The sequence below is a fragment of the Martes martes genome (genome assembly GCF_963455335.1).
Source record: "Martes martes genome assembly, chromosome: 4".
Lineage (NCBI taxonomy): Eukaryota > Metazoa > Chordata > Mammalia > Carnivora > Mustelidae > Martes > Martes martes.
The window spans coordinates 175,103,262-175,172,449 of NC_137891.1; the positions used below are offsets into that span (position 1 = coordinate 175,103,262).

The following is a 69,188-nucleotide window of genomic DNA, read 5'->3' on the forward strand; positions in this document are numbered from 1 at the left end:
ACTAGTGCTACTAGCAAGAGCATTACTACTGGTATTATTAGCAGTACATTATTACTACAACTATTAGCAGCAGCATTACTACCACTAGCAGCAGCATTACTACTAGCACTACTAGCAATAGTAGCATTACTGAGTACTATAAGCAGCAGTATTACTATGACAGCAGCAGTATTACTACTAGCACTACTAGCAGCAGCAGTATTGCTACCAGTACTATTAGCAGCAGCAGTATTGCTACTAGTACTAGTAACATTACTATGGCTAGCAGTAGTGGTGGGAGCAGTGTTACTACTATCACCACTCCAGCAGCAGTAGTAACAGTAATGACCATTTGTTGGGTGTTAACCAAGAGAAGATAAACGATGCTGCAAGCCCTTGATACATGACCTCACCTCCCAATAGCTCTGGGAGGCAGGCATCTCCCTCATTGTGCTGGAGGAGAAACCAAAGCTTATGTACCTTCTCTAAGGTCTCAGGGAAAGGGGCAGAGCCAGGATCTAGACTCTGGTCTGATCCAAAGTCTGGCCTTGTTTTGCTGCCCCAGGCTGTCTGGGAGATGCAGCTGGAGGTTGCTGGAGCTTCTGAGAGCTGTGGCCGTGGGGAGCACAGGAGGAAGGAAGGTGATGGCAGATGGTGGGGCAGGGCAGGTCGGAGAACCTGCAGAGCTGGGAGGCCTTGGTGACTTGCAGGCAGCTTCCTCCATGGCCCTGGGTTGCTGCGGGTGAGAAATACTGTCCCATCCCTCATGAAAGAAACATCAGTGTTAATCGGATCAGGCCCCACACTCTGGGCTGGGTGCCTCATCCATTTTTAATTTATTTCTTCCTTAAAACTCAACCCAAGGGGAGGAGGAGGGGAAGGAGCTGAGAGAAGACTGTGGGGAGATATGAGGGAGAAGGTAGGAACTCTACACCTTCTGGATTGGTCAGGTTAACAGCACACGGAATCACATGCCTGGATATCTTTTCAGTCCAATTACTTGCCAGCCACATGACCATGAACAAGTCGCCTCCCCTCTCTAGGCCTCAGTTTCCTTATCTGTAACATGGGGCTAATGATATATATGCCCCTGCATTGTGGCAGGCGTGTGATAGGTGTTCAATAAATAGTAACCATTGTGGCTAAGAGCTGGTCTGCTGTCATGAAGAACCTAGAAAAGCGGAATGTTTTGCCTTTCTCACTTTTGGGAAGCTCCTCTCTTCCTGAAGTCTCCTGTGTCTGGTTCCAGGAAGAGCTAGCCTGAGTCTCCTTCCCAGACAGTCCCTCCAGGATCTGAAGACAGTGACTGGTGACACTCTTCTTGCTCTGACTCCCAGATCACCTCCACCATGGTATACTCTCATGGACACACTCAAGGTCTTGTTTGTTTGTTTGTTTTCCTTCAGCTCAGTCCAGCAAATATCACTGAACCAGGACCTGGGCTGCATCAGCCATACCCAGCCTTCGAGAAGGTCCACGAGTAGCGTTCAGGCAAGAAAAGAGGCAAGGCTCTAGACGCGGCAGGCCAGCATGGTGCATGGCAGGAAAATCACCTCCCTTGACCGTGACTCTGTGCTTCCAAAAATTCAGCTTCGGGTCCTCCCAAAGTTCAGAGGTGGCCCCAGATCAGGCCTTGGAGGCAGATGCCCGCTGTGAAGTTCCAGCACCAAGGACAGCGCCACACCATGGGAGGGGGCAATACTTTCCTCCTGGATTTGAGGCTCAAGGAAGTCTGTGCAACAGGACTACTTGTCCTTGAAGAGTTGGTTGTACACTGACAGTGTCATCGGGTCACAGGGTGGAAGTGTTGAACGATTGTTGGATGAAAAATTGGTTGTCTTCGTTTCAGACAGGACAAGGGATGAAATAATGAAGCAAAAGCTCGGAACATTAGGGGACCTTGGGGGAAAGAAATTTGGACCTGAAGTTGCAGGCAAGAGTCTTGTCTGAACCTCAGTTTCTCCAGCTGTGAAAGGATGGGAAGAAGAATGAACACACACACACACACACACACACACACCCATACACATAATCCTTCTGAGGCTGAGCCTTTTTATTTAAAATTTTATTTATTTATTTGACAGAGAAAGAGAGCAAGCAAGCACACACACAAACAGCAGGCAAAGTGAGAGGGAGAAGCAGGTTCCCTGCTCCACGGAAGAGGGAGCCCGAAGTGAGGCTTGATCCCGGAACCCTGGGATCATGACCTGAACCAAAGGCAGATGCTTAACCCACTGAGCCACCCAGGCACCCCAAGTCTTGACCTTTCTTAAGGATAGAGCCAGAAGTGTCTGCCTGGCCTGGGAGGGATGCTGGGAGGCTCTCAGGGTTCAGAAGGACTCTGGGGCTTTGCTCTGCACCTGCACCTGGATATTGAAAGTTCCAAATTCAGAATGTCGCCTTGAGGATCCTTACACTGAGGCAAAATGACTCCTATTTTGAGCATCTTGACAGACATTCAGTTCTGTCACTGGGAGAGAGACAGGGGGAGGGAGGAAATCAGAGGTGACCATCTGGGCTTGGCACACACACACATACACACATGCTCCTACCTGCCGCTACACACAGGCGCACCATTCATATACTCAGTCACACACTGGCTCATGTTGCAGTTATGGAAATGCTTATGCACTTAGCCCACACATGTACAATCATATATGCAATAATATACCTACACCAATCACACATTTTTGTGTTTTATGTATGTTAGTCACTGAACTCTACATACAAAAACACATCCAGTAATGTCAGCCACCCTCACCTTCACGGCATAAGCTTACCCATCACACAGACACATGCGCATAAAGATCATACACCAACAGTCATGCACACACTTGGAGATAATGTCACATGTGCCCTTTTGTATAGTCTCAAGCCACCAAATGCACAAAAATGTCCACACAACCACTTGTGGTCATCCACTTACATTGAAGCCCAAATCTGCAATAATGGACCCTACCCTACTACTCCATTACTCATCCCTTCTGGCAAGTGAGTCTTAGATGCTTTCCCCTAGGAGCAACTGTCCAGAAGACAGACAGGTGTGAACTGCTGGGTGACTCCCGAATTTCGGAGAGAGCCGACATCCTTAACCACTGCCTTCAGAACACCCTACCATTAGTCCTCCCCAGGGAGTCAGACTGACTTGCATTCAAATCCTGATCCACCACTCACAAGCTGTGCAACATGGAGCATGTACATAACTTCTCAGTGTCTCTGTTTCCTTACTAATGAAAAGGAGATAGTAACAGTAACACTCTCATAAGGTTGCTGTGAGGACTGGAAATTGTAATGCATGGAGAGCACTTGTCACTGTGTCTGGTACACGACAAAAGTGCAGCAAATAGTGATTCGTTATTATTAATAACTGTTAGCCACCCACATGGGCTCCCATTACATGCCTCAGAGACAGAATTTCTTCACAATCTCTTTTACAGGAGCATATGTTTGTGTTGGGGGGTGTGGTAATTACATTCAGCATCCAAAAAGAATGTCAGCATAGGGAAGGAGGGGGCTGCACTAGGACTCCTCTCCCTTCACTGCCCTGTTCTCAGCCCTTGGGTCACCTTGGCCATGCCTCCTCTTGATCTTTTCTCCTGATGGTTCCAGATGCCTTCCCCCATGTCTCTACATTTACCCAAGGTCCCCATGCCCCCATCTCCTTCCCTTGGGTTCCTACCACATCAAAGCAGAAAGACGGCTTTCTGGTTTATTTTAGTTTATTTTACATTTGATACTGGACCCCTCACTTTTGGTATTCAGAGAGAAGCTCTTGCGCTAATCTCTCCACTCTAAATGCTCGTCACATTTCTCTTAAAGCCATAGGAGCTCCCCCTGTTCCCATCTTTTATTCATCACCTTCCACTAGCCCCAACACAGGAGACATGGAAATGCAAACTCTCCAAGGACTGCGAATTTCATACCAGCAGCTGACCCTTCCCTAGCAGCCTAGGGCTGGGGAGATGGAGATGTTCCTAACGAGGCACCTGGGCAATGGGGATGGAATGTGAGAGGTGGTGGCCCATGGACCCAGGTCATCACCCCCTGGGTGAAGTGAGAGATAGAGGAACCACACTGAGGGGACTGTCCTGGGTTCTGGGGCTCTCCACCCCTTCCCACTTCTAAAACCTCACCCACAGTCACCAACAGTCTTGCCCTTACACCATCCCAGAGACACCTGGCAACCTTCCTCCTGCTATGGTGACCAATACCAGGCTCTGTCCCTCTGTCTTGCCTTCATATAATCCTCTAAACCTCAGGACAAGCCTGTGCAGTGCGTGTAAGTACTGACCTCATGTTATAGGTGGTGAGTGATGAAATGAGGCTCAAAGAAGCAACTGACATGCTATGCTCAAAGTCACATGGAAGAGGAGGAGGAAGAAATGGACCCCACAACGGGGCAGATACCCAGGACCCCAGGAAGGATTATTTGCCTGTTCCTTTATTAGTCACTGAATCTTTACCACAAACCAGACCTGGGCTGGGCATTGAGGTTCTTGTGCTACATAGGGACAGTTTTGACTTTAATCAGTCCACAGTGAAGGTGGGAGATCTATCACAGTGCAATATAAGCGCTTTAATGAGGAAGCCTGGTCTGTGGGATCTCAAAGAAGGGAGAAACCCAAACCTAAATGAGGGAGAGGCCCCAGAGAAAGAGAGCTGAAGCATGAGTAGGAATTACACAGGGTGGGAAGGGAGAGGAGGAACATTCCTTCAGTGGAAAAGGCACATGACTCAGTCACAGGAGAGGGTCAAGAGTATTTATGGGTCTGCAGGTACTTCTTCCAGGCTGGAAGTTCCTCTGTGGGTTTGCTGAGGAGTAAGAGCAGGGGACGAGGTAAGAGACATGGGTGGCACCAGGTTAGAAAGTTTCACTTGGTATCTTGGACTACCTCTTTCCATGCTTCCTCCAACCCCCAACCATATTATCCATTCTCCTCTCCCAAGGAGCCCCCTCATAGGGGTGGGAAGGTTTGGCTGGTTTTGCCCACACCAGGGGCTCAGATAATTGTTCTTCCAGGGGTTTTTGCGTTTTCTCAGGGAAGTCCAAAGACAGGAAGTCTTGCTTCAAAGAGATGAGATCCTAATGGTGAAAATCTAGGCATTGTGTTTGATTGAAAGCTAAGGCATCCATCTGCCTGAGGATTTCCTGTTGCTCCTCAAATCACTCCTCTGGGAATTTGTTTCCTTTCTGCACATGGTGCATAGAGGGGCATTCAAGAGCCAGGTGGTAGAAGAGTGTGGTGGAAGAGCTGCATTGTGGGGTGGGGTAGGGTGGGGACTTTCTTTAAATACTAACTATAGGAAATTAGGTGGAGAATTTCATACTCAGACTATGCCTCTAATGCTCTGTGAAATTGGGTGAGCCCTTTTTCCTCTCTGAGTAAGGTCGGATTTATTTATTTAAGAAAAACGAAGCATGTGGAGGACAACCAATCTGATTTCCCTTAAAGTCGTCTAATTCTATAATAAAAGCAAAGGAGGTACTCCTGGGTGGCTCAGTCATTTGGGCATCTGACTCTTGATTTGGCAGGTCACGATCTCAGGGTTGTGGGAATGAGCCTGATGTTGGGCTCCATGTGAGCACAGAGTCCACTTGGGATTCTCTCTCTCCCTCTTCCTGTGCCCTTCACACCTATCTCTCTCTCTCTCTCTCTAATAAATAAACTAACTAACTAATTAATTAATTAAAAGTCTTTTTAAAAAAAAAGAGCAAAGGGACTTATTCCAGCATTCTATGATCTTGTGATTTGGCTTCTCTGTTTTTTCTAGTCCATGAGCATCTTGAGGGCAAGAATTATCTTTATTTACTCTAGAATTCATATCCCTAGCCAAGCACAGGGCCTGTCACAGAACAGGTGCTCAGAAGATATACATTCATTCGTTCCACAAATATCTGTTGCACACGAGTGAGGGCCGTCACTGCACTGTGTGCTGCGGGTAGAGCATTGAGTAAATTAGATGCAGTACCTGCTTTTTCAGACCATACTGAATTATAGGAGCAGAAAATAAACCAATAAATGATAGATAAATCCATCTATCTGGTTGTATATGCTACAAATACAATAATATTGGGTAACGTGGTAGAGAGTGACTCAGATGGGAGGTGGTCACATTTGGGCTGAACCTTTTGCAGACATGAAAGAGCATCCCAGGCAGAGGGAAGAACTACTGCCAAGGCCTGGCACTTTCAAGAAATAAAAGGACAGGCATGAGTGAGGGAGAGGATGGTTGGAGGCAGGTCAGAGAGGCCAGCAGGAGCTGATCATGTGGGATGTTGTAGGCCAGGTGAGGATTTTAGATGTTACTACAAACTTGATAGGACACTGTTGGAGGGTTATAATTAGGAAAGTAGCATGCTCTGTTTTTTTTTTTTTTTAAGTTTTTTTTTTTTTTTTTAATTTGACAGAGAAAGATCACAAGTAGGCAGAGAGGCAGGCAGAGAGAGAGGAGGAAGCAGGCTCCCCGCTGAGCAGAGAGCCCAATGCGGGACTTGATCCCAGGACCCTGAGATCATGACCTGAGCTGAAGGCAGAGGCTTTAACCCACTGAGCCACCCAGGCGCCCATGCTCTGGTTTTAAAAAGATCCCTTCAGCCGCTTGCAGAGAATGCATTGGTGGGGGGAGTGAGAGAGGAAGCAGGGAGACCAGTGAGGAGGCTCCTGCAGATGGGGGTAGGGCAGGTGGAGATAAATGGTTACATTTGGGACATAGTTTGAAGAGTGTGCTGACAAGACCAGCTAATTTGTTGCAACACACCCACCAGCTCCCCGCCATTGGGATTCAGCACCACGGACAGCGCAAGCCTCACCCACAGAAAGGTTGACCCTGGTTCAAAGGAGACACTGAGCTTCCTGAGGGCAGCTCTTGGAACTCTTTCCTCTCTTGTGGTTTTTGTTTGTTTGTTTGTTTGTTTCTGTTTTTTGTTGTTTTTTGTTTTTTTTAAGATTCCATCCATTTATTTGCCAGACAGAGATCACAAGTAGGCAGAGAGGCAGGCAGAGAGAGAGAGAGAGACAGGCTCCCCGCTGAGCAGAGAGCCCGACTTGGGGCCCGACTTCAGGACCCTGAGACCATGACCTGAGCCAAAGGCAGAGGCCTCAATCCACTGAGCCACCCAGGCGCCCCCTTCCCTGTGGCTTTTACATAGCTTTATTTTTAATTATAAAACATTTCAATACACAGAAAACTCATAAAGTAACAGGCGCAGATGTGCCCCCCAAGATTAAATATGTGTTAAAATTTTCCCGTATTCGCCTCACAACCCTCTCTTTTTAAAAAGGAAAACAAATAAAAGAGTCAACCCAGCTCAATACCCCTTGCCTTTCTTCCTCAGAACTCACTGAGCTGAAGCTGGTGTTTTTCTGTCTCAGGCATGTTTTTTTTATTGTCATTATCGAGTTACGCATCCAAAACCTGTAATTCTATTGTGACATATATTTTTAAGGTTTACATAAATGGTATAATACTGTACATATTCTTTTGTCATTTATTTTTTCACTCCACATTATGTCATGAAGACTTACCCTTATCGCTACGTGTTGATCTAGTGTGTTCATTTTAGATGTGATAGATGATTTCTTTGTACTTACAAAGCAGCTTATTTTCCTGTTCCCCTGCTGAGAGCAGTTAGGCTGCTCCTCATTTTTCTATTACATACTAAGGTGCAGTGAATATCCTTAGACATGTATCCTTTTGTGTGTGAGCATGAGTTTCCCTGGGATAGGTAGAAAACACTGTGGGTGACCTGCCCAGATTCCTTTGACCTCCAGATGCACTCATCCTACAGCTGCCATAAGGGTTGGCTGTTAAGAGCCCATAGTTGTTCCCTTCCTGGGAACCTCCTCACCCAAGAAGATACACTATACACCATCACCCACCCACCCCCAATGGGGCAGGCTGCCTGTGGGCAATCAATAACTGACAAGGGTACAATTCTGGCCCCCTCGCTTCAAGGCAGATCAACTCTGTGATGCTATTAATACTCCAGAGCTCCCCGTGTCATCAGATTGAAGCTAATCTCCAACAAGAACATATCGTTGCCTAGCATTCCCTCCCACCCTATCTGCCTTCCCCTCTCTCTTTCAGCTGGGAGCTCTTCCTCAAGAAATCACCTGCATGAGAATCTCAGCCACTACTAAGGGAACTTAATCTAAGACAAACGCACACTAAGGTGGGGCTGCTTGGTCTTAGATTTGCTCATCTTAAAATTTACTAAGTGTTTCCAAATTGCTCTCCAAGGTAGTTGCACCAATTTACATTCCCACTCGTGCTTTATAAACATTCCTATTCCCCCAACACCTTCATCAATGCTGGCATTACAGACTACGTTTCCCAATCAAATTGGTGTAATACCTATCTCGTTATTGTTTTAATTAGCATTTCCATGTTTACTAGTGATGTTGAGAATCTCTTTTATAACTTTATTGGCCATTCAAATTTCTTCTCCTGTTATTTGTCTGTTTGCCTCCTTTGCCCACTTTCCTATGCTTTGAAATGTTTGGGTAAATGGATTCTTTGAAATTAAAAAAAAATTATTTTGGAAACTAAATCTCTCTTGGTTGGCTATACAGCTTGCAAACACTCCCCCAGCCATGGTTCTAACAAATCTATTTCTTTTTTTTTTGCCATCCACAAGTTTTTAATTTGATTGAAATGAGGTTTATCATTGTTTTCCTTTACCATTTGTGCTTTTTTGTGTCTTGCTTATTTTCCGCTCTAAGGTCATGAAGTTATCTTCCAGTTTTCTTTTTAAAGTTTTATAGTCTGCTTTTTACATTTAAACCTTAATCAACCTGGAATTTATTTTGTGAGTGGTATGAGCTGGGATCCAATTTTATCTTTATCTATGGGGGTATTTAATTGTCCTAACATCACCCATTAACTAGACCACCCTCTGCCCTTTGTCATGTTTCAAACTCTCATATATATTTGGATCCATCCCTAGGCATTATTATTCTGTTCTTTTTATGTTTCTGTATTCCCAGAACCAAATAAAACGATTTTAATTATTAGAGCTGTAGAGTAATTATGGGCATCTGGTAGGGTGAGGTTCCCTTCCTCTTCCTCTTTTTTCTTCTTAAAAATTATCTTGGCTATTCTAGGTTCTTATTCCATAAACATTTCGGGATGACCTTGTTAAGTTACAGAGAAAACCCCACTGCAAATTTTATAATAAATATAATGTATAGATTAAATTGAAGGGGACTAGCTGGCTTTGTGATGGCGAGAGTTCCTAGACAGAAAACCCATCTGTTTCTTCTCTGGTTGTTACTCTCCCTCTTCTCTGCATCCATCCTCACTTAAAGGAAACGAACCTCCAAATCCTTCTCCTTGTTCAGTGCCCAACTGAATGCTTCCTCCTTCAGAAAGTTCTTGGTGACAGTCCTGACCCTCCAGGCTTTTTCTCCTCTAATTTCCTTTAATCTTTCTGTGTGCCCCATTCCTGGACACTTAGCACCAGCCCCTTGGGTGCACTCTATACCTCCACCCAGCTTTGTCCTCTGGAGGGTCTGCCTTCTTTTTTCTATCCCCCCAGTGTCACCCAACACATAGCAGGTGCCCCATAGGCTCTGATGATTCCTTCCCTTGGGGAAGGAAATGTGTAGTAGCAGGTTCTATCTCGTAGGAAATGGCTAGTCCCACGCAGGGAGGTCTGGAGCAGAGTTTAGTTTTAGGAGAAACAGCTTGAAATCAGACACTTCCAGGTTTACACGGTCATTCTGCCAGTTGGGACACTGGCCTCTCTGAGCATGCTTGTGCCCAGCTGTAAGTTGGAGACAATATTACCAATCTCCTTGGGCTGCTGGGATTATTAGTGAGACAATGGAGGAAACACAGTAAAATGTTTTCTCCCTGGTCTAGATCTCCAATCTGGGGGACGTGCAGGAATGAAGATTCTTGGGGGGTGGCTGGACATCATTCGCTTGCTCATCAATAGGATCCCCAGGGGCATCTTCCCCAAATGGACATAGTCAGGCTCTGCTCTGCCTCTGACTGCCACTGCCCTGGCTCCTGCTGCTGTCCCCTCTCCCCTAGAACAGAGATGGGTCCTCAGCCCCTGATGGCCACAACTGCAGGTGCTTGCATCCCTTCCCTGCCCACGGCACCCAGGTCTCTAAATGGATCTATTGGTCCATTGTTGTTCCAATAAATGTTCTTTCTTCGTGTGTTCCTCCCCTGGAGGATGTCTTTCTTCCACAAGAGCACTTGAGGCAAGGGCAGTGCCCACTTGCAAGCAATCGTCCTCCCACATTAAGCACCATCTGCATATCTTGAAAGACAAAATGTGGGACCCGAGCAGGTGCTTCCTAGCACAGCATGGGCTTTGGAGTTGGAAAAACCAGGTTTCTGGTTCAGCACCCCGCAAACATGACTTTGACCTCTGTGAGACTCAGCCTCCCCATATATAAAATGGGTGCATGAATCCCACATCCCGAGATAGATGAGAAAACCAGAGCAGAAAAAAATGTATGGGATACATACAGTAGGTGCATAGCAGAAGGCTGTTCTTTCTTACCAGGTGATGTTGAGGTTGAAAGGATGGGGGAAAAAATGGGGGACAGAGGCAAAGATGAGGCAGAATTTATTCTCATTGTGGGCAAGTTCAAGACTCAGGATGAAGACCACAGAGAAGCAGATCCCTGGGGCCCCAAGGGCACCTCACACCCGGGGCAGGGGCCACACTTTGGCAAGTGCCGGGCCCACCGTGTCCACCCTGACTGTGAGAATCAGAGCCCAGGAACTGGGTGAGAGTGGGGTGGGGGTGGGAGGAAGACAGGGTCCTCCCCGGATCGTGTCCTGACCATGTTTCCGACTTCCATAGGAAGGAAGAACAGCTCAGCTATATAGTAATATAATATATAGAGGTGTAGAGAGCTGGCCGCGGCACCTAGGCGGGGCTGAGACTCCCCAAATTATTGCAGGAGGAAGGGGGGCTCAGTGCTGGCGTCTCTGCGGGACAGCTGTGCTGGCTCAGGGGAGGGATGGGCGGGGGGGTGGGGGAGAGCTGGGCTTGCCCCTCCCTCTGGGGCCGGCAGGGGGCACAAGGGATCCTGCCCAGTGGTTCCCTGGGGCCCTGCCTACCAAGCTTCCCCTGGGATGGTGCTTTCTCACCCTGGGTGCTTTTTATGTGCTTTGAAGACCATTTTTGCATTGTCAGGAGTGAGGAAAAAAAATATTCTGGCATGGTAGAAAAAAGATATTTACATACCCTGGTGGGCCGTAAAGGGGAGGGTCAGTCTCGGGGTGGGGGAGCTTCCAAAGCCCCCTCTCACCCACAGTTGTCAGTGTGGGATGGTGTGGGGGGAAAGAGCCCTGGGCTGGGGGGCAGGCGGCCTCAGCTCTGAAACTTGGTTGCTGTGTGACCTTGGACAGGGCACACGCCATCTCTGGGCCTTGGTCTCCCCAGGTGGTACAAGAGGTGGGGTGGACGTGGGGCTGAAAACCTGTGATCTTATGGTCCCTGATCTTAGGATTGAGGAGGGAGGGGTGCAGGCCAGGGCTGGGCAGTGAGAGGTTGGCAGAGGGTTTCCAAGGGAGGAGCCCTGGGCCATGGAGGGGCATGGGAACCCAGAGGGAAGTTCAAGGGCCTGGCCCCTGACCAGGCAGCCAAGTCCAGCTGAGGGCATCTCGTGTACTCTACAGCGATGTCTACACAGTAGGCGGCCAGAGGGGCTGGCCGGGAACCCTGTTTTCCTGTGGAAGCAGCGGTGGGAGCCTGGTGGAGGCCGCAGGTGGCCCCCCACCTGCTGGAGGGAGGGCGCAGACCTGAGATAGAGCCGGGGGAGGGCTCACCCTGGCGGAGACGAGGGCGGGCCTGGTGCTGGTGTGGTTCCGAAGTGGCCCCTGATTCCAGCCTCCAGGTGTCAGGGGAGGTGGGCATGAGCCTCTCCCTAGTCCCTGCGGGCGCTGGGGCCCAGGCCCATCCGCAGTGGGCAGCGTCACACCAAGTTCTGTGCGCACAGGCCTGTGACACGCGTCCTCATTCATGACACGCCAGCCACGGTCACACACATAGGCCCCCCGCCCTAATGGAAAAGCATGCACACCGTAAGCACACGTCTGTGCTCGGACCTGATGGCTGGACACACACACGTGATCACAAATGTTCACCAAGGCTCCCACAACCTCATGAAAACACATCCCTACAGCATAGCAGCACACACGCACACGCACGCACGCACACGCGGAGGCAGGTGAGTGATGTCTCTGTCGGGCTCCGTGTCACTGAGGCCCCAGCCTCGGGGGAAGAGCAGCCCCTCTGCCCTGGGAACAGATGTCCCAGCCATGCTAGGCGCCGAACGCTCCTCCCCAGGCAGCCTGAGCCCCAGTAAGCCCAGGTCCTGCGGGGGAGCTCTTGGCCTCCCTGGCACCTGAAAGGAGGGACAGAGGCTTGGGGGCCTGCCTGACCCCCGGCCAACCCTGCAAGTCCTCTGATGGCCAACACGACCCGGGTCTGCTTTCGTTGCTGCCCAGGCCCCACTGGCCTTGGGTCAGAGGTGCCGGCGGGGCCCCTGGGTGCTCGTCAGCTGGGCCCTCATGGTCTGGATGCTGCCCAGGATCTTCTTCTGGTGGCCCATGAGGGTGATGCCCAGGGCACGCACATCCCTGTGAAGGAGGGGTGGGGCTGCTCTGGTCGGCCTGGGAGGCCGGGAACCATGGAGCCAGGGGCAGACCCATCGCCTGGAGCTTGCACCCCCTGCCCACACCCCGCCTCGGTGGCCCTGCCTCCGGTCCCCACCCACAGGGGCAACGCCAGACCCTTCACTCACTGAGCATCCATACGTAGCACCATGCCCAGCGAGGAGTAGCCGCCAGCGGCGAAGTGGTCCCGGTAGCGGCCCATGCGGATGGAGTCCAGCCAGTCCCCCACGGTGAGGCCACCGCCGCCACCGCTGCCCCCGCGGAGGTCAAAGCAGCTCTGGGCAAAGGCAGGGGGTGGGCACCTGAGGCACAGGGGCCCTTGGTAAGTGGCCTGCCAGGGTCTCTGCCTTCCTTGGGGACCCTGGCACCAGCCACCCTTAGCCTCCACGCAGGCTCACTAGTGGGCAAAGGGTCTGGCAAGGTAGCCCCCCCAGGCCTGAAAGGAGAGGGCGGAGGAAAGCTCAGGCAGGACAGGGGTCCGGGGTCCAGGCAGGACAACTGTCAGGGGCCCAGGTAAGGCAGGGATGAGGGGCCCAGGAAGCTCAGGGCTCAGGGGCCCAGACAGGACACGGGTGGGTAGCCCAGGTAGGACAGCAGTCAGGGGCCCAGGTAAGCCAGGGGTTGGGGGTCCAGACTTGACAGGGGTCAGGGGCCCAGGAAGCTCAGGGGTCAGGGGCCTAGGCAGGTCGGGGCTTTGGGAGTCAGCTCAGTGTGGTCCAGACATCAGGGCTGACCCTAAGTCTGGGCCTTATCTGTGGAAATACCGGGAGGGCAGCTGGGCTTGGGCAGAGCTGGGGTGGGCACCAGGCACCTGTTGACAGTGGCAGTGGCCCTGAGACTCTCAGGGCTCCGGATGAGGGCATCAAGGACACTGACAATCTGGGAGAAGCGAGGCCGCTGCGCCCTGTCCTTGTGCCAGCAGTCTAGCATGAGCTGGTGCAGGGCGCGGGGGCAGCCCATGGGCGCGGGCAGGCGGTACCCCTCCTCCACGGAGCTGATGACCTGGGGTGGGGGGCAAGCACAGTGCTGGGCTGGAGGCCGCCCCCCTCCCTTCCACCCAACGCCCCCCATGGCCTCTGCCCAGCCAGGTCCCGGACTCACATCACGGTTTGTCATGTTCCAGTAGGGCCTCTCCCCGTAGGCCAGCACCTCCCACATGACCACACCAAAACTCCACACGTCGCTGGCCGAGGAGAAGGTCCGGAAAGCGATGGCCTCAGGGGCTGTCCAGCGGATCGGGATCTTGCCTCCCTGCAAGACATGCGCAAGTGCCCAGGCCTTCTCCCCGGCCCGGGGCAGGGAGCCGAGCGCCAGGGCAGGGCCAGGAACGCGGCAGCGCAGGAGCGGAGGCCCAGCCTCCCCCTGCCTGGAGCCCCCGTTCCGTTCAGGGGACCTGCACTCCCAGCTGATTTGAAGACTGAGTGGAGGACTCTCATGGTGTGGCTGGAACACAGCAGGTGCTCAGCAAACAACCGTCAACAGGCTGACAAGGGACGGCGCAGCCTGCGGGACTCGGCTTGCTCATTATCTCGCTGCCCTGTCTTCCTTTCTTTCTTGTTTCTTCCTGTTTTAGTCACAAAATCCTTTCTCTAAGTGAAGCCTCGTCGGGATGCTCGGTAGGGGAGACCCCAAGGGAAGGTTCTTACTGAGGCAGGGTTGGGGGGCCCGAGCCCCGGCCCACTCAGCCTCATGCCTCGAAGGTGGCCCCCAAGGCTTCTCTCGAGAGGCCTGCCTCTCTACGGAACAGCTTCTGCCGCCATCAGGGTTTAGCTAATCCTTACAGATGAATATAGAGTGGATTCGCGATTCAGAGAGACACCGACCCTCCCAAAACCTCCCAGGCAGTGAGTGACCCTGGGCCGAGCCCTGGTGTCTCCCCAGGAAAGGTGGGAACGGGAGTTCCCATTTCCCAGAGGGGGAAACTGAGGTGCAGAGAAGAAATAGGACTTGCCCCAGCTGAAGGCAGGCCCGACATTTCCAACTTGACTGTGTGTGTGGGAGCCCTCCCTGGTCTCACCGGAAAGCGGGGGGCCCACGCACCGTGGTGGTGTAGGCCGCACCAGGGTCATCCTCCAGCACCCGGGAGAGCCCGAAGTCGGACACCTTGCACACCAGGTTGCTGTCAACCAGGACGTTGCGGGCAGCCAGGTCTCGGTGGACGTAGCCCAGGTCCGAGAGATAGCACATGCCGGCGCCCACGCCTCTGAGCATGCCCACCAGCTGCGTGATGGTGAACTGCCCGTCATGAGTCTGTAGGGGGACACGGCTGGGCTTCAGCAAGGCTCCGCGCTGCGTGCCAAGTGTCTTCACTGCTTATGAAGCACGTTCCTGTCTCAGCTCCTTCTCATGGTCTCATTTACGCTCATAGCGACCCTGAGAGGGAGGTGGGGCTGTGATGACATCTCACCCATCCTGAGAAGGAGAAATGGAGGCCCAGAGAGGGGAAGCCTGGTGCCGGGAGGCTCAGCAGATAAATGGCAGGGCCGGGGCTGGAGGCTAGCTATCCCCCACACTCGCCATGCTTCCCAGCGGGTGGGGACCCTGGGTCTCCACGGAGGCACCCCTCCCAGCCTGTGTGCAGGGCAGAGGACCCTGTGCGTGGAGGGCCCTTCACATTAAGGGGGGCTGCAAGGCAATTGATCTGCTGACCCTTAAGGCTCCTCCCTGTACTCCACTCCCCTTCCCCAGGTCCACTGGGTCCAAGCTCCCGAGGGTGTCTGGAGGCCTGTCCTTATCTCCCAACACCCAGACTGAACTCCCCTCCCCCCACACCCACGGGGAAGGCAGTGTGGGACACGCACCCGCAGGAAGGCGTCCAGAGAGCCGTTCTCCATGTACTCGGTCACGATCATTGCCAGGCGGCCTGGGGAGGGGTAGAGGCAGGGGGTGGCTCTTGGTGGGGGAGTCGAGTCTGTCGATCAGACACTCCAAGAACACGGTCCCTCCGTGAGCTGCCAAGAGCTGGCCTGGCACTGAGGGCTCCAGGGAGACTAGGGTTCCCACTAGGGTCCTGGACTCTGGGCCCCCTCCCCACCCAAGTCACCCAGGGACCTGAACCGGGGGGATGGGGCCGGGGGGGGCAGGGCAGGGGCAGAGCACCGTGGTCCAGGGGTGGACCCAGACTTCCGTGCTGGGGCAGGGGGTGCCCTGAAGGGTGAGGCTGCCCCCGCCCGGAACCTACCACGGGTGACGACACCTTCCAGGCGGATGATATTGGGGTGGTCAAACTGACCCATGATGGACGCCTCACTCAGAAAGTCCTGCCGCTGCCTCTCTGTGTAGCCGGCTTTGAGGGCCTTGATGGCCACGGGCACATCCCGCTGTCCCGGCACCCGCAGCCGCCCGTAGCAGACCTCACCGGACTCCCCTGTGGACCCCGAGTGGGGGCAGGGAGAGGAGGGCTGTGGCACCCTCCCCTCCGCACCTGGACCCCAGCACCCCCCTCCCACACCCTGCCCCACGAAGTGTGTTCTCTGTTCTCCGGCACTCCCCTCTTTCCCTGCCCTGGGTGCCCCTCCCCCGGGCACCCCTCTGTGCTGTCCCCACCTTCACAACCCCCAAGGCTCACCAGAGCCGATAATTTTCTCGATGTGGATCCTGGAGGCTTCAATCTCTCGGGTGAAACTGCGGCCTGCCCGCCCTGGCTCCTCGTAATTGTGGGGTTCTGCATAGAACTGGGGCTCCGGGATCTTCCCTGGGGGGTGGTGCAGGGGCAGGAAGACAGGTGGAGGTGCTGAAGGGCCAGGAAAGAAATGCCATGAGTGGGGTGCAGAAGGCTTGCTCTCGCAGCATCCCCTGGGCCTTGGGGTAGGTCTGGGATGGGGTGCGGAGGGTGAGGAGCGTCCCCAGGAAGCCCCAGGAAGCTCAGGTTGTGGCAGCAAACAATAGGTGCCCAGTACGTGCTTACCGAGTGAAAACGGGGTCTCTATGGAGGAGCTATGGGATCTCTAGGAGACTTTGGGGTCTCCAGTGGGTTCTGAGCACATCTGCTGTTTTGTGGGGGGGTCACTTCTAGAATCTTTAAGGTCTATCTACATTGCTCTAGGGTAGAAATGTAGCAAAAACATTTTCATCCCAAACGCCAATTTTGATTGGAAGTAGCTCCCTAGAAAACCGCGGTGAGAAGGACTCTGAGGCTGCACTCAGCTGAGAATCGGTACCAGAACTGATACTAACGTCTACCACCTGTGCTGGTGGGGCAGCGCACCATGGAAGTATGGAGGTAGGCTTTCTCCTACGTGCCCCATCTTGTGGGGTCTCTGCAGGGTCCTGGGAAAGCTGTCTGCAGCATGAGTTTTTATCCGAGAGTATATGACACACCCCCTCCCAAACGACACAAAATTGTGTGTGAGTGCAGATGCGTGCATTTCCTGGGGAAGAGAGTTTCTAGCATCCTGGGTGGGGCCCGCCAACCTGATAAGGGTGAGCAGCACTCCGCCTCTGAGGTCTGGGGTCTCTGACATCCTACTGTCTATCTCTGGGGCTCTCCTCTTTTCTGCAGGCTGCCCTGCCCCCCGCCCACCTGTCCCCTCCCCAGACCAGCACTGTCCCTCCCGCCCGGACCCCCTCTCTGCCCCCATGGGCCCCTGCACTCACCCTGCCCATTCTGATACTGCATCTTCTCCTCGTCCGAGTCCTGGAATGCCTTGCTGTAGCCGCAGTGCCTGGGGAGGACAGCCCTAGCCTCAGCCCTGACCCGGTTCGGGGACAGAGCAGAACTCCTCCCTTCTAGCTCCTTCCCTTTCCGGTCAGCTCCTGCCCCTACAGAGGGGAGTCCCCACCCTCAGGCTCTCAACCCAGCTGGACGGTGACACCTTTGACAGTTACGATTTACAAAATCAAGTGCACCTGGTCTGCACAGCAGTCTACACAGCCTAAGCCCCATTTTACATGAAACCACCCTTGGGGGTGGGGACAGGGGCTTCTGGTATCTATGACACTCTGTGACCTCGGCCAGCCCCCTCCCTTCCCTGGGCCCATGTCTCCATGTATAAGACGATGCTTCCAGGCCTCGCTGACTGGGCTCCTAAGCCCACACGGGGCACAGTGTCCTATCGCCAACCCCTTCTAGGATGCCGTGGGAGAGAACGGCAACTTCAGTTTTGACAGACCTCGGTTCCTGTCCCAGTTCTGACATCTACTTGGCGGAAGAGGCCTAACCTCTCTGATCCCCAACTAGTTCACCTGCAACGTGACACCAGAATGTCTCCATCACAGCATTAAGTGAAGCGGAGATGGTCACCTGGAGGGAGGCCCGGTGGGCCTGGCAGGTGGGTGGACGTGGTACGGAGACCGGGAGGGAGAGTCCGGATGACAACGGGCTCTGGGGCTTGAGCGACCCCATGAACAGTGGTGCCGTGTTCTGGGAGTGGGGCGCTGCGTGCCGAGTGGCTAAAACACATCCCAGCGGGGGCGGGAGTGGGCACATGGTCCTCAGGGGAGAGGCCTGTGCTGGTGACAAAATGTCAGCATGACAGCGGGGTTCCTAGCCATGGGCCCTGATCAGGTCACTCGGGGAAGATGGCCCCGGGGTGAAGAGGGAAGAGAGAAGGGTCCGGGACAAGCGTGGGGCCCTCCAGCCTTCTGAGGCTGTTTCTAGAAGAGGGGCTGGCAGAGATGGAGAAGGGCAGGGCAGACAGGTGGACAGGAAACGGCGGGGGTGGGGGTAGGAGGGACATGGGGGCAGGACAGAAGCGTTCCCCGAGGGGGGAAAGAAGAGCACGTATTCGAGAAGCGAAGCCAGCCCCTAGCAGCTTGGTGGAGCCTGGACCAGGCTCGGGGGGAGGGGTTTGGGAGGTGGTGCGGTGGCGGTGGAGGGGGGCGGCCAGGACCACCCACCTCTTTTTGCAGATGAGCAAGAGCAGAAGCACGACCAGACCCGTGATGAGCGTCAGGCAGATCCACACAATGGTCCGGGTGTCATAGCGGGGCCCTGGGGGGTGGGGAACAGCAGGGTGAGGGGGTCTGGCAGCTCCCCGGGGCGGACACACGGGGTAAGCAGCATCCTGGCTGTGAGTCAGCCCTGGGTCGGGGTCACAGCTGCCTCTTCCTCTGCCCGGACCCTCCCCTCTACTAAGCTGCCCCTTCCAGACCCTGCTACCCCAGGCTTCTCGGCTTCCCACTCCGGTGCCAGCACTTTCTGGCACGGTGTGAGCCCCGGAGAAGCACTAGATTTCTCTGAGCCCGTGTCTTCCCCCTGTAATCTGCCTGTCCCGCCTGTTGTTCAAACAGTAGCAAAACCGAATGTGCTGAGAGAGGTGCGGGTTCCCATCCCAGTTACAGAAGAACCCACTATTCTCTTCAGTTTTCAGACAAGAACCCTGAGGCTCAGAGACGCAGGGAACTTACTCAAGGCCACACAGTAAACGGGAGGGAGCGGGGCAGGTCCCAGCCGGGCAGTCTCAGTGCAGTATCAGACCTCAGAGCACTTGAGACACTCCATCGGCTGGGGCTTGAACCCTTCTCTGCGAACACCGCCCCCCGGAGGGCACCCTAGCATAGAGCACAGAGAGGACCCCAAGCAGCTGGAGAGGGGGCAAGGCATCAGCAAGATTGAATGTGCCTCAGGATCACCCTGACAGTCTGAATTGCTGGGGCGCCTGGGGGCTCAGTTGAGTATCCGTCTCTTGATTTTGGCTCAGGTCATGATCCCAGGGTCATGAGATCAAGCCCTGTTGCAGGTTTAGTGCTTCACTAGGAGTTTGCTTGAGCTACTCTCCCTCTCCCTTTGCCCCTCCCCCTGTGCACATGTGCGTGCACTCTCTCTCTCTCTCTAAAATAAGTAAGTAGGGGGGGCGCCTGGGTGGCTCAGTGGGTTAAAGCCTCTGCCTTTGGCTCAGGTCATGATCTCAGGGTCCTGGGATCGAGCCCCGCATCGGGCTCTCTGCTCAGCGGAGAGCCTGCTTCCTCCTCTCTCTCTCTGCCTGCCTCTCTGCCTAGTTGTGATCTCTGTCAAATAAATAAAATCTTTAAAAAAATAAATAAATAAAGTAAGTAGGTAAATAAATAAAATCTTAAAAAAAATATAACCCAAACCTGAATTGTTGGACAACCACCTAGAGGGTCTCTGGGGCAAGTGTAAGGGATCTCATCCGCGATGCGCACCATGACGCCAGCTGGACAACCTGGTGACTCGGTGACAGCCAGTGTTTGGTGGGCTGTCACCGGCTCCGTCACCTTGGGCAAGTCGCTTCGGCTCTCGGAGCCTCAGTGTTTGGCGTTCCCTTCCTCTGGCCACCGGGGCCCCAGCACCCCGCCTGGCCCAGTTCCCTCAGCCTCCCCGCTCCCCGCACTCACGGGGTTTCCCGGTCTCCACCTCCATGGCCTGGCTGAAGCGGCCGCAGCCTGCGGATGTGCGGGCTCGGACCTGGAACATGTAGCGGGTGCCCGGCTTGAGGCCCGAGACGGTGGCCCTGGTGGTGACAGCCTTGAGGGTAGAGTAGCTCTGCATCTCCTTGTCCTGGGCACAAGAGGGGTGGTCAGCCCAGGGCCCTCCTGCCGGCTTCTGCTGCCCCTTTCTCCCTTCCCCGCTGGTACCTTCTCGTAGTACTTGATCTCGTACTCCAGGATGATGCCATTGGGCTGCTCCGGCTCCTGCCACAGCAGGGACACGCTCGTCTGCCCGGCCCGCTCCTGGCGGATCACCACCACCTGGGACGGGGCTAGGGGACGGAGGCCAGCCTCGGTCAGATGGCTGGATGGGGGATAACGGAGACTGGCCTCTGTCCCAGGGAGGCTGGCTTGGGACGTGCTCACCTTGCCAACTATCCTGCCCCCCAGCTCCCACCCCAGGAGAGCCGGCGGCCTCCAACACTCCTAGCAAATCACCCGCTGCTGCTCTGGTCGGCGCCCCGGGGTCGGCACAGCCTGGCTCTGGGCCCGGACGCTGGGGCTGGCTTGACCCAGACGAGGCCCGACACCCCCAGCTTTCACTGCCTCCTCCTCATCTCTGGCCAGGCCCATCCTTTGGAAGCGTGCTAGACACCACGGACCCCATCCAGCAGACCCTTGCTGCCCTGGGGCCCCACCACCGGATGTCTCTATCTCCAAGGGTCTGGGGTGGGACAGGCCCTCAGGAGTGCCTAAGGAGGAGGAGGAAGGAGAGGGGAAGACGGACCCCGTGTCCTCGCTGCCTGGGTTTGGAGGGTAGGACCGCAGCATCTCTGATACTCGGGGAAGGGCCACGAGCTGGGCGCCCCTGAGCCCCAGGATTCCTGTGTCACACCAGGTCACCTGTTCACCAGGTCACGCAGTGACTGAGTCACCATTTCCTCCCTCCCTGTCTCCTGCGTTCAGTACACATACCCCCAAGGTGAGTCTGCTGGAAAGTGCCAGAGTCAGCCAGCCGCAGCCAGGCTGACTCTCTGGCCCACAGCTCCCCCATCCCACTATCTGGGTGTCCTGTCCCCCACACCCCCCGCACATCCGGAGCTCCTCGAGAGCAAGGGCTACACAGGGTGGGTGCCCAACAAACATTGCTGGGCGACTTTGACATGAAAAAGTAAGAAGTAACCCCAGAGTTAAGTGGGAGGGCGTGGTACGAGGCCCCCCATCAGCCCCGGAATCGGGCCTGGGTCACAACCTGGCCTCTTCTTGCTGGCTGGGACCATTACTCCCTGGGGTGGCAGTTTCCCCATCCAGAAAGGGAAACTAGCATCACCACCTGCCGGGACGAGGTGAGGATCGGGTAAGACTGTTGTTTGGGAGGAACACACACCAGTGCCCGCAATATGTAGGTGCCCCTTATAAACAAAGGACTTCCAAGGCAAGAGGTGCCGTATGAGGGGAGCAGACACAGAGGGGGACCAGGAGCACAGAGGAGGGAGGGAAACAGGGTGGGGGTACCAGAGAGGCTCCAAGGAGGAGATTGCTGTAGAGAAGAGGGACAGAGAGGAGGAGAGAGGAGGGGAGGGGGAGCGGAGGGCCATCAGAGGCCAGACCTCATCAGTTTACTCAGGGCTGTTACCTGCCCCAGGGCCACCCCCCACCGCCCCAGGATTTTCTGAATGCCTTCCACATGCCTTGTGGTCTACTAGGACCTGGAGATCCACAGTGACCGAGGCAGCTTTCAAGGAGTTTATAATCCATAGAGAGAAAGTAAATAAGAAAACAAATCGATGTATAATCACAGGCTGGTTAAGTACCCCGAGGGACAGGAAGAAGGCTGGGTGTATGATGGATCCAACCTTGTATGCACAGGGGGTGGGAGTGGGGGGTGGAACCAGGCCATTTTAGCTGGGGTGGGGGGGAAAGGTGGTCAGGGTGGGCCTCCCCAAAGCAGGAAAGACAGTGGAACCAAGGACTGAAGGAATCAGCCACCCAGCATCATAGAGACGAGCCTGTCGTTCTGAAGGACTTCCCAACTGTGAGCCCAGGGCACCCCATCTCTGATGCCAGGGCTTCATCCACTCGAGAGACTCTGATCCAACCAGCGCTCTCTGAAGGAGAAGTAAGGCCGAGGCAGGAAGCGCTTTGTGTGCTCCAAGAGGCAGACAGATGGATGGGAGGCCAGTGCGGTTGCAAGGGAGGGAGCCAGGTGAGAGTAAGTGGGTGAGGCTGGAGGGGTGGGTGGGGTGGGTGGCCTGGATGCCCCCCCTCCCCCTGCCCGGCCCTGGGAGGGTCTCAATGGGATCTAAGTTCAGGCTGAAGCTGGTAAAGGACTCAGGTGTGACCAGAACTCACTTAACGCTTTTAAAGCTCAATCAGGATGTGGAGTGAGAAGGTCTCCTGGGGCGAGGGGGAGCGGGCTCCAGGGTCATCCGGACAACGCAGGGTGGGGGTGGGAACGTGCTATGGACTGAACTGTGTCCCCCTCCCCAAATTCATATATTGAAGCCCTAATTTGATAGTGTTTGTAGGCGGGGCCTGGGGATGCGATTAGGTGTAGGTGGGGTCATGCAGGCTGTAAGGGCCTATTTAGCCACAGCGACTCCACCTTGGTTAAAAGCCATTTTTTTGTTTGTGCAGTAAAACTTAAACCGACCCTGAACCCTCCCCCCCCCCCCACCGAGAAACTTACTTAGAAGCAAGTCTGGGAAGCCAATAAAATATGGTCAGCCAGTTCCTAATAACAGAACCCAGAATACAAGGCCAGGTCGGCCAGTTCCTGATAACAGAGCCCAGAACACAAGGATGAGTCGGGCCAGGTGAAGACGTCCAATCAGTAAGCAACACACATACTCTCTCCCTAACCACCAAAGAATGTAAACCCCGCCGTTTGGGCGCCAAACTTGAGCACCAATTCTGACCAGAGTGATAGGTTAGTTCAAACAGCTACTATAGGGTAAATTGTAATTCAACTGGCCACCTGCACATGGCCTAACATGACTATGCAATGTTACAATCTCATTGGCCACCTATATGTGGCCAGGCTTTGCTGTATAAAAATTAGACTATGAGGCTGGGAGGGGTCTCTCTCTTCGGGAGCGGCCCTGGCCGGTCAGTCTGATTTCTAATGCTTGGCATAGATTAAAGCTTTGCATAACTTCAACTCTGTTTACTTCTAATACTTGGTATAAAATAAAGCTTTAAATAATTTTTACTTTGTCTCCGTTTCATTTCATTTAATAACGGACCTAACACAGGCAAGGCCCTCAGGATGGGATTAGAGTTTCTGTGAGAAGAGACGCCAGAGACTTCTCTCTTTCTCTGCCTTGCGAGAACACAGTGAGAAGGCAGCTATCCACAAGCCAGGAAGCAGGTTCTCACTAGAAACCAAACTGTCCGGCACCTTGATCTTGGACCTCCAGCCTCAAGGACTGTCATCAGTGCATTTCTGTGGCTTTAAGCCCCCGACCTATGGCATTTTATCATGGTAACCTGAGCTCAGGGAGATAGATCGGAAGGGGTCTGAGGCAGTGATGGTCACCTGGAGGGAGGCCCGGCGGGCCTGGCAGGTGGGTGGACGTGGTACGGAGACCGGGAGGGAGAGTCCGGATGACAACGGGCTCTGGGGCTTGAGCGACCCCGTGAACAGTGGTGCCGTGTTCTGGGAGTGGGGCGCTGCGTGCCGAGTGGCTAAAACACATCCCAGCGGGGGCGGGAGTGGGCACATGGTCCTCAGGGGAGAGGCCTGTGCTGGTGACAAAATGTCAGCATGACAGCGGGGTTCCTAGCCATGGGCCCTGATCAGGTCACTCGGGGAAGATGGCCCTAGGTGAACAGGAAAGAGAGGAGGGTCCGGGACAAGCATGGGGTCCTCCAGCTTTCTGAGGCTGTTTCTAGAAGAGGGGCTGGCAGAGATGGAGAAGGGCAGGGCAGACAGGTGGACAGAAAATGGGGGGGGGGGTCGGAGGGGCTTGGGGGCGAGACAGAAGTGTTCCACGAGGGAGGAAAGACCAGGGAGAGAAACCCCCACTGCGTGTGGCCAAGGGGGGACCCTGAACTTCAGTGGACAGCTGGGGAGAGAGGCCTGGCCGGGGCTGCCCGAAGAGGCTCACGGAGAGGACGCAGATCCAGCCGCACAGACTGCTCTTTTGGGAAGGTTCCCTGGGAAGAGAAGTGGTCTGGTGGCGGGAAGGGAGCGTGCCTTCAAGGGAGGGTTTTTCTTTTCATGACGGAGCATACTGGTGGCATCAGGAGCACTGCTGGGCTCTGGAGATCCATGGGCAAGGGCAGGGCCACAAGCACCAGGCCCATAGGCCTATTCCCCACCATGTCACCAGCCCCGAGGACAGAGCCGGGCACTCTGGGGGTGCCCCCACATGTGCTGGTCGGATGAGAGTCTCTCGAGTGGAGGTCTCTCTCTGGCATCAGAGAGGGGGTGCCCTGGGCTCACAGTTGGGAGGCCCGTTTCCCTTGGGGGCAAGACAGACCTGGGTTCGAATCCCGACTCTGCCACTTCCTACGCGGTGACTCAGACACTTGCTCTCCTCCCTGGTGACATGGTGAGAAGGCTCTGGGCCAGGGATGGGGTGGGGGCCACAGCCGTCCTAGGCGTGTGCTGGGGTGGCTGTGGATGGCGAGGCTGCCGTGGTGGGCTCCTTCGTTGGGCCGTCACTAGACAGGCAGGACCCGCCCAAATTTGGGAAGAGAGGGCTCCAGGGGCAGAACCCAGCCCAACAACTGGCTAGGACCTGAGATATATGGCTGTTATCCAAACCAGTGCAACTAAATCCATCCCTGGGGCAGCAGTGGTAGGTGTTCTGGAAAATGATAATCGGAGTGATTTTACTTTTTAATGACATTTATGGCACATGGACCTTGGGCCAGGTGTGGGGCTAAGCATTTTCATCTCTCTCACTTAAGCCTCATCATAGTACCCGAGACAGACACCATTATTCCCATTGTACCACGGAAGAAACAGAGGCGGAAAGAAGGTTCTGGAACCTATGAAATGCCGTGCCCACCCGTCTCTGCTTTGTTGGCTTCCTCCCACCTACAGGACAGGTTCTACTCTCCTAACAGCCTGGAGAGCCCGGAGCTCCAAGACCTGGGGAGGAGGGCAGGGCCAGGGGCCGGGGAAGCTGCCAGCCCGAGCCACTCCGCCTACCTGCCTGGTTCGTGGTGATGTTGACGACAGCTGCCCGGCGGGGCTCAGGGCTCAGGTCAGACACGCCGTTGACGGCCTCGATCCAGAAGGAGTAGTTCATGTGGGCCAGCAGGTTGGCCACCATCAGACTGGCCCGCACCAAGCTTGTCTGCTGAGGCACGAACCGGGGGCCGCTCCCGCAGGTCTCACAGTGGCCCAACGCCCAAGGGCAGCGGCGGCACACGGCATTGTAGGTGATGTCGTTGCGGCCGCCCAGATCCAGGGGAGGGGCCCATTCCAGGGTCACGGATGTCCCGTTCACGCTGGAGATCAGATTCACGGGCGCCGAGGGTGGCCCTGGGAAGAGGAGAGTGACTGGTGGCAGCGGAGGGCATTCACCTGGGCTGGCCCAGCTGCCCTCCATCAGACCAGAGAAAGGCTGGGACTCCCCTATGATATTCGGGGGCCCGCAAGGAAAAGGGCAAGGCCTCGTCCAGCCTCTGGGAGCCCCCTAAGAGCAGATGCAGCATCAGACTGGACCACAGTGTCAGGTCTGTGTCCAGAAAGCTAAGCCCCGTCCCTTACCATCCCACGGCTGGACCACAGGGATCCCAGGTTTGTGCTTCCATCGGGAGCAGGGTGAGAGATGGACAATCCCGGGGGGTGCCCACAGCAGCCACCCTGGGTGTGAAAGGCCCCTGCTGTCTCTGCGTCCCACACTCCATTCCTTAACCTCTGTGCTTGGTTTACTGCGCAGATCCCTAAGCCCTGCTGAGGGGTGCGGGGGAGACGCCGGGAAGCCCAGTGGGATCTCTGTGGCAGTGTAACCCCCACCCCCACCCCCCACCCCCAAGAGAGCCCAGTCTGGGCAGCGCAGAGATTCTGGAGAGCTGGGGCTGGGGTGGGGGTGGGGCCTGGGGTAGGCTCCTGGGGGGAGGGGATTTGAGTCTGGAGGGCATGGGGGGGAATGAGGGGACCCCTGGGGCTTAGAATTCCAGTTCTCAGCATCCCAGGCAGGGACTCTTAGATCTTAAGAAAATAGAAGAATCTCGGAATCATAGGGAATCATAGAATCTGAAGGGCACGGAATACTAAAAGCCTAGTCTTTTACAGTCTTAAGATTTCTAGAACCTGAGGGCCCTGAATTGTGGATTTGGAGGAAAACTGGAGTCTGGCTCGCTGAATACAAGTGTCCCTGATCTAGAGCTGGGCTCACCTTGCCTGCAAACCCCATGGTAGTTACCATGTCACTCAGCCATCCTTTTTGCCTGGGCCGGTTCCACATGGGGTAAGCAAACACACAGGTCTGGGCAGAAGGAGGGAAGGAGAGAGGGAAGGAGGGAGGGAGGGAGGGAGACAGTGGGTGTGGGTGTGTGTGTGTGTGTGCACGCGCGCATGCGCACGCACACACACACTCTCACCTGCCACAGACAGGGACCCTGGGGGCTTGGCGTGAAGGAGGTGGGGGGAGAGAGAGATTGGGGACTGAGGCTGGGATAGACTAGGGGGCACAACCAGACAGAAACTTAGGAAGCCCCTGTCACCCCACCACAAGAGACCAGGGTTGGCAAACGGGGTGGGCTAAGCTGGCTGCTGCCCCTCCCAGCTGGGATGGGGGTGTGAGAGGTCCCTTCAGGTCAGGAGAGGAAGTAATGAAGGAGAACCATCAGAATGCTGGGACAGTCATGCAGCCCTGCAGGCATGGTGCCAGAGTCCCTTGGCATCCCCCTCGGGCACATGGGGCATGAGCACGCACAACCACACTTCTCCAGGCGCACGCACGTCCCCTGCAAAGTGAGGTGTGCACACGCTGAACCCCCAAGGCACATTTATGCAATCTCTGCGGGGACTTTGGGGGTCCCCTTCAGGGACCCGGATGTGCACACACAGCTGTAGCAATCCTTTACACACACAGGCATAAAACCCCGACGCTCACACTCAAGCGTACAAACACTACACAGGCGTCTTCCATAGGAGCAGCTGCCGACACAGACCCACACGGTGTCACCATCACGGCAGGTGTCCCAGAGTCACATGCAGAATCAGACCTACACATGGCAGCGTCCGCGTAGGCAGCCACGCGCGCTCCTGGTACACACTCGTGCACTCACGCACACACACTGAGGCAGCTCTGACCATCAGGGATTACAGGGATCAGGGGCTCCTCTGATACTCCTCTGCTCCCTGGGAACCTGCTGGCTTGCCCACCCCAGCTCCCAGGACATCAGCTTCACTGCTGGGTCAGGAGATGACCAAAGCCACCTCTCATCGGTCCTCTGAAGCAGGGAGGAAAGACGGAGAGAAGGAAGAAAAGATTCCCCTGAAGAGAGGTGGCAGGTTATGTATGACAGGAAGGGGGGACCCCGAGAGAGGTCAAGGTAGGGACCCCCACCAAGGAGGTAGAGTTAGAGTCACCCCCTAGCCCTAGACTGGCCCCTGGTCCAAGAGAGCAACCTGTCCCTGTGTCACCCCCAGAGCCCTGGCTCCCTGGAGTCTGGGAGCAGGGGGTCCTGGCCTGGTCTTGGTCCCCAGGATTCCGGGGTGCAGGGCGGTACTCACGGGTGCAGGCTGCAGACGGCGGGTCTAGGGATGCGCGGTAGTAGCTGAGGTCACAGCGGCAGGCCTGGGCAGCGGGGGCTGCAGAGTGGCTGTGGAGGGGGCAACGGGCGCAGAGCTGGTCCCCAGGGGCCGACTTGTAGAAGCCCAGCTCACAGGCTGCGGAGGATAAGGCGGCTTCAGAGGAGCCCACCAGGCCGCCCTGGCCGGCCTTGGGACCGCACTCACTCTGACCCAGGGCTTCCGGCCGGATCTCCCAGGGGACACCAGTGCAGGCCTTCAGCATTCCCCGGTCCTACCCTCGCTGGCAGATGGAGAGACTGAAGCACAGAGAGGGCCTGTGACTTACACGGGGTTGCACAGCTAGGCGGGGGCAGAGCTGAGGCCGGGACCCTGACACCAGAGTTCCAGCCCTGAAGTCGGCCCAGGAAAGAGCCTCCTCACACCAGAGTCACATCTCCTCCTGTGGCCCTTCCTGACCAGGCCTGTCTCCAGCCCGAATCTGTCCATCACAGGAACCCGGTCCCTGAGCGAGACGCTGCCTCGGAGCGTCAGGAGGCTAAGCATCCGAGGGCTGTGACTTGGGGAGGAAAAAACGCTGGAAGGGAATGGGGCAGGCGGCAGTGTGACCCGTGATAGGAGACGAAGGTGATAAGACCCCACTCGGCACAGATTCCAGACGCCACCACAGCCACCTGGTGTGGAAGGGCCAGGCGTGGGGCCCAGGGCTCTGTTTCCCAAGCTCCTAAGCAATAACTACCCGGGACATCGCCGGCACCCACCCTTCCCAGAGCCTGCGTCACTGTCACCGTGCCCTCCCCCCCCCCCGGCTTCCATCACACCTGCATCATCTCTCAAGTGGAGGCCCCGGCCTCCAGCCTGGCCTCCCCCGCCCTAGTCACCAGCCTGACTGCTGCTCACTCCAGCAGTGCTCACGAGCGCCTACTCTGTGCCAGGCACGGATCCGGGCACCAGAGACCCAGCCATGAGTGAGACTCTCGAGGAGGGTCTCTGCCCTCACGGAGCCAGTCTCTTTGAGCAGGAGACATGCAGTAAACAAGGCCGGAACCGTTTCCAGGAAGGAAATACAATGGGGGATATGGCAAAGGGTGATTGGTGGGAGAAGCTACCTTCCCGGAGAAGGAAATGATATTTGAGCCTTGTCTAAAAAAATAAGAACCAGTAGAGACATTCTAGGTTGAGGAACTCCCTAAAACAACGCCGGGCCTGGGACTGCCCAGCAATGTCCGGTGTTCAAAGCCCTGCGACAGCTTCCTCCCTCTCCACCCTCAGGCTAAACTAAGGAGCTGGCCATTCCCCACATCTGGCAGTTTGCTTCCTGCCTCAGGGCCTTTGCATGGACTATGCCTTCTTCCTGGCGTGTCTTTTGTCCCCTTGGTCAACCTGTCAAACTCTTTCAAGATTCATTTTAACTGTCCCTTCAAATGAAGCCTTTCTCCACACCTACACACACACACACACACACACACACACACGCAGGTGCACAGAAGCCACCGTTCCCTGCCCCACTTCTGCAGCCCCTGCTCAGGACCACCACCTCTCACACACACTACGGCTGTGCTGTTTAATCGGTAGGTCTGGCTCACCTCCTAAACCAGCAGGTGCTTGTGGGCAGCTCCTTGTGAATAAGGACATCTCAACCTTCCTAGTGTCTGGCTCCGAGCAGAAATTGTCAGCGCCCGTAGAAGGTTTCAAAGTGAGCGAATCCTACCATTGTCTGCTCTGGGCAGAGAGCAAACCCAGGAGCTCAGGAACACCGAATGCCACCCAGCCAGGCGGCTCCCGGCTGCACCATGGACCTGACCTCCTTTGCCGCAGAGACCACTGGGAAGTTTATGGGATTTCTATCCGCAAAGTCCTGTTCTGGAAAACTCTGTGCTTGACAGAAGCTTCACTTGAAAAGACACCATGTCATTAAAAAAAAAAAAAAAGTTGTATCTCTTTATTCCAATAGCTAAAATCAAGCTAATTTGTAAAATTCTCCCAGCTCGAGAGAAAAACTGAAGCCAGGAGGAATGACTCTGTCCTCACATTTGTTTTATGGGTTCAGAAGCCGCAGAGCCGGTTGGGGCCTACAGGCTGGAGAGCTGGGGAAAATGTGCCTCCACTCTGAGACTTCTTCCCTCCTGGCCTGGAGAGACCCCAAGGGGTCTCGGGCCTGCCAGGGTGCTGGGCCTCGGCGTTGTGGAGCTCCTAGCTGACACACTGTGATCTCACCTCCTCCTCCCAGAAGCCCCCCGGTTGACAGAGTCCTGGGGCAAGCCAAAGAGCCCTCCTTGGGGCCCGGGACTCGGGCAGAGGAAGACGGCTTTGCCCTTCATCAGAAAATATGTGGTTCAACCCGTCATTGAGCTGAGCGACAGTCGTCCTCACTGCTGTGATCAGACCCGTGTCGGTTAGCGCTTCAGGGACCGCTTGCGCATGCTGCCCTGCATTTGTTCCTTTATCCAAATTTATTGAGCTGCTACTATGGGACCGAGCTAAGCAAGAGCTGGCCCTGCTTTCCAGGAGCTGTCTGGGCTGTGACAGGCACGGGGAAGGTATGGGCGACACCCTGGTGTGATTTGTGGCAGGAAGGAAGCACGGAAAGATGGCCCGCAGTTCCCGAGTCTCTGACTGCCCCGGAGATCATCTTGTTCTCGTCCGTTAAGAGCAGAAACTCGGGGGCGCCTGGGTGGCTCAGTTGGTTAAGCCACTGCCTCTGGCTCAGGTCATGATCCGGAGTCGTGAGATCGAGTCCCATATCGGGCTTCCCCTGCTCTGTGGGGAGCCTGCTTCTGCCTCTCCTTCTGCTTGTGTGCGCTCTCTCTCTCTCTCTAATAAATAAATAAAGTCTTTAGAAAAAAAAAAAAAAGAGCACAAAGTCGCACAAAGTCGGGAGCAAGCTGCCTGTGTTCCTCTTCTGCTCTAACCCCTTCACCTAGGCTAAGGGATGCTGGGCAGGTGGCCAGGCCTCAGTTTCTTCATCTGTAAAATGGAGATAGTAATAGGCTGCAGGTCCTAGGGCTGTCGTGAGGGTGACCTGAGTGAGTACATGTGAACTCACGCCAGGACCGTGCCTGGCACTTATCCCAGTGCTATGTGGTAGGGACAATGCGCTTGGCAGAGAGGAAACAGGCGGGGTACCTCGCCCCAGGCTCCCCGCCGGGCCAGAATGCAAACCCAGCTGGGGGAACCTCTGGGGCCCGGGCCTGTCCCCCATCAGCCTCTCAACACGCATCCGGGGCTTAGAGATGGCCCGGCCTTTCTGCCGCTTGCCAGTGGGCCGTTCTCACCCGCTCTGCTAATACCCATATGGCTCTAACGTGTCAAAGCCAGATTAATCCGCGCAATGAAAATAAAATAATCTTTAATAAGAATACTAATCACCAGGCCTCGGGGAGCCCGGAGACCTGGAGGCAGGGCCGGGGACGAATGGCTGAGACAGATGGAGCGGCTCTGGGCTGGGACCCGGGCCCGGCCACCGACCCAGGGCGCTTCCGGAGCCTGCGTGCCCGGCGAGTCGGCCGAGCGCCAGGTGGGGCCGCTGCCCCTGCCGAGGGCACCTTGCCCAGGCCGCCCGCCCGGCCGGCAGCTGCCTGCGGCCCCGCCATCTCTCCCCACTCCCCCACCAAGAGCCCGAGATTTGACAAATAAGGTGTCTGCCGGTGGATGACCAAAGGAAATTAATTCTAAATCAGATTTTAAACACAGTCAGGAAGGCAAAAGAGCTCGGCGCTCGTGCTGCCCCTCCGAAGCGAGACTCTCTGATATTTATAGAAAAATGATTAGGGCCTCCGAGGGTGGTTTGCATTCTGTGTCCAGGTGATGGGAAGGACGGCAACCAGGGCTTCAGCGTCAGGGCTGCTGCTCCCTTGGGTGGTGTGTTCCCAGAGGCCTTTCCCCTGCCTGGACTGAGGGGGGGCACTGCAGCCAGCTGTGGGGACAGGTCACTGGGCCTGGCACTGTGTCATGAGAGGGGCGCTCTGGCTGGGAGATCTGGGGTCCAATCGACCGCTGCTAGCAGTGTGCCCTTGGGCCAGTCACTTTGGCTCGCTGGACCCCCACCTGCCCACTGGTAAACTAGACCAGCTCCCCTTGGCTCTGATGCTCTCCTGTGGGTCTCTGAGGCCTGAGGGCCTGAGGGCTTCTCAGAGAGCCCTCACCGAGCCCCTGACCGGCTTGGTCCCTCCTCCTGGGCTCCACTGTCTCCTCTGTGGAATCAGGTGCTCCCTGGCCACCTCTGTGGAGAGCTGTGAAGGTGAAAGCAGGGGGCAGGGGGCCTGCAGGCTGGGAGGGTGGCCGTCGCCGTGGGCCGGCCCCTGCCGCAGGCCTCAGGCTCTGGATCCCCTCCTTTTGCTAGAAGGAAGGCGGTGGGATCAGGCTGGACAAGCCAGGACCCCAGAGCCCAGCCCTTCCTCCTCAACTGTTTGATCAGAGACAACTGCTTGAGGGAGGCGGTCAGGGGACCCACGGTCCTCAGGGTGTCCCTCTCAGGTTGGTTGGTGGCAGAGGAGAGCTACAGCTTTGAGAGGACAACTCACACAGCCTGGAAAGTCACTCCCACTCTGTTCCTGCCTCCTGCTTGGTCTCCAGCCTCCCACTCTCAGGTTACCTGCCCAAGGAGGGCTGGGGACAGGGGACCCCGGCAGGGCTGCATGCCAGGGCCTCCCATTTGTGGAGGGGCTCAGTGCCAGAGCCGTGCTGCTTCTTCCAAGGAGGCTACCCAGATAATCCCAGAAACCCACTCACGGGAGCGAGAAAAGTCTCTCCTCGAGCAACTTGCCACTGGCATTTTGTCCCCAAACCTCTCCGCCTGCAGTGCATTAGGAATTAATACTTTTTATAAAACCTGTAATTATCTTGCAACTGGCATAATTACGTTGTATTGTGATTTAAAGGTAAAATTCAAAATATGCTGCAATTTCCTAAGTCCGCTTTGGCATTTATTATTTTTTATTAATGAGCCAACAGTGCCAGGCAGTGGGCATGACTCCAGCCTCTCCCAGCCCTGGGAAGGTCCTGCTGCTCCAGACCTAGGAGCTTCTACCCAGAGTCCTGCCCTTGACTCGCTGTGGGGCCTGGGGCAAGACACATTCCTCTCTGGGCTCCACTTCCCAACCCTGCCAAACAAGGAGGCCAGTGCACGACCCGAGACCTTGGACCCGAAAGTCAGGAAGATCAGGCTCCCTCCCAAGGGCAAGGGTGTCCTGTTGCACACCAGGCAGACAAGTGGCTTACTTGTGCTTACAGACTAAACCCAGGGTTGGGGTCGGCGGCTGACCTTGACCAGGTGTCCACTGACCAGCTGGCCTGTTATTACGGCCTATGCTGTACCAGTTAGAGCTGTTCTGCTGTTCCCCCAGGGAGGAGGGAAGCAGGGTTTGGCAGAGGACTCCGTGGAGAGAGGAAGCCGTTCAGGGCTCTGGAGGGAGCCAACCCAAGATCAGAGACCTACTCTGCGGTTTATGTCGAAGGACTCAGTTTCTCGCATCTGTAAGATGGGGATATGCTACCTTGCTTAGAGAACTTTTGTAAGCATGAGAAAGTGTGTGAACTCCCTAAATCCCCATGCCTGAGACACGCTAGATGCTCAACAGAATGACAAACTGCCCCGACGGGGAAGAAGTACTTACTAATGTGCCCTGTTCACGGCAAAGACTTGAAAATTGTCGCTAAGGGACTTTATTATCCCCATCAGAAGGAAGGGATGCTGGAAGCCAGCTCTGGCAGTGAGAGCAGTCAGGCTGGGCCAGGGGCAGGTTAAATACCTACACGTGGCTTCCAGCAAGACAGACCCAACTCAGGTCCCAGGTCCATCTCTCACCAGCAGTAAGGCCCATGCAGTGATGCTCCCTCTTGAGCCTCAGTTTCCCCATTGGTAAAATGGATCTGTAACACCTGCCTTGCTCCAGTGAGCAAATAAGCTGATGTGTGAGCCTCCCTTTGTGAGCTGCAAGGGAACGGGGATGTTGGTTATCACGCAGTGGGGAGTCGAGAAGTACAGGGATGACTGTGACGGGAACCAGGAGAGGCTGGAAGCCTGGGAACCTGATAAATGAGGCCACGGTGGGGCAGAACAAGTCCAGAAACAGGTGAATGTCACAGATGATGCTTCGGGGGTTAGGGTCCCTGAGAGGTGAAGACTCGTAGCAGTTAAGAAGGACTGCGTAAGGAAACCAGAGAGCCCCAGAGAGGGGCTGGAAGGGGCCTGGTGGCTGGATAGAGCGTCCTGATCCCAGAGAACTACCTTGAACGCTACCTGAAATTCTTGGCCTGTGCTCTGCTCTATCCTGTGAGCACCAAGGGGTCTTTCCTGCCTGCTTGGGGCCGAGGAGAAGGGCCCCAGATAGGGTCGAGGCCCCAGCCTCTCTGATCTCTGCATAGGAACAGCCTCCTCCCCCAGGAGCACCCGTGGTCCCAACAGCAGGCTTCATTCTGCTCTGAATGGACGAGCAGCCACATGTCCAGCCCCCCAGGGGAGGCCAGGGAAGGGCCGAAGGCAACCTGGCCGAGACCAGTACCAGCTGAGGCAGCAGCTGTCTGTCCCACCAACTCATGCAGTGTCCCCGGTGCCTGGGATGGCTGGCTACGTCGCCCCCACACGGGCACAGTGCAAGTGTCTCACACACAAACACACACACACACACACACACACACACGCAGCTTGGGGTCCCGGCCCTGCTCCTGGCCTCTGGCGTGGGAACCCGAGCAGCGCACTCACGGGACTGGGTACCATGCTGTCCCGTCCTCCACCTTCCCTTTCTCAAGGACCTCGGCTGTCCTCTCCCACAGGTCCCTGGGGAAGATCCCCCCAGACACGGGCCACTTACGCAGGACTCCCTGGGGGCCCCTGCCTGCACAGCTTCCCAGTGGCCCCCTGCTGCACCCCTGCACCCGGGGTCTGCGGCCACTTGCCACCACTCCACATAAGTTTAGTGGCTTTGAGCATGAACTGCGGAACCAGACCTCTGGGCTCAAATCACAGCTCTGCGCCCCTGGGCAAGTTGCTTTGCCTCTCTGTGCTTCAGTCTCATCTATAAAGTCAGGATAACAGTAGCTTCTATGTCATAGGGTAGCTCTGGAGACTACATGAGTTAATATGTGAGAAGTGCCTAAAACAATGCCTAACACAAGTGAGCTCATGGTATTGTCCCCCTCCCACAGGCACGTATGCAGCTGGATGCCCAGTTCTGTGGGTGTCCTCAGAGGTGCGTCTCCACAGTGTCCACAGAGAGTAGCACCTGGCTGTAGTGTGTCTCCCTCTCTTCTCCATTCCGCCCGCTCCATGCGCACATGCGCACACACACACACACACACACGAGCATACACACACGCATCGCCTGCTGTATTTGCTGACCCAGAAATACTGGAGGGTCACCCATCTTCCCAGATGCTGTTTGAGCCCCCACCCCGATGCCTGCCGCCTGTGATTGCCCCCCCAGACCCCAGCAGCCCCCTCCCGGACCGAGCCCGTGCGCTGGCCGCCTGCCCACCCACCCACGCGTGGCGCGCTCACCCACACAGGCATCCCGCCTCTCCTCATAGCCAGCGCTGCATACACATTTGCCGATGGGCACCAGCCACTCGCCCTCAGCGCTGCAGTACATCTTGGGCGTGTCCCGCTCCTCGGAGTGCCGCACGCACTGGCCCCGCACCTCCACCAGCGAAGACGAGTCAGCCCCCGTCACTGCCTCCGAGAAGGCGGCCAGGTTGCGCACCATAGTGGGGCACTTCTTGTAATATATGCGGAGAGACAGGATGGCGAGGCACGCGCCGATGTCCTGGAAGGCCAGGTAGAAGCCACGCTTGCTGAGGGGGCCCACGCCGCGCACCTCCGTGTTGAGCTTGAGGCGTCGCACGCCCAGGTCGGCCCCTGTGAAGCTCTCATCCGCTGCAATGGTGTCAATTTTGAGGAACTGGCTTTCTTGTGTGCTGGCGCCCAGGTCGCGGTCCGACTCCAGGTAGTAGAGGTTGAAGGTCTCCTTACAGGTGCCCAGCACACCAGGCATGCTGTTGCAGTCACGCAGGGTGAACTTGATCTCGGCGTAGACACGCCGGGCGCCGTCGCGGGGCACCCAGCTCGTGCGCAGCCAGTTGTTCTGGTTGGGGCTCATGACGTTGCACACCTGGTACGTGTGGATGGGCTGGAAGGACTCGTCCACCTCGTTGATGGAGTCCCACTGCAGGCACAGAGAGCACAGCGCTGAAGTGAGCGTGAGTACCCCGCCCCCTCCCGTCAGTCACCCCTGCCCCGCGCGCACGGGGTCCGGACCTCCCTGGGAAGAAGATCAAATGTTCTCTGCCCTTGGGTTGCCGACCTTCCTTCTACTGGACCATCACCACGAGGTGTGAGCCCACAGAGTGCCACATCATTCCAAGATAGTGTTATTTGCGGCAGTTTACTGGTGACGAAATAGGTCTGAGCCCCGTGTCTGAAGTCACCCAGCTAGTAAGTGGTAGAACCGGGACTGGAATTGATGCCAAAGGTATAAAACCCAACCTCATGTCCACATGGCAGCTCCAAACACTCCCAGGGTGGGAGTCTGGGGCTGGGGGTGTGCTTGGCTAAGTCCGGGGACCCATGGGCCCAGTTTCTGTATCAGAGGGATCTTTTTAATGCAGAGACTATGCCCCAAATCCTTCACCAAGGAAGTGCCAGGATGTGGGGAAGTTGAATGTGGTGGCTTCTATGCCACCTGCTGGTGAGGCTTCAGTGATTCAGAAATAAATCAGACACGATCCACAGAGTGTAAGAAAACCCACCCACGGAGTGGGAGGGACATACCTGCAAACCATGTGTCTAATATGGAATTAATAGCCAGAATATATAAAGAACTCCTATAACTCAACAACAAAAAAACCAAACAGCCCAACTGATAAGCAGACAAAAGACTTGAATAGACCTTTCTCTAAAGATACACAGATGGTCAAATAATCCATAGAAAAATGGTCACAGTCACTCGGCATTAGCGAAATACAAATCAAAACCACCAGGAGAGACGCTTCTCACTCACAAGGACAGCGATCACCTGAACGACAGGAGATAACAAGTGTTGGGGAGGATTTGGAGGACCTGGAACGCGTGTGCCCTCTTGGTGGGAGTGGAAGATGGGCAGCTGCTCTGGGAACCAGTGTGGAGCTTCCTCAGAAAGTTGAAAAGAGACCTACCCCGTGACCCAGCAATTGTACTTCTGAGCATACACGCAGGACAACGGGAAGCAGGGTCTCGAACAGATACCACACGCTCAAGTTCACAGCAGCATTATTCGCGGTAGCCTCAAGGTAGAAAACCCAAATGTGCCCATCATCGGATGACTAGATAAACAAAACGCAGCGTATCCAAACAATGGGACAGTTTTCAGCCTTAGAAAGGAAGGACATTCAGACGCCTGCCACAACACGCTGAGCCTTGAGGACATGACGCAAAGTGAAATAAGCCAGCTGAGAAAGAGCGTTGTATGATCCCGCTTAAATGAGGTCCTGAGAGCCACAGAAACACAGAACGGAATGGTGGTTGCCAGGCACTGCAGGACAGAGGAAGGGTGAGCTGGTGTTTCCCGGACACAGAGCTTCCGTTTGGGAAGTTGAAAAGGGTTTTGGAGATGGACGGCGGTGACGGTCATAGGACACGAGGAATGTACTTAATGCCACTGAATCATGGACTTAAAAGGTGGCTGTGATGGTAAATGTTATGTGTATTTTACCACTACTAAGAAAGGAACATTCCAGAAACACTCCCTCCCCTTGAGCGTCTCACAGGCCATCAGACAAGGTGGTGGAGGGCTCCATGCCAAAGGGGGTGGGCATCCAGGGGGTGGTGAAAACTGCCTGCAGGCTGAAGCAGGAAGCTTTTGCAGGGATGGGAGGGAAGAGCCCCCCGAGAGGCCGGGGAGAGTAAGCAATGTTCAGCGAGCACCAGATAGCCCAGCTCGGCCGCAGAGGATTCACAGGCGAGACCCAGTGCTGAGAAATGAGCTGGGAGTTGAGAGGTCAAGACCTCTCGGTCTCTAACCTGCTGTGTGACCTTGGGCAAGTCGCTGTTCCTTTCTGGGCCCTAGCTTCCTCACCTGCAGAAAGCTGGCTTGCCGGGAGCAGTCGTGGCGGGCTGAGTTCCGTGGACTCCTGAGAGCCCTGAGGAGGGGCTGGAGGCTGAGTGCCAGTGGAGGGGATGGGCTCTGGGTCCCTGCCTTGGGTTGGCCAGCGGTGCAATGCCTTGCTCTTTTCTCTTGGGCCTCTATACACAATTGTCCTTGAACTAGAGATCCTATTGCTTAAAGGGGGTGGGGGAGGTAAAAACCAGTCCTCTTGACGTTCTGCGAATCTGGGGGGTTCGGAGTGACCTGCGAGCGCGGGAGCGGGGATCACGGGGGCCTCAAGTCTTTCCTGACGAGAGCCCCTCCATCTCACTTTATCTTGGCCAGCATGTGGTCTCAACCCTCGGTGGCCACATCTGTAAAACGGGGCTCAGACAGGCACACTGCAGCGAGGCTTGAGAGGATGAAAAGAGAAGGAGGCTGCCAAGCGCTTGTCTGGGGCCTGGAGCAGCAGGACACCAGAGGAACAGGCCTGCTATGATGCCAGCCCGGCAGCACCTTCCCAGCCCACCTGCGCCTGCCTCCGGGGGCCCCTGGGGAAGAGGTCCAGGGTGTGCCGGCCTCACCTGAAAGCTGACGCCTCCTACACCCCATACCCCAGAAGGACCCCCCTGGACCCCACGCTGCAGCCAAGGCCTCTGGGCAGTGCTGTGTCACATCTGGGGTTAAAGTCATTGTCACAATTAATGGAGCACTGAAGAGCCAGCCAGCTGCTCCCTGTCTGCTTCCTGCCAGGGACCTGGATAAATTAATCGGCCCCATCTGAGTCTGCTCCAGCCGCTCTACCAATGCCAATGCCCTGGCCTTGTCCTGTCAGCCCCAGGGGCTGCTGCAGACGCCCAGAATGGTGCGAATTCCTGGAGGCTGCTGCAAGGATGGAATGAGCCACGCTCCCCAACGGGGCACCCCACCCCTCCCCGAGGCCTGGGGCCCTCCTCCTCTACCCCCCCAACCCCCCCGCCCCGTCACTTCTCTGCAGCTCTGTGCTCAGTCTGGAACAGAATGCACTGACCCAGCTGTGCAGCCCCGGGGACCTCCCGTCCCCTCTCTGAAGCCTGTGCTTCTCGTATGTGAAGTGGGCTGGCCGACGCCTGCCCCTTCCACCAACTCCAGGGGATGCTGAGGGTCGGGGGGGGGACAACTGAATGTGTCTGTCATCTAAGGCAGCGCTGGTTAGTGACTGCTAATTCACCAGATGTGCTGGAACGATGGAATGGGCCCCAGCCTGTGCAGGGAGGGGCACGGCCTGATGAAGAGCCTGGGTCCTGGGGCCAGATGTCCCCCGACCTCAGCAGAGGGGCTGAACCTCCCAGAGCTTCGGGTTCCTCCCCAGGAAAATGTCCCTTTCGTGCACCCTCATTGATGACCACTGCATGGAGCAGGTTCTGTGATCATTCCCATGTGATAAATGGGGAGGTGGCGGCCAGGTAAGTGAGCTCCCTGGGTCACAATGATTAGAGGCCGCGGGCTCGTCCAGACCCAACAGCACCCTCAGCCTTTAGGCTGTGCAGCCTTCGCTGACAACCCAGTCACTCTGCTGATTACAGAGACAGCCCTGGATGGCCCTTGCTCCCAGGCTGTTTAAGGGCCTTCAGAATCCGAGGAACCTCCTGAAGCCTCAAGGACAGTGACCACAGGCTCCCCAGCCAGCTAAGCGGGAGAATCACCTGGAAAGCTTATGAAACAAAAGACTGCCAGGCACCTCCCGGGATCCCCTGGACGCGGGGCCCTGTAGCCTCACCTGCTAGCCTGGAACAGGTTCAAGGTCTAGAGTTTGGGAAGCAGGGATCTCACCCAGTCATCTGTCCCCTCCGGGCAAGCCCAGTCACCAGCCTCCATAAAGATGGAAGGTGGTCCCCCACTCAGCAGACAACGCCGGGGAACCTCCCACCCTCTCACAATGAGGACACAGACTAAAGAGAGGACAGGGGACTCAACCCAGGCTCTGGGCCCGAGCAACTAGAGTTTGAGTCCATCCTCTGGAAACTGATAGCAGGAAAGTTATTCCTGGCTGCTCTGACCTCAGCTTCCTCATCTATGAAATGGGATGGCTGTACCTACTCACAGGATTGGCTGTGCAGATGAAATGAGATCATGTCTATGAACCGCTCAGAGCTATGTGAATATACATTATTTGTTCTAATTCCCCAACAGGATAAGATAACTCTGAGCCACGCTTTGCGGCACTCTGCAGACAAAAGAATCTTAGATTTCCAGCACAATCAGCGAAAACACAAGTCTGGCCATACTCCCCACCTGCTTAAAACCCTTACAATTCCTCTAAACACCAAGTCCTGAGCTCTGAGAAGGACAGAGGGACAGAGACATCCAGAGCCAACCTGGGGCCAGGCCCAGTCCTTTCTAGCTGCTGGGTCTCAGGGGAAAAGATGACCCAATCATCGGCCCGGCGGTCACCTACTCAAGGGTCAGTTCCCTGCCACTGCCAGAGCTGGGTCACTTTCTCAAGCCCTTTCCTACCCTGCTCACCCCTGGGAGGCAGCCATCTGGGGTAGAAAAAGGAGCATTTCACTGGGAGAAACTGAGGCCCAGGAAGGTAAAGAGACACCTCAAGACCCAGCCTTTGCCCGGAACAGGGCTGAGCTTCTCAGGCAGAAAGGAGTTCCCTCTTGGTTCTTGGGTCCATGGGGTCTGCTATGAAACTCCCCAAAGCCTGGAGCATGGGAGCTTATGACAGTGCACTTGGCTTCCCGCCACCCGGAGATGAGAGCTCCAAAGGGAGAGGAGGGGGGGCTCCAGCCTGCCCCCAGCCACAGGCCACAAACGGCCCAGATGAAAAGTGAGGAAACACCCCCACTCCCTTCACAAATATTCAGTCTTGAAGTCACTGTCACCATCATTATTAATATTATTACCCTTGTCTCCAGAGCCACGGAAGCCAGCGTTCATGAAAGAAGTCACATGCACGTGACACACCTGCATCTGGCGGGGATGTGTGTGTGTGTTTCTGAGCGTGCCTGCAGGAGGAAATGTCTGTGACACAGAACCATCACACACACTAATGACAATGACAGTGACAGCACATTCGGTGAGGGCACCCCAGGTGCCAGGCATGGCGCCAGGACCAGGTGTCACCTCCCCTCAGGCTGACAGCAAAGCCTACGAGGTCGTCACAAGCTTATCCCTTGCCACAGACGGGGAACTGAGCCTCGGGGAGTGAGGTGGTGACCACCAGGGCCGCCCCGCTTGTCAGTGGCAGAATCGGGCCTCGCCAGGCTCACGGATGGAGGGTCTGGATAGGAAAGGTGGAGGGTCGGGCTGAGGATGCCCTGGGGTTACCACACGCACTCCACAGGAGGATGGCAGGGGTGCCGCCTGAGAGTCCGGAACCCCCGGAGACCTGACGGGCTCAGCCCAGGGTCACCGTGGAGGCCAGAGGGGCCTGGTGCTGGCAGGTGCCGTCCAGATGATTCTGATGGAAGAGAATAACAGGGGCCCGGTGGCTCCTGGTGAAGGCAGCGCAGGAAGGAGGGGCCAGTCTCGAAGGGGTGAAATGCCTGGCTGGGGCCCATCATGAATCTGTAGGCCCAGAACACAGACGTACAGATTCCACACCCAGGGCCTTAGGCTTAAGAACTGGGAGCTCTGTACCAGGGTTGGTTCTATAATCCCATGAAGAAAGAAAGGAAGGAAGATAGGAAGGTAGGAAGATAGGAAGGAAGGGGCGGAGGGAGGGAGGAAGGGAGAGAGGAAGAGGGAGAAGGAATCAGCAGCTCTGTTTCTAACGGCTGCGTGGCCTCGGGTAAGTCGCTTCACGTCTCTGGGCATCTGCTTCCTTTTGATCTGATGGTAAGACAGTGAGACACAGCATTTCTCTGCTCACAGAGAATGACGCGGGCCCTGCTGTGGGTCACCTACCCCGTGAGCCGGATATGTGAGCCAGCCCCAGTCTCCGTGGATGGTGGACGTGTCCAGCAAGTTCACTGTAAAACAGGAGAGGAGAGAGCATCAGACCCTAGGACACCATTCCCCAGTCCCACAGTGCAGCCCAACCTGGCCATGCTGGTCTGCTCTCGCTCCCGAACACTCCAGCTTCACACCTCACTTCCCCTCTCCTTCCGGGTCCGGGTCAAGTTGTCCCTCTTACCTGAAGCCATCTCCCACCACCTTGGGTCAAATGTGACCTTCCAAACCCCGCAACACAAGATGCCCCAGGGGCCGGGCTTGCCTGGTTGGCGATGCAGTGGAATGGCTAAGGGATGGGCTCAGGAGTCCAGGAGGCCCGGGCCAGATTCCCAGCCCTGCCACATACCGCTGTGCGTCCCTGCGCAAGTCCCCATCCCCCCAGCCCCAGTTTCCTCCTGTGAAAAATGAGCGTGACGATGGGTCCTGTCTCACAGGGTGTCTTGAAGACAGCCTCATTCTCGTCTCACTCATGGGACACGATGGCATTCAAAAGCACCCAGCAAGCTTCGCCCCTCAAGGTCATACCTCCCACGGGAGGACCAGCCCCAGCTCTGCAATCACCACTGTCCCTTGGGAGATGCCTGGCACCTACTCCGTCCTCCGAGCACATCTGATGTGGGGGCACCTAGAGCAGGAAACGCTGCCTCTCAGCCCCTACTGTACACAGAGCTCTGCGAGGGGCGCTCTAGAAGCCTCATCCGTTCCCTGCACCACGACGGTCGCCGTGAGGTGGTGACTCCTGTCTCTGTTTCACCAGTGAAGACACTGGGCCTTGGGGACATTCAGGAACGTGCTCGGAGCCCCACCGGGTAGCCGGACGGGCTGGTGTCCACAACACCCACAGAGGCCTCCGCAGACGACAGCTCCAGCAGCCTGAGCCCAGGAAACAGCACCTGAGCGCAAGTCACCGAGGCCGCGAAGGAGCGCTGGCCCGAAAGGCAAGTCTACTCTAAGCCAGATCCCCAAAGGGGACCCTGCGAAGTCTCAGAGACACAACAGAGAAGACCTTGCCTTTGGAACCAGACACTCCCGGGCTCAGATCGTGGCCCGGCTACATAGTAGCAGGTGACCTTGGCTTCTCTGCCCCCGTTTCCTCACGTGTAAGATGGGGATAACAACACCTAGAGAGTAAACCGGAAAGCCAGGAGTCACTGCCTTATTAAAGCTAATTCCCTTTCCCAAAGTCCGGTCCCTCCTGCCTCTCTCCTTGTCCCTCAGACCTACCCACTCACTGTAAGGTGATGAAGGCGTGCTTAACCGTTAAGAAATTGGGGTTTGACTCTCGACCGCTGTGTATCCTCTGGTGAGTCCCTTCACCTCTCTGGGCCTCTGCTCCGTTTGCTCTATCTGGTGATGGGAGCACGAGACGGCTCTTGGCTCCACGTTCCTGATGGTTCCCATTTCACGCTCTCTTCCCCGGACCCCCTCTCCCAGCCTACAACCATGGGCTTCCGCTTAGGCCAGCTGGGGCACGTTCCAGAGGGTTAACACCGCGGGGGCCCTCCTGGAACTTTTCTGCAGGGAGGCCTGGTGTCCTTCTGCCTGAAATTTGCACAGCTCGGCGCCTGCCCCTCAAAGATGGAGACAAGCGTCTTCAGGAAATGTTGGAGTGAGGATGCCCTTATTTGCTGATTTTCTCCCTCCTCTTACCCTCCCACCCCATTGTCAGGGGCCCCAGAGGGGAGGCCAGCTGGAGAGAGCTTGCAGAACTAGGGGAGGGCCCTCTGTCCTCCTCCCCCGGGTCCCCAGGGGTCAGGTGGGATCAGGGGATGGAGCCAGTGTCCGCAGAAGGATCTCCCCTCCCCAGCCGGCCCCATGCCAGGGGCGCAGGCAGAGAAGCCTTCCCGCCTCCCTCCCTCCCTCTCAGGCAATGGAGAGAAAACTGGGTCAGGCAAGCTCTCTCCTGCTGGCTGGTGGGAGGGGGAGGGGGCCGCACTGCAGTTTCCCCCAGACCAGCAGAGCCTAGTCCAGGGAGAGGATGGGGACAGGGGACTAGTGGGCTCCCCCATTCCAACCCACATTCCAGATGGGGTCTCGGAACTGAACGCTCTCTAGTCCCCTGAACGCAGCTGCGACCTGCCCCTGCCCCTGCCCCTGCCCCAGGGGGGTCAGTGTAAATGCCCACCACTTAGACTCCTCTCCGTTGGGGCGCCGTGACTTGTGGGGCAGCGGCCAGCGGACCCCACCTTCCAGGTCCTTCCCACCCTGGGAAACCTCACCACATTTGCATCTGATTCTTGATCAGCCAGCCAGGGGGCTCGGAGAATCCAAAGATAAGTCAAAAGTCGATGCTATCGGATTCGGGAAGAGCTATAGGATTCTAGGGCTGCCTGTTCCAGCTCCTTCCAGATGCTTCCCCGTCCCTGCCCTCCTCTCCTCTCCCTCTTCTTCCCCACCTCCCATGCCCTCTCATGGGGGGCTGGGGAGGAGACACAGCATATGCCGGTCACGGGAAGCTCTGGGCCCACGGGAGATTGCTTCAGGCCTAGAGACAAGTCCAGCGTGAAGCCCACTCCCCCTGCGCTCCCTTGGAAATGCGGAACCTTCTGGTCACCCAGCCCAGGCTCTCTCCCGCTGTCCTGCACGCCTGGCCTGTAGGTCTGCGTGCCTTCCGTGAAGTCAGCTCTCCTCTCTGCGCCCATCTCCCCATTTGCCAGTGGGAGGAGTGGACTCCTGGCCTCTCGGGGCCTTCAGTGAAGCAAATCGCTTGGCCCCTCAGTGCTCAGTTTCCTCATCTGCAAGATGTCCATAGGCCTCCCTCTTGGGCCTGCCCTCCCGGGCTGTTCTAGGAGATCAAACGGGTCCCTCTCCTGCTCTGAGAAGCACAGATAATTCCTAAGCCTTTCCTGTTCCACTGTGGGAAGCATTATGCGATTTCTTTTTTTCTCCAGCACCGTCACCTTCCCCCATTCCATTTCGCTGAGACTAATACTTAAATTGATTTACATTCCCTGAGGACGCAGTGCGTGATGGTGAGGCTGGAGAATCCGGGTGGCCAGGGGACGTCGGCCAGGATGTGAATGCCTCAGCGATCACCCCAATGTGGTGGAGAATCCACACCAGAGAGCGATAAGCGGCTGTGGGCCTGGTCGGTCTTGGGGGGCATGGCTGCAGGTGTAGGGCCGTCTCCTGCCCTGTGAGGGACCTGGCATGGGGGCACCTGGCCAGGCTGGAGCACTGCTACTTTTCAGGAGCCCAGCTGGGAGCAGATACCCCTCCCTGAGTGCCCACAGTCTCCCTGGCCAATCCTGGCACTGCACCAGCCCAGGACTGATACTGGGAGGGACTCCTGTCCTTTCGGAGGGAGGGCTGGCCTTTGCGGAACATCTGCCCTGGGCTGCCCAGCCCTCATGGCCCAGTCCTGCCCCACCGTGGGTACTCTGCTGTACTGGCTGGACAGGTGAGGACTGGTCCTTGGACTGATGCCTCCCTCTGCCCAGGACAAAGACATCCCTGCCTGCCTCCTTTTGTGGACCTTGCCTCTTCCCCAGCTGCTGCCCCCTCCCTGGACAAGTCCTCTCTCTCTCTCTCAGGCGAGTGGCCTGCCTTCTGCAGGTGAATCTGCTCCAAGTCACCTCCCCAGGGGACTCTGGGGGGTGCCAGTTTGCCATTCTGGAAGGTGCTGCATCCTTCCTGGAGAAGATAACTGAAGTGAGCAGTTGAGGGTGTGCGGTCCACAGCCCAGAGCCTCAATGCGGACCCCACAGCATCCTGCTGGTAAGAAACTGTCCCCCTCCCCCATGCCCCTCTACCCCGACCCTGCCCTCTTCCCAACTCACCGGGCTCCCACCTCAATTCTCTTCTGGTGGCCGAGGAACCTGCCCCCGGTCCCCAGCCACCCCAGCTGGCCCAGCTCCGCCTGCCACCTTACCTCACCTCTCAGCTCCCCTGCCACAGTCCCTCTTCCCCTGGAGACTGAGTTCCTCTATGCGTGCATTTATCACGTGCACGTGCGTTTCCGCGGGCGTGAATGCAAGCTGGACGGTCTTCTTATATATGGAGTAACCTCCCATGGTGCGCCTATTTTCCTGGACATGCCTCTCGACATGCATGCGTGTGCACAGGCATGTCTACGCACATGTGTTCTGGCTGCACTTCTGTGTCTGACTGGGCGATGATGGAGGTGGGGAGTTGTCCATGCATGTGGGTCTCTACAGGCCTGGGTCTGTGTGTGTAAATCCTGATGTGAGTCCATGTGTGCACGTGTGCGTTTTTGAGCTGTTCGTGCGTGAGGGGGTGGATCTTCGGTGTAGCTGAGTGTGGATGAGGGAAACTGGCGCTGGAGCTCCCTCGCAGGTGCAAGAAGTTCATCCTGCTGGGGTGGGCACACAGCTCAGCCCTCAGGACCCCAGCCCCTGGATCCTGCCCAGAGCACACGTTGGGCCTCCTCTGGGCCGAGCTGCAAGAGCAGAGGAGATCCTGGGGGATGGGAGGCGGGGTGCAGAACAGAACCCAGGGCGGGCATCCGGGCTGGACCTGGACGTCAGTGAGGCTAACTGTATGTGTGTGCGTGTGCGCACATGTGTGCACGCGTGCAGATGTGAGGCCCGGGATGTTGGGGGACCCTGATGGGTGTCTCTTCCCAGCTTTCCTTGCTCCCTCCCACCGCCAGGAGGTCACCTCCCAAACGTTTTTTGTCCTGACTGCTCAGCCCACACTCCTGCTCCTACCCCCCACCCCTGGGCTCCCCTTGTAACTGGATTGCCCTGGCCTTGCCCCTGGACAAGACCCTGCTCTCCAGGGCCTTGCCTGCCTCAGCCCCTGGGCCTGCTCCTCACTGTCCCCTCCTCCCAGGGCCACCCCCCTGCCCCTCCCCTCCAGCCATGACTTCCCCAGCCATCTAGCCACCTAAGACTCTCATTCCTGGTCCCTCGGCCCCTCTCACCGGCTTCCAGCAACCTGGTCCTGCTCTCTGCTCCTTAGTTGTTGGTCCCCTTTCTCAATGCCACCCCTGCCCTCTTCTTCAGCCTTCTAAACCTCTCCTTGCATCCCTGTGTCCCTCTGTTCTCTGTCCCCGCCAGGTCCCCTGGTCCTTTCCCCTGCTCTGTCCCCTCTCTCCTCTATATCTCCTCTTGTCTTCTGTACCCCGTCCTGTTCCCTCATCCCCAGTGTCCAACCCTCAGTTCTCCTCCCCAGCTCTGAAGCCCTCAGTCCTATCCTCCCTCCCCCTCCCTCAGACCCGGGGGGGGGGGCCTCTGTCCCCCATCCTCAAGCCCTCGGGTCCCTATCCCCCAAGCCCTGTCCCCATCTCCATCGTGCTGTCCCTTGACCTCGGGTCTCTCCCGCGGTGCCATTCCTGCCCCCCCCACCCCGCCCCCAACCCGGGAATCCCAGCCCCTTTGGCGCTCAGGGTGTAGGGGAAGGAAGTTGAGCCTCGGGCAGCGGGCACCGCGCCCCGGCCCCTCGGCCGCCCCCGCCCCGCCGCCGCTGCCGCTCACCTTCGCCGCGCGCCGCGGACACGCAGGTGGCCGCCGCCGCCGCGGCCGTGACGACCCAGAGCGCGGGGGGCAGGCGGCCCCGGGCGGGGGCCATGGCCATGGCCCGGCCGGGCGGGCGGGGGCGCCGCGCACCCTCCAGCTCGGCCGCAGCGGCCGGCGCGTCGGCGCGCTCCCTCGCTCTCCCGCACACCCGGCGGCCGGGCGCACACCCCGGCGCACACGCCGGCACACAGCGCACACGCGGGCACCCGCGCCCGCCGCCGCCGCCGCCGCCGCCGCCGCCCCGGGCGGGGGCCGGCCCGTCACGGCGCCGAGCCAATCAGCACCGAGGCGGGGGTGGGGGTGGGGGACACGGAGCCGCACGGCGGACACCGGCCCGCGGACCCCCGCCGCCGCACGTGCGCACGCTCGCCCTCACCCGCCCGCGCCTTCGGGGGGCGGCGCGCGCCCCGCGCCCCACGTCCGCACGTGGACTCGGAGCCACCGCGCGCCGAGCCGCGGGCAGGGCAGGACGCTCCCCGCGACACCGGGACGCGCGGGCCAGACGGGAGAGTCCCCGCGTGGACACTCACGCAGAGGCGAGGCGTCCTCCCGCACACTCACGCTCACACGCATGACCCTCAGACACACGCGCCCAAAGCGCCTCGCGCGGTGACACATTCAGATGCCCCCTCACTAGTGCCCCGGCAGAGGCTCGAAGACCAATTCACAAGCACGCTGGGGTAGAAACTCTCTCCCCGCCCCTCCCACAGCCTCATGGCTGGGTGCGAAGAAGGCAACCCGAGTTTAGGAAGCGGTAGAGTGCCGTGGTCGGGAGTGCGGACATACAAGATTTTAAAATCCTGGCTGTGTGGCCTTGGGCATGTTTCTTAGCCTCTCTGAGCCTCAATTTCCAGATCTGTAAAACAGGAATTACCGTTTCTGTGTCCTAGGGTTGTTATGAGAATCCTATTCAAGGACTCAGGTAAGGGTCCAGCATACTGCCAGGCGCCCAGTAACGGCAGCTGTTCCTGAATGATGGTGGATTACCATTCCCTGCCTTTCCCTCCCCTGACTTCCCCCACCTCCAGTCCTGGGAGTAGGGATCCCGTCCTGGGAAGGCTGCAGGCTGTGTGCCGATGGCTGGGATGTGGGGGCTCCCTCCTGGGGCCCTGCTTGCCACCTGAGCACCTGGAGGGCCAAGCTGTCTAGGAGGCAGATAAGAGACCTGCAGCTCCTGGGGGGGGCTGGCCCTAAAGTGTGGATACCCCCCCAGGACAAGTTGGAACTCTGCCTGTGACTTAGCTGGCATAGACCTTTCCTTAGCTCTCTCCAACTGCACTCCCAGCCTCCAAGCTCACTGGGAAGACCTGGCTGGACCCCCGGCTGGAGGTTGCATAAAATGATCAAGACCATTGGGGGAGGACGTGCCAGACCCTGCTTTAGACGCTTCGTAAACTTGCTCTGCTTTGAGACTCACAGTCCTGCAGCGGCAGTCCTGCAGCGGCCGTGCAGCTAAGGAAACCCAAGTGAAGAAAGAGCATCGCTCGCCTTGCACCACACTGCTGGTTAAATGCTAGAGAGGAGCTCAGATCCAGATCCACTGGATTCTAACACCCACTTCTTTCCCATGCATCTTTCTTAGTTACAAAAAGGGGGAAGGTAGCTCAGATTAGGTGCTTTCCTAGCACCAACTGCTCAGACCAACTGCCTCAAAGATGTAGTAAGCCCCCTGTTACCGGAGGCATTCAAGCAGACACTAGCTGAAGGCTGTTCAGGGATGCTGTGAAGGGGGTGGGGGTTACAGGGAGCAGATTGAACTAGACCCGGAGAGGCAAACTCAAATGCCCACATGAGACAGGTAGGCATCCTGATGAAACCCACTGTGGGGGGGGGGTCTCCCCAGCTCCAGCTCACATCGCTGTAGGGAGGGGGGCCCGATTTTCTGTGCTTTCAAGCGAGATTTTATAGCTGGAATTTTTTTGTGCTCTCTCCTAATATTTAAAGTTGGCAGCTAATGCAAACGTTTTCATAACAACGCAGTGTGGGCAAGCCCGTGGTGGAGCGGCCACAGCTCCTAGGACTCCAGACCTCCCTGCAGGCTCCTCAGATAGAAGAGTTCGTGGCTGGCACCTCGCTTCTGGGGCACTGGGAGCGTGGGCACCGCGGGACAGAAAATTGCACGGAGGGTGCGGGATACGGTCACCAGCACTCGTGGGCACCGCCTATCCCGGCCGGGGCTCCCAGAAATATTTACTGATGGGAGGAGGCTTTGCTGGGGGCTGGGGTTCTGCTCCAGGTGGAGCCCGCTAAACCTGGGTTCTGCCCGTATTGCAGTCTGCTGGAGCTGGGGACTCCTTGAAGGACTCCGTAAGCATGAGGGGCCGTTCTCTGTCACGGATCTGCTCCATATTCTGAATCTTCTCTAGCGAAATTAGAACTGCATTTCACAGGAATTCTGCGGGGTAAGAGCCGCTTGCTTTCAGTCCTCTCCTCACCCTCCAAAACTCCCAGGATGCCCCAGCCCCCGTGTGCCCTGTCCGGGTCTCTCCCTCCCACCCTTTCCACTCTGCCTGTCTTGTGTGGCAAAGAAGCAACTTACCCACCCGCCAGTGGGAAGAAAGAAGCCATCAGACCCTTCTCCTAAAGAAATGGGTGTCTCACCAGAGCCTTTGGGAATATGATGCCTTCTCTCCTCTCCTGAGTGGTCAGGCAGGCAGGGCAGCTGGGGAGCTGGGGAGCTTCCCTGGCGTCCCTGTCACTGTCAGCCCATCTCCCAGGCTGGACTCTGCATCCCTTCTCTCCTCTGCTCCCTGCTTTTTCCCCATTTCAAAGGCAAGGAGAGTGAGATTCGTGGGGACAGAAGGATGGAATCGGAAGCCCTGTGAGGTGCACGGGTGGGAACTGGGATGGTTGTGGTTAGCTTGTCTCCCCTCCCCGACTGGGTTCTGAGCCTCTTGAGGGCAGTGGCCATGAAGGGTCCTGGCAGGGTGCGGTGGGAACGTTTGCTGAGTGAGTGAATGAATGAGCAGCCCTCCAAACCCACACTTCGCTGGCCAAGTGCTTGAGGCCGCCAATGCTAAAGCCGTTTCTGGGTTGCAGGGCGGTTTGCCTTCCGGAACAAAGTGCAGGTGTGCTAGTGGGCTTGACCCCTGCTGAGTGGGCTTGACCTTCACTCTCCAAGGGGTGAATCTGAACAGTGCTCACTTCACCTTCTCCCACCAGCATGTGGGCCCCTTGGGACCTCGCTCCAGCAGAGCAGGCAAGGTGGGGGTGGGGTGGGGACAGCTGAACTTGGCCAAGCAGGACAGCCTCTGACTCTCTCCCCCACTTCACGGTTCCTCCCCCAATCCCCGGCCTTTTGACTTCTCTGTCCTGGAGTGGGAAGGGAGGTTGAAGGGAGCGTGACGCAAGCCCCATGACACTCGCCATTTCCTGGGAGAAATACCCTCTTCGGAGTAGTTCTTCTCATTTTGCCTTTGTAAGCCTCAGTTTCCCCGACCAGAGGGGTGTGATGAGGGTGTGCACCAGCTCAAAGTCTTGCTATGAGGCTCACGTGAGTTCACAGGCGCACGCGTGCTTGGCAACCCGTCAAGAGATCTGGGATGGGAAGGCGCTCCTGTATTTGAGAGGACGGGATCGGCTCTGGGCAGTCCCACACCCCAAGGGGAGCACTCCATGGGGCGCCCCTTCAGGAACAAGTACAAGAGATGCTCTGGCAGGAGGTGGGTGGGTGTGGGTGCTCCCAGTGGGGACAGTGGTTCGTGGTTCACCCCACCCTAACCCCTGCGCAAGACATCCTGTTGCCCCAAGCTCTCTCACCCAGGCTCCTGCAGAGAAGCCCGCCCCACAGCCCCTTCTCACCCTCTACTGTCGGGGGACTGGAGGGGGGCCCCATTCCTCACCTGTGCATATAGAAACGTTGTCTTGTCCCCAGGCTGGAGGATGGAAACCTAGGAGGTCTTAGGAAGAGCCAGATTCGTAGCATGAGGCTCATGTTGCTTCCTCCCTTAAGGCCTCAGTGTTCCAATCTGTAATGTGCCCACTGCACCTGTTTTCCCTAGTTGTAACGGGCACGGAGGCTGGCACTCCACTGGACACGCGACCCCACCCAGGAACGTGCTTGCAGGCTGGAGGGGAGGCAGCCCCCACAAAACACGAGGGAGGAAGTAGCTCATGGGACATAGGAAAGATTCACCCGGAACACGGGGAATGTGTTTACTTTTTGTACTTTGCCTCTAGAGCCAGGGCAGGAAAGCCCAAGACAAACCTGTCAGATCGAAATAGAGTACACGCCACATTTGTAATTCGTTTTTTTTCTAGTAGCCATATTACAAAAGTAACAAGAAATAGGCCACATCGAACATCATAATGTATTTGTTGAGTGACTGTTGCCCGGTATGCAATGTTAATTCGCTAATTCAACAACTCTGTGCTGAGCCCCTCCTGGGGCACCGTGCCAGGTGCTGGGGTGAACATTTTGGGGCCACACGGACATGGTCCTCGTTCTCGCAGAACTTCAGCCTAGCGGGGAGGCAGATAATTAACTAGGCAATTACAAAATCCCTTTCCACATAAGGGAATATTTCAGAAACTGTAGGAAAACTTAAAATAAAATTTACAATTTAAAATATTTCAAAAAAAAAAAAAAGGTCCTCTTTAAGCAGAAAATACTGAATGTAATTTAACTCTTGCTCCGTGGCCCAGAATCATCCCTGTGAATAAAGGATCCTCGACTATTGATGTGGGAAAGGACTTTAAGATGAGTTCGTCCATCCAGCCGCTCATGGCGGGACAGTGTGGGGCAGAGGCGCCTCCAGGACCACCAGTGGCGGGCTGAATGGCCTCGTGGACCACAACGTGACCCCGGGGCCTCTCTGCCTCCCTAGTGTGACCCCATCTTCCCAGGACCCCCTGGCTATCTGCTACCTGCTCTCTGCTGCTAGTCTCCTGCCTCTGCCAGTTACCAGCTACCTCCTGAGCTGCTGCTTCTGATGCGGACTCAGAAAACGGGAATGCTATTAGACTTGTACGTAGAGTAAGACTCTGTGGGCTCTAAGCGAGGGGCTCCCTTGTGAGTGGAGCCCAAGTTTAGTGTCAGGGATGTGGCGGCTAGAGTTCTCTTTAGGTAGCTCTGGCTGCTCTCCGGATGTTTGTTCTGGGGTTGGAGGGTAAACGAGGTGTTGTTATAAATACCTAAGAGGCTTATTAATGGCCAGGCATGCACAGACTAATTGCTTCCTCCTGTTTACATATAATCAATCACTTCCACAGTTTGGAGCCACCAGAGGCAGCAGAACATGGGGAGGGGAAAGAGGACCCCACTGGGATGGGCCTCCGAGCCCTGGGCTGCTTACTGCTGGTGTGCAAGTCTTTCCTGCCCCGAGAAACCAAACCATCGCATCCCTTCGTCCCTCACGCCCCTGGCCCATGCTGTCTCACTCTCTCCTCCCCTCGCCCAAGAAACTTCTTGAAGGAACTGTGTATTCCACAGACTCTCCTGCTCTCCTCTCTCCGTCCCTTCTCAATTCTTTTCACCTCCCCGGCCCCTCAGACACCACCTGCCCCAGACCCTTGCCCCACAGTTCTCTGCCCTGTGCCTGGTCTCAGCCGCCTTTACTGTCTACCCAGCCGCACAAGTCAGGAGACGGAGCTTTGTCTCCGTACCTCCTTCTCCATCAGCCGAGTATCCAGGACACCCCAAATCCCTTGATTTAACCACCAAAACATACCTCGAATTCATCTGCTCCTCACCATAGCCACCCGTCACCTGGGGGACTGACTCCGTGCACCCTCCCCAGGTCCCTCCAGTCACGGCCCACACTGCAGCCAGAAGACCATTCAGTACCAAAGATCATGGTCAGCTGCTGCCCCACACCTTCCCCTCCCCTGAGGGGAGACTTTCCAGACCCTTCCACCCTTCTCTCTGGATAAAGACCCGAAGTCTTATCACACCCGCAAGGCCCAGTCCAGGTGGCGTGGACCCCGGCGTCTCTCCAGGCACCCATTCTTCCCTTTCTGTGTTTTCTTGAATGTACTGTGCCCCGTCTTGCACACAGACGTTGTCCTCAAGTCTCTCTTCTGGAACATTCTCCTACCTCTGTACCCCCGGTTCATCCTCAGAGAGCCATGCCTGAGCTCTGGCCGGGATCAGTGCTCTCGCGGAAACTTGCCCACTTCCATCGGCACCCTCGGCTCCGTTCGGAGTCCTGCCTGCACGCGTCTGATTCCTTGACTCCAGCCACCATCCTGTGAGAAGGGGGACTGCCTCTGCTCCTCGTGGGCACCGAACCTTCAACAACCGGAGCGTGGGCAGCCCTTTGTAAGGACTTTTCACCCCATCCCTGGCTCCCTTTTGAGCCCTGCCCAGGCCTGGAACTAAAGCTAGATTCCCTTTGCCACTAACTGCCTATGTGACTTCAGGCAAATCTTGCTACCTCTCCGGGGCGCTGCTCGGCCTGGGGGAAGGTCTCTAAGTGTTCCCAACATCTAGGGTGACAGGGACCAATATTCATTACGCCTGTTAATCTTAACAACAGCCCTTGAAGTACGTTCTATTATTATCTAGATTTTATAAGTGAGAATAATCAGGGATGGGGGCAGGTGACATATTTGTCCAAGACGACAAAGTCACTAAGTCGTGGGCTCAGAATTCGAACTCAGATCTGTGTTTCCAGAGCCCAGGCGGGAAGTCGTGAGGCAGTGGAAACGGGGAGAGTGGTGGGTGCTCAGAAGAGGGGAAAGTTCAGAACTTGGGCTTAGTCTCAGGGAGGGAGAAAGCAGAGGCTACGTTGGTTACTGATTTGTGGGTTACCCGGCGGGCGTGCTGACCCTTCCCGAAGCCCCTCAGACTTCTGGGGGAAGGTAAAGGGGCTCATGGCCCCAAGGAGAGACCACCCCTGGGGAACCACAGGGATGGGGCAGGGAGGTTCTGCCAAGTCTGGGGTCTGCAGGGCCTCGCACCCTATGGGAAGGCTGGATTATGGGGCCAGGCCTGGGGCCAGGGCCAAATGGGGCCAAACGGGGCCTGACCTCTCAGCTTGACCATGGGGTGGAGCGGGGACCCTCCCTGTGGAGTATTAGGAGGATGCCCCCCCTCCGGCAGCAGGTGGGGGAGAGTCCCTAAATGTATTGGGGGACAATAAAGAGTTTGGGCTCTGGAGTCAGACCAGGCTCCGGATCCCAGGCCTGACCCCCCGCTGTGTGCTCTGTGGCTTCAGGAAATCACTTCCCTTCTCTGAGCCTCAGGCCCCCGTCTGTCAAATGGGGACACCACCACCTGCCTTCATGTTATGAAGATCGAAAGGGTTCCTGGTACACAGTAGGCCCTCCTGTATCTCAGCCTCGCCCCCTCTCCCCCCCAACCCCCGCCCCCCCCAACCCGAACACCTCCCTCAGGGAGCAGGAGGGATCAGCCATGGCTCATTATCAGAAAGAGGGGTATTAATATCCCTGATATTAAAAAATAACCTTATCATCATTCTGCCTTGTCGGGAGGAGATGAGCCCACATCAGCATTCTGACAGATGGGAACAGCGCTCTGTGTTTGCGGGTATTTGCGGGAGAGAGACAGAGAAGGAGAGAGGGAGGGAAGCAGGGAAGGAGAGAGGGAGAGAGGGAGGGGGAGCACAGAGTGTGAGGGCCTGGCGGGTGGGGAGGCCAGGGCTGCGTGGGTGTGCCAGTGGGGTGGGGGCGGGCGGGAGGCGGCGGTGGCGGTGGCACTTCTCCGGAGCAGAGGATGAGTTTGGGGAGGGTGACTTGGTAATACCCATTATTGAAAGTATTGAAATGCTAAGCAGCTCTAAAGATCTCTGCCTGATTTTCATTAAAGCTGCTGAGGCAGAGGGTGTGCTGGGAGGGGCAGCAGCTGGGGAAGGTCTGACCACAGAAGACAGCCAGGGTCAGGACCACACGGAGGCCACCTTTCCGGACACCACCGCCGCTGTTACCGTCACTAGTCACCGCGACCCAGGGGAAGCCCCGGCCATGCGTTAGAGGCCATCCTGGTCACTGAGCAGCCAGATCGCTGAGCTGGACCCAGGGCTGCCGCCCCGGTGCTGCTGCTCCGATAGAGCCCCCCAGCCCCCCAGCCCCCCAACCCCCCACCCCTATCGCCTCCCGAGAACCGGTGCTCCTCTGTCATAGGAGCAAAGAACCCCTGTCCCACCTCCGTCCCATTCCTTCCCATCCATGTTTTCTGAGCCCAGGCAGTGTCCTGTCGGGGCAGGGGCGGGGGTAGGCGGCAGCTCTCTGGGAACTGCTTGTCTGACCTGGAATAGGTCCTTTCCAGGCTGTGGGTGGGAATTCCCAAGAAGCTAAGGAAGGGTCAAAAGGAAGGAATGCTAAACAGCATGGTGATGGAGGAGGGGAGTCGGCACGGGCCAGAGAGGGCAACTGACTTCCCCAAGGTCACACAGCCAGCAGCAAATGTGGGACCAGACCCAGTTGCCCGGCTCCTCATCCAGTGCTCCCCCCACCCCCGAGACCATCTCGCCGTGGAGCAGCCAGAACATGGAGATGGGGCAGGGCTGTGGGTTTGCTCACAGTCAGCCTTGGAGCCAGGCAGGGTGGGGGAGTCTCTGTCCTGCTCTCCAGCGGGGCAGGAGGAAATAGCTGGAAGGGGTCATCCTTTGTGGGGTACCCATGGTGGGCTGGATGCTTTGCAGTTCCCCTCTCTTCCAGTAACCCCACTCCAAGGCTTCAGGGGGTACCGTGCCTCTTACACTAGGCTCCCAGAAGGCCCAGAGGGGGAAAGCAAGCTGTCCAAGGTCAACCAGCCAGGAAGCAGCCAAACAGAGGTAAACCCAAGGGTATCAGACCCTCAAATCTGGGTTTGTCCCCCTCGAGCCAGACAACCCCCTGGAAGCAGTTTCTTGGAAAGGAGACAGGGTGTAATTTGGAAGCTGGAGAGCCTCAGTGGATTAGGGTCACCTAGAAGGAGATCCCAAGGGCCTAGTTTGATTTGGAACTGTCCCCAAAGCACATTTACTCCCCGGGATGCAAGTGGAAGGGGGGCTGAGAGGCCTGGGCTGCTAGGGGCCCAGGCTGTTTGAATTCTAGCGAGGCTGTTCCAGCGCTCCTGGCCCAAGGTCATTTGTTCAGGGAAGAAAGCAGCTTCTCAGCCCTCTGTGCCCCTCCCTCCCTGCTCTGAGCCGGGAGCTGGGGGAGGCTGAAGGACAATGTTCCGGTAAAAGCAGATTACCCCGAGTGTGAGGGGCCGGCTGGGTGGGATGGCGCTGTGGTGACAGGTCCATCAGGCGCCTCTCTGAGGGGATGTTTCCTGGGGCTCCCGGTGACAGGCCCGGGCTGTGGAGGGAGTGCTGATGAGGGGTTGGCTGGAGACAGCGATCCAGCTCTGGGCTCTGGGCCGGGCCTCAGACTCTCTGATGCCTCCTCCTGAGAAGCCCCGGGAATCACCCAGCCACCAGGCCCGGTCCCCGCTCTGGACAGTCCACGGCATCTGTCCCCTCTTCAACTCCATCCCCTCCCCCTCTCCTGGCCTCTGCCTCCCTGCCTCCAGCCCGACTCCCACCCACGGCCAGGGGAACCTTTCTGAAACACCACGTGCAGCGAGCCCACTGCCCCAGGAGAATGCTCCGCTCCTTGGCCTGCAAAGCCAAGCCCTTTGTGGTCTGGCTTCTGCTTTTCTCTGGAGCTACATCTCATACTCTCCTCTCTCTCTTCTCCAGGCCTTTGCACGCGCTCCTCCTTCCTCCTGGCATCCTGCCCTAGCCTCTACTTCTCCCACAAGTCTCAGCTCGGGCTCACCTCCTCCTTGAAGCCTTCCTTGAACGGAAGCCCTGAAGTCTGGGTGAGGGCCTTCCAGGTCCCCGGCACTCACCCCCTTCGTCCTCCTCCTTGTCCTGACAGCCGGCTGCGGTGGACTCTCACGCGTGCGGGGCACGTGCTGGGCGCCCACACTGCTTCATTCCTTCCTGGCTCCGGCCAGAGCGAGGTGAATCCCTGTGTGGCCATCTCCCGCAGCAAACTGGGGCATCTTACGTTCGCCCACTGTATAAAGGCAGGGGTGGGGGGTGGGGAGTGATTGCTCAAAGGCACCAGCAGGTTAGTGGCTGATGTGAGCCAAGAATTCCAGGATCCCGACTGTCCACGAATGATGCCACATCCCACCCCTGGGGTCTTAGCCTCTGGAGGCTGTTCTCTGGTTCTGGCTGGAGGTCAGTTCCCTTCAGCCAGATTTTGGCCCGGACCAGCAACTCCTGCCCACCCCCTCCCCGCAGCCCTGGGCCTCTGAGCAGCTTCCCATGGAGGGTGGGGGCTGGAGGGGGGTGGTGGGCAGGGACAGGGAGGAGCCGAGGCCCCCAGGGCAGCTGGGAATCCATAGCACCTCCCCTCCGTTTCTGTGTCCCCTCAGCAGATCCGGGAGTTCCTGACCTTGCTCGGGACTGACCTCTGGGCTTCCATCTGGATTTCGCCTCCCGCATACAATCCCATCTCCACATTTCAGACTAGCCCCCACTCCGGCTCTCGGGATGGTGGGGGGGCTCCGTATTCCGGCTGGCGCGGGAGGATAAGTATTTCTGACCCTGGACCCTGCCAGAAGCCCTGCCCCAGGCCCTCGGTCTGGCCTTGGGCTTGTTCCGTCAGCCTGTCCCCACCACCAGAGCTTTGAACCCCAATGCGGAGCTTAGCACTCCGGCCCCACCTCCTCTTTCCGCCACTGCTGAGGGGTTGGGAGGGGGCCAGCCTGGGATGATGAAGTCGTCTCAGAAGGAAGAAGCTAAAGATGTAAACGAGCCCGTGAAATCCCCAATGACAGCCGTGACCACTGTGGCTCCAGCCATTAAACACGGAGCTTTCACGGCCCCTGAAATACACCTGGGGCGCTTGTCAGCCGCTCCTGCTCATCACACGCACAGGCTGTGCACACGCGGGCACAGGCGGGCGTGCGTGTGCGCACACACACAGGCTCAGGGAGCACCCCAGAGGGTGGGATAGGGGACCCTGGGTAATGGTTCCAATAGTCCCCTTGGGCCTTTGGGGAGACGGGAGCCCAGGGCGGAGGCCCAAGCCTGCTTCCCGTGTGGCCGCCTCCTCTTTCGGTCGGATTGCACAGCGCCCTCCCATCCCCGGCATCCCGGCCCGCCCGGGGGCCTTGATGTGGGTCAGACGCTGTTGAAGAGCCATGCCTCCTCCAGAACGCGCAGCACAGGGCCCGGCCCGCAGCAGGTATGGGACAGAGGCACTAACAGGGGACATTCAGTGGCCTCGACCACCGAGGAGGATCCTGAGGACCTTGTGCATCGTCTGAGGCCCACGCGGCGGAGTCGAAAGCCTGGGGAGTCTGGGCTCTGAGCTCTGGCCTTGCCTCTCCCTCCTGTGTGACCAAGGAGCATCCTTCTCTGACGAGCCCCTGGCCTGCCCTGGTCACGGGGGCCTCGGAGCTGGTGGCTCGGGCAGCCTGGCCAGCGATGGCGGCCTGGGCACCGGGGGAGCTCGGATCCTGCTGGGCGCTCGGGCTGAGGAGGCTCTGAGAGGGCCGCTTCCTCCGTGGACGGCCCTAATTCACACAGCATTTGCAAAGGCACGTGGAGTGTAGCAAAGTCTACCCCGGGAGGGCTGGCTAGGCTGAATGTAGCCCCCAAATCCTGTGAGAGCGAATTTTCAGGAAGCACTAGGGAATCTCTCCTGGGTCAATTCCCCACCAAGAGTTCTGTGCCCTGGCTCTGGCTTTCCTCTCCAGGCGAGGGTCTCACCACCCCCACGTCCCCACTCAGAGCAACGGTTATTCTGAACTTCCCGTCCCGCCGCCCCCGTCATCCACTGTGCTCCCTCGGCTGGTGTGCTCCTCTTCCCTTGCCCCGTCCCTCTGCCCGGGGAGCTCAGCCTCGGCCTGCTCAAATCACTGGTCTCCAGAAAGCCCTCTCGGGTTCCCACATCTGGGTGAGGCGTGGCCTTAGGGAACTTCTGCCATCGCAGAACCTGTCACGGGGACCCGTCCTCGCCAGGCCCTGTTTCTCCACTGGGTTGCGGACCCTGGCGTGTACTCCTGTGGCTCCCGTGGGTTCCCACCTCAAGACGGCGGCATCCAGTGGCTCTGCCAGCACCTGCGGGCTTGCCACACGTGGCCGGTTCTGCCAAGACGCCTTCCGTGGGCTGCCTGTCCTGGAAAGCCCAGGGCTGCAGGCAGGCTGAGCTGGGGGCCCCGTCCTTCTTAAGCGCCAGGCAGGAGGCCCGGGCAAAAAAGGCTGCCGCCCTCTCCCAGGCACCGTTTCCTTCCTGGGCGGGCCCCTCTCTCTCACCCACAAGGGCCTCAGGGCCCAATCTTCCGACCGACTCTGTTATTTCCCACCTTCCCAGAGGTCACCTGTCATAGATACGGGAAGTAGGGTGTCAGGGACAGTTATTAGAAAGTTCCCGAACAGAAAACTGCCTGTCCTCAGGGAGGCCCTTCTGGAAGACCTGATGACTCCAGGCAGGCAGAGGGAATGGTGCGTAAGCATCTGTGCCCTCCGGGCTGCTGCTGTTGTTAGAGGAACGGCGGGCATTCACTGGGAAGCAGGGGTGTGCAGGCGAGACTCATGTCACAGCTCGCTTCCCTCCCATCACTCTCTGTGGGCAAAAACTCTCATCCCAGCTTGCAGAGGGGACCCAGGGCTATGGTCCCTTGCCCTAGGTCACGCAGCTAGGGGGTAGCACAGAGCCAAGGGCCCTGAAGCGGAGTCTGTGGAGAGCCCACACTCAGCCCTCTCCCCAGGGCCTCAGGCTCTCTGCCCCGGGCTCTTTCCTGATGCTTAGCCCCTGGCTTCCAGAAGCCCACAGTTCGGTGGTGCCCCGGGGAGTGGTGGGGGGCCTGGTGAGGCTGGTGGCTGATCCAGCAGCATGTTCTAAGGAGGCCCCCAGAGGGTGACCCCTGGAGGCTGGGCATGTGGGAACCCCTCTCCCAGGGCCTGGCATGGTGGCCCCGCCGGCACCCTCTCATTTCCAACAGGGACTCTTTAAAGAGCGATGACCAGCCTGCTAGGGGACTTCAAAGATAGTATTTGATGAGTTTTAGCAGCTTCAGCAAAACTCTAATTTGAATTTCAGGCGCTGGTGTGTGATTTCCTCGGTGACAGCTCCGAGGGACGCTCGGCTCGGCTGTCATCCAGCGGGGCCTCTGCTGGCTGCCGCCGCTGCCTGCCTTCCCGAGGAAGAGAGACGGCAGGCTGAGCGGAGCTGGGGCCCCACAGAAGCTCAGGGAGGAGAGGCACACGCCAGTGACAGGGAGAGGGCGGGCGAGGGAGGGGACTGTGGAGCAGAGACAGGAGCTGAGTGAAGCGGGAGGCTGGAGAGGAGGGAAAGGGAGTCTGAACAGGGGTGAGGCTGGGGCCTGGGGGGAGGAGAGCCACAGAGAACAACAGAGGCAAGAGGCGGGGAGACAGAACCCAGAGGGGAAAAGGCCAGAGAAGGGGGAGAGCGAGAGACAGACTGACGGCCAAAATCCAGACTGAAGGAGTCAGCAAGAGAGACCTGACTGAGAGGGCAGCCGAAGACGTGGAGGTGGAGACCCAGGGAAGCAGTAGAGGGCAGGGAAGGAAGGAGGGAGGGGGAAGAGGGGCGGATGGAGGACGGCAGAGGGGTGAGGATGCTGTGCCCAACTCGCATTTGCTGAGCAAGCTCAGTGCCAGGCCCATGGGCAGGGCCAGGGTCCCAGGGGAACAGACAGAGTTGGGGGCACCTGGCCGGGAGGCAGAAGAGGATTCCTGTCTCCCAACCCCTCCCCTCCCGCAGCCCCTCCCACCTCAGCTGGCGCTGCCATGCCTGGGGTTAGGGTTAGCCCTGTGTCTCCCACCAGGGCTGCTCAGAACCGCCTTCCACCCCAGCCTGGGCCCTGCAACGGGGACCTCTGGGGCCCAATCCCAGGGCTGTGTGCAGGATGGGGCTCCTTGCCACGGAGTTGGCCCCACGCATGTGCACACACACACGGGCACATACGCATGCGGGCACACACACTTGAACCCCCACCCCCACCCCCCACAGCACTGGGAAGGAGAGAGGAAAGGGAGACACAGAAGGAAAGAGGGATCCAGGAGCAAAGGAAAGGTCGCTCCGTCTCTCTGAGCTGCACATGGTTTCCTCCTCTGCAGAAACTCAGGAGAAAAGAGCTCACACCCCTTGGGGTCCTGGGGAGGGTGACATGAGGTCACTCATGGGAAGGGTTCAGTCTGGCGCTGGTTCAGGTGAATCATCTCAACTGAAGGGACATCCCACCGACATACGGACCCTGGGTTCTGAGGTCCATGTTCCCAACATGTGCTCTTCCTGGGGAAGGGGAAGGCAGTGCCCACCTCCTCTCCATCTTCTCCTTCTAAGGTGAGCAGGGAGGAGGGAGGGGAGGAGGCAGGGAGGAGGGAAGGGGAGACTTACTGGCAGCTCATACCTTCAAGGCCACACAGGTCTCCAGCCTCACAGTCCCTGTGACTGCCCTCGAGGCGGGCATTCTGCCGGGTGGGGAGGGACTTGTAGGGAGAGGCAGCCTTCAGCCCCACAACAGCGCTCCTGGGCGCAGGGGAGTCCGGGTGGCGGGCAGGACGAGATGAGCATTCCTGCGCAGCAGCGCCCAGTACCACTGCCCTGGCAGCCACTGGCCACATGTGGCCCGAGCCCTGGAAATGTAGGAAGCCTGAATTGAAATGCTTCCGTATGAGAAAAATATAAAATAGCTCCTGAGTATTTTTACACTAATTACGTGTTAAAATGAAAATAATTTGGGTGCATTGGTTAAATAAAATACATCACCTTAATCTCACCTGTCCCTCTTTACTCTTTTAGGATCTGTGCTGCCGAAGCAAGCACACTCTTTACTCTTTCAATGTGGGTATAAGAAAATTCAAAATTCCATATAGCTCATATTATCTTTCTATGGGACCGCACTGTTCCGGAATGTCTAGGCATCCGAGACTCCAAGGCTCCATTTTACGGGGTGGGGGGGACTGAGGCGCAGAAGGAAGGGGACTTGCTCCAGGTCACACAGCTGGGGTGGGGCATCTGGGAGAGTCATACTTAGCCATCGGGAGCAGAGCTGCGGAGACAAACACCGGTCTCTAGAGATCTTGGGCCACCAGCTCTCCTGCAGGGAGTGAGAAGCCACAGCTCTCAACAGTTCCAACAGGTGCAAGGAGGGTGAGGAGCTTGGATAGGCTCCTACTGGGGCTGGCGCAGGATCCCCACACAGGGTCCTCCCGAAGGACCCAGGCCAGAGAATCACTGACATCACCATGGAGGAGGGTGCTCATTTACGAAGGGGTGGGGGGAAGGCAGAGCTGAACGGTGGGCGCTTATGAAGGCTGCAGTCCTTACAGGCTTCCTAAAAGGCAGAACAGGAGCCCTGAGAACATGACCTGTTCCTGGACGAAGACCCTCAGGGAACCCGGCAGAGGGCTGTGTGAAGAACAAAGCCATCGTCCTCAGCAGAAGCTGGCTGCGTGACCCCGGGCCAGGCTGTGAGCCTCTCTGGGCGCCAGTTTCCCCGTTTGCAGCCTGGGTCTAAGAGCGCAGGCTTCAGAACCCGACGAATGCAGCCACCGGCTCTGCCACTTACCGATGACCCCAAGCTGGTCACTTCGCCTCTCTAGGGCCCCCATTCTTCCTCTGAAAAGTATGCCTAACTCCTACCTCAAAGGGTTGCTGGGAGGATGGATGGGCAGACGACAGCCGGGCAGCGCTCAGCCCCCGCCGGCACCGCGAGTACCCGCTCGCTCAGCGAACAATGGCAGGGCACCTGCGCGGGGAATCCTGCCGTGAACAAGGCAGGCCAGGTCCCCACCCCTGCAGGGCGACCGCTGCAGGTGAGGAGAGGGACCAGTGGGTAATTTACGGAAGTTTAGATGGCAATAAGCGCGATCAGAAAACCGAAGGAGGGTGGGTGGTGGATGGTGGCTCAGGACGGCTCTTTGCAGCGTGGACAGGGGCCCCCCATCTCCCTCCCCCACCCAACTCCAGGCAGGCTTTCCTTGCACAGCTGAGAGGCTCTGACATGGGGCTTCCAGGGTTCCGTCCCAGGTCCACCTGCCAGCGGCTGTCTGGCTTTGGGCAAGTTCTTTACTTCCCCAAGACCCCATTTCTTCACCAGTATGATGGGGATAGGAGCACCAACGAGGCTGCGTGGGCTCCTGGTGAGGGCCCCTTGCTCAGTCCACCCCCTGAGGCCCCTCTGGCCAGGCAAGCAGGGCAGCCACGGCGACAGCTGCAAGTCCCAGGACCGGGGAAAGGAGAAGGCGGAGCAGAGCATGGAGGAGGACAGGCAGGCATCCTGGCCCAGGTCTGGGGGGACAGGGAGCCGCTCCTCCTTTTTGCCCCCACAGTGGAGCTGGGCACACAGCGTGGGGCAGGGGCTATGGGCCATTTGAGAACCCGGAGAGTAAAGTACGAGGGAGTGGTGAGCGATGAGGAGGCTGGGGAGGCCGGCAGAGGAGAGGCCGGCGGGGGTCAGATCACGGAGGGGCCCGCCTGACTGACGAAGCCGCCAGGACTTCATCTTGGGCACTGTGGCGGGTGGAACCAGGGCACAACCAAGTCAGACCCCCCCGACGGTTGAAAAGTCTGTGCAGACAGCACTTTTGGGCCCCTTCGGCCTTCCCTTTTCCGGCTCCAGTTCTCCAGGGCCTCCGGCTGCCCCCTCCCATCCCCTCAGCACGCCCTGTACTTGGAAATCAGAGAATAGACTGGCTTTCAGGTGGACGGCCAGGGCCGAAGCAGAGCACGGAGGGCTATTAGGGCCTGTGCCTCTGCCTCCCTAAACCCACCCCTACCTGCATCTTCTCACCCCACCCATGCCTGCTTTCAGCCGGTGGGTTCAAACCCCAGCTCCCCCACTTACTCCTTGTGTGGCTTTGGGGGACCCTCAATCCCTCTCCTATAAAACAGGGAGGAATCTTCTGTGTGTGTGTGCACGCGCACGTGCGTGTGTGCACACACGTGTGTGTGTGTGTGCATGCACACATGTGTGTGTAAGCTGCGGTATCTAGAAGCCATGACCGAAGGCTTCTGTGTGTCTCCGTCCAGCACCCGTGTGAAGCAGGGAGGGGAAGAGATTGTGCTTATCTCCCATCTGAGAGTCAGGGAGGCCGAGACTGAAGGGAGGTGGTCTGTCCAAAGACGCTCACGCAGCACCATCAGGGGCACAGCTGGGACCAGAACTCGGGTCCTATCTTGGCACCTGGTCTAGAACTCTTTCCGCTCTATCAGATGGCTTCAAAAGCAGTATCTCAGGTTGAGGGCTGAAGCTCTAATGCGGGGTTTCCAAGCAACTTCCAGTAGCCCAAGGCCATTCTGAGCTGAGGACACGACAGAAGGATATTGTCTCCCCCCAAACTCATTCAGGACCCCGCCTACTGAAACGAATCATTCTATGTAGGCATCTGCTAGCTCTGTCCCTACACAGGGAGCTGCGATCCTCACCGGTCTTGCCCAGAACTGTCTATGTAACCTGCTGGAGTCCTGCTTGGCCTAGTCTCTGGAAAGTTCCTGATGCTAGGGCCCCATCTCCACACCCTGCCCCAGCACAGCTCTTGTCTTTGGTTATTTTCTTATCTGCCCTGCACTAGATTCTGGGCTCAAGGGCACTGTCCCTTAGCATGGTGCCCTCCGTCCCCAGCACCAGAACTGAGCCCTCTATGATTGTGTAGTCAAATGAGTGTGTGCTCTAAGCCCCAGCCCTCCTCTCCTTCCCTTAACCCGGTGTTTTGTATCCTTTTATTTCGGTGTTGCTCCCCATGGAGTCTTGTAAGACATTTCGTCCCTTCATCTCCACCCCTATGAAAATCTTGCACAGACATACTATCGGTGTGTGTACTGTACACGTAAGGAGTGTGATTCTTTTCACCCTCCAGCAGGCGATCATCATCCCCCTCGAGAAGGCAACCCTTAACCCAAGTCATCTGTGCGGCCTGTGGGCGGCTGTTAGGTGGCCTTGATGGCTTCACCACAGTTAATCACTTCTTGGTGGAACATGCAGAGGGCAACACGGATGTCAGGGCTCATGTGCTGTTCGGATGGGTGTTCTGGGAGCAGGAAGCTCCGCCCGAGCGGTGGGGGCCCAGCTCCGAGGAGGACAAGGGCAAGCTGGCCTCACTGGGGTTATGGGAGGTCTCCGTTGGTGAGGCTTTTAAAGACTGTCCGGTCCAGACTGATTTTACTGATGGAGAGATTGAGGCCAAAGAAGGCACGTGGGGGCGCCGGCGTTAGAGACTCTGTAACCAGACTGTGAGTCTGTTGGGGGGAGGCTATGTCACTCGTTCCCGTATACGCCCCTCTCCCCCTGGTGCCTGACTTTGTGCCTGACACTGTGTCTGGCTGGGGTTCGATGTGCTGGCCCTGGTGGATAGATGGACGGATGGAAGAATGGATGGACAGACGGATGGACGAAGGAAGAGCTTGGCTTCTCTGTCTTCCCCTCGGATCCCACATCCAGTCCACCAGCAGATTCTATTGGCTCTAGTAGCATCTGACCACGCCTCCCCACCACCCCAGTACAAGCCGTCATCCCTTTCCTTACTTGGCTAACAAATGAGCCACTCAGAAACTGACTTGGGTCGCAGTCTCATTTTCATTTTAGAATTTCAAGTAATTTTGCTGTGATGAGATATGCCAATGGCCTTTAAGCAATCCCCTGCCATTCACCCTTTTCCCCATATTTATTCTCTACCCACAGTTACAGCACTGCACCTGAAGCCTGCCAGTGGCTGGATCCTTAATGTGACTGCAAGAGTCTTATATCCTCTGGACCCTGATTTGTACCCCTAGCTTCCTCTCCCACTGCTCTCTCCCTTGCCCACTCTGCTCTGGCTACAGGGCCTCTTCAGTATTCCTTAAACAGGCCATGTGTACTCCTGCCTCAGGGCCTTTGCACTGGCTATTCTCTCTGCTGGTTGGGGGGGTGGTGTCTCTCCCCCTGGACACTCATGCGGTCAATCCCTCAAGCCCTCGGGTCTTTGCTGAAGTCATTTGCTGAGCCAGGCCTTTCCTGGCCACCCCACCTGAGACTCCCACATTGCGACATTGCCAACATTCTCCTTGACACTTGACGTTATCTAGCATTCCACATAGCTTACTTTTAGTCTGTCTTCCATATTAAAATATGAGAGCAGGGATGTCACTCTGTACCGTTCACTGAAGTGTCTCTCATCCACCCTAGAATGTTGTCTAGCCCTTAATAAATGCTCGATTGATACCTGTCGAGTGAACGAATGAAGGACTTCTGGTCTGGAGATGTGGGAGCAGCATGGCAGGGGACACACCTGGCCCAGGAAGCCTTAGGCATGGAATGATCTTTGTTCTTTGGCTTCTTCGTGAGCTCTTTTTCCTCAGTCACTCAGCAGAGGCCCAGCGCTCTGTGGATGGTTTAAGACATGAACACAAATACCGAATAATCCCACTTCTGTGAGGAACCCAGACGGATTCATAGAGGGGGGAGTAGAGTGGTTTCCAGGGCCTGGGAGGAGGGGGGATGGGAGCAATGCTAACAGATCTGTGGCTTCCTTTAGGGATGATGATCCTGTTTGGTGGGTAGAGTTTCAGTATGAAATGAAGAGAAAGTTCTGGAGATGGGTGGTGGCAATGGTGGCACAATAGTCTGAATGTCAATGCCATGGAAATGTACACTTAAAAGTAACTAAAATGGAACACTTTTTTGTTATGTATACTTTACTACAATAAAGGGCAAAAAAAAAAAAAAAAAGAACTGAGATGACCACATGCTCAGTATTGTGGAAATAGGAGGCAGCTCATGGTATCCAGGGGATCCTATCTCCTCAGGCCTGCCGAGTGGAGGGTTGAGGATGCCCCCACAAAGCCAGGGTTCTGGGCTTATTCACCCTGCCAGGTAGGCCTGACCTGGAAGATTTAGGGCACAGAAACACCAGGCCTCAGGCCTTGACTCTCCCTGTTAGTAGTGAGGCCACAGGGTCAGCAAAGCCAGGGGAGAGCACGAAGCCTGGACTCCCTCCTCCCTGTTGCCCTGCCGGCGTCATAGTCCAGGCTACAGAGCAGACCCCACCTCGGCTGCCCTTTCTAGGGTCAGGCCCAGGAAGCGAGGACTAACCACTCACTGAGTCCCCTTTGGGCCTGGCACCACGTAAGGCTCAGGAGTATTATTTTACAATCCCCAGGGAAAGGCAAGTACTATTACCCTCTCCATTTCACAGGGAATGAAAAGAGGGCTCAGGGGGGCCAGGCAGGCTGCCCAAAGCCAGAACACTCAGGCTGGCATCTGATCCTCTGACACCTGGGCCGGGGGCTACCATGAGCTCTAGGCTTGCTTCAGACCAGGGCTCACAAGAAGGGCAGAGCCACTGTCCCTGTGTCCCACTCTCCTCCTAGGGCAGACCCTCCCCCCAGCTCTGGAAAGCTTCCTTCTTCCAGGCCTGGATGCTTTTGTCCTTGGTCCCTGCCAGCTCCTCCCAGCTGTGCCAGGGGTGGGAACAGTCCCCTCAGCCTCATTGAGGTGACAGAAGGCGGGCTGTCCTGGACAGAAGCTGCCACAGGGGGCTCTCTTAGGCCAGTGCTAGGGAGGGAGTCAGACTACTGGAGAGGGGCGCTCAGAGGCTGTCTAATCCAGTCACCGGGCAGGGGTGCTGGAGAGGCTTGTCCAACATCACGCGGCTCACGGGTGACAACGCATTTAGTTTTCCTACAGCTTCCGTTATAAATGTGCTGATGCGTCACCACAAATCTTGTTAGTTCCAAGATAAACAAAAGTCGCATGTAAATTTATGGTGTGCTTAGAAAAAAAAAATGCTTCTTCGAGGCGAGCACCTCCTACTCCACCTGTCATCGGAAAGCCACAGACACAGCAAGGTGAGACCGGCCCGGGCGCGTGCCCAGCTCCGGACACTCACTCTATGAGGACAAGGCTGTGCCCGGGGCAGCATGCTCCGTGTCATGCTCCTCTCAAAGATGCAGAAAGGAGAGGCTTTCCTGGCTGCCCTGCGGCCCCTTCTGTTTCAGGTCAGCGCTGGTCTGGAGCTGGTGACAAACACGAACTAGAACTAGGCATCTTGTGTTCAGGCAATGAGACCCTTCTCGCTGGGTCATCCTGGACAAGCTCCTCAGCCCTGTTGAGCTCCGATGTAATCACCTATAAAATGGGCTAGAAGGGCTGTCACTGTAGAGTTTCAAAAGGCACTGGTGTGGACGACGATGAGGGCAAAGGTGGAGGCGCCGCGGGACAGGGCTGGCGCTCACGGCAGAACATCCGGCGCGGGCTAGCCGTAGTGAGCGAGAGCAGGCACCGTCCACCTTGCTGGGGCCGTAAATCACTTGAGTGCCTGTCCCTCCCCGCCCCGCATCGGGCACCCGTGGAACGTCACAGGCTGCAGGGACTGACAGGGTTGGGCCTGAATCTGGGAGCAGCCACTCCCCGTAGGACTCTCACCCAGCACAATCGTCATTAGCCAAGGGTGACTATTTAAATTATAAGTTGAAATTCAGTTTTTTGGTCACACTAGCCGCATTTCAAGTGCTCGAAGCCACATCTGACTAGTGGTTCCTATGTCGGACAGTGCAGAACAGGCCATTCCCCGCACTGCAGAGAATCCCACTGGGCAGCGCTCGTCTGCCTGGACAGACATGTGATGCCCGCGCCGGGGATGGTGCACATGCTCTGGCCTGAGGCCGAGGCCAACAAACGGAAGGGCTCGGCCCTCCCCTGCCACGAGGATTCTGGCGGAGCCCCAGATCCCCTTCCTCGCTGGGCTTGAGTAGTGCTTTTTCTTGCAAAGTGGATGTAATGCTCTGATTGTGGGTCTGCTACTGACTTACTGGGTGACCAAGTGATGTCGCCTCCTGGAACCTCAATTTCTTCATTGGTAAAATAATAATTCAAGCTCTTTTAGCCTCAGAGCATTGCTGCAAGTAAATGATTCAAAATGCTTGGAAATATGAGGACCCTGGTGACAAACGGAGAGCACGGCGGAGTTGGAAAAGCCTACCTCTGGTGTCAGACAACCAGACTGCAGTTCAGCCTCTCACTAGCTGAGGACCCTTCCGCTCACAGAAGCGGCCGCATCTCAGTTCCTTTGCAGTAAAAGGGTTAATAATGAAGACACCTAAACTTTCATGTTGCCGTGAGGCTCAGTAATGACCTGAAAATAGCCGAGC

At 57.1% G+C, this 69,188-nt stretch overlaps 1 protein-coding gene across 1 annotated transcript; it reads right to left on the reverse strand.

Moving 5' to 3' along the window:
- Positions 1–12,473: 12,473 nt before the first annotated feature.
- EPHA8 (EPH receptor A8) lies at positions 12,474–47,202 on the reverse strand (the record flags this gene model as incomplete). The annotated part of the gene is made up of 17 exons (XM_080801441.1): positions 12,474–12,588; positions 12,753–12,926; positions 13,436–13,626; positions 13,726–13,875; positions 14,665–14,874; positions 15,426–15,487; positions 15,806–15,991; positions 16,193–16,357; positions 17,221–17,288; positions 18,463–18,556; positions 19,921–20,083; positions 20,161–20,285; positions 25,115–25,450; positions 27,653–27,808; positions 35,169–35,832; positions 41,623–41,687; positions 47,109–47,202. 17 exons carry the CDS (start codon positions 47,200–47,202, stop codon positions 12,474–12,476), a joined length of 3,018 nt encoding a protein of 1,005 aa, XP_080657567.1.
- Between the last annotated feature and the right edge of the window lie 21,986 nt (positions 47,203–69,188).